The sequence below is a fragment of the Talpa europaea genome (assembly GCF_964194135.1).
Source record: "Talpa europaea genome assembly, chromosome: 8".
NCBI lineage: Eukaryota > Metazoa > Chordata > Mammalia > Eulipotyphla > Talpidae > Talpa > Talpa europaea.
This window is the reverse complement of record NC_140075.1, coordinates 35,412,283-35,484,371: the sequence shown is the minus strand read 5'-3', so window position 1 is coordinate 35,484,371 and position 72,089 is coordinate 35,412,283.

Sequence of the window (72,089 nt, the reverse complement as noted above, 5' to 3'; positions counted from 1 at the left end):
GCCTTCCATCCATCAGTGAGGAAAGTCTATGCAAGACTTGAAAGTGCTCTATCTGGCCTGCAGGTCCTGCCTTTATTAATGATGACAAAAAAGCTTCTACAAATGAGGCTCGGAAGCTTGGAACAAGTCGATGATGTAAAAATTTCCTTAAAACATGGGCTAGATAAATGACTTGGGCGAGATAAGTGATTTCTACAAGTGATTTAAACTTCTGAGACATATATTCTTGGACTGTAACCATGACTTTTCAGACCAAATTCAAGATTTTTAATACGTGGTGTTTTTGCAGAAAGGCCACATTATCCAAGCAAAGCCTGGGAATTCTACTCAGCACTTGGCCAATTCACCCATCTGTGACATAGAACCTGGAGCTGAACCCAGGCTCGTCATTAAAATTGGGATACTAATAGAATCTATTTCATAAGGATGCCATTAGCACTACACACAATAATTCATATATAAAATTGCTTAGCGCAGTTCTTGGCCTATAGGAAGTGCTTGATAAATGTTAGCCATGATTGTATTAACAAGAGAGGGTTAAATTTCTCCCCAGATTGATCTCAATGACTATTCATTACAACAAAGCAGCTGCCACATCAAGTTATCCCAATAGAGCAACAGCCCTTCCTTTTAGGTGGCAGGAACAGGAAATGCATCTTAGTTACTGCAGGTCTCACATGGGCAAAATTAAGTAAGTCTTCTCAATTAGAAAAAAATAAGGCTTTATTCTGTCTTACACAAGGCATTTAATGTGCCTTGAGAGTCTGAAAACAAAGGGAAAAACATTGAGTATAAGGGCTAAATTATAGACCTCCTACCACAGATCAGCACGTTGGGGGCTCCTCTCACATGCAGGGACAGGCAGGGCAGGGCTGGTGATGGTGGGAGATTTAAGACAGCTAAATCAATGGGCAGTCATTACTGCTAAATCACCAATTAGTATTTTTTAATTAGTCCATCACAGAAGTCCCTACATTTTGCCAAAGAGCAAATGTCAGGACTAACAGAGAAAGGAGAAAAGAAGAATGAAAATTCAGAATAAGTCAGCTTAATGTCACATACCGTGGGTGAAACTAGAATAGATCATCAAAGGATCGATTTGTTATCACACAGAAAACTGAGAGCTAACAAGTGAAAATAGCTTTGGGAGCTGCAAATTTTACCACATTAATGTAACAGAAGGATATATCATCCAAGCAAGGAAATAGAGTTGGAAGAATCGCAGATGGTCTCTTCTGAGCTCAGTGCAACCGCAGATATTTAACCTCAGGAGATTTTCAGACACAAACTCAAAACTTGGTCTGGATCACAGAATTCTCAGGAGGTTTGCTTATCCTTAGCCCAAGGTGACTTACTTGGGTTATTGATTCTTGAAAAAGGCCTAAATCCTGTTTCCACCTTTTACTGAACTAAAAACAAGAGTAACAAAGTTGCTACTCTGCTGGGAATTACACATACTTATCTATAATCTTCCCCTTTCCCTACTTTTTCAACATTGCAAGCAGTTATTTTCTTCACCATCAAATGGAAAAACACAAATCAGAGAGGTATGAAATGAATTGTCCAATGTCATACAGCTGGCAAATGTAGAGCAAAGATTCACACCCAAGTGTTTGTCTCTAGAATCTGGGTCAATATGAATTATTAAAACCACAATTTATAACAAATGATCATCAGTTCTTTCCCTACAAGAGTGAATCACAACAATCCATGATTCTTCTTATATTTTAGGTAACAGAAATTTTTTTAGTAATATGTTAACATGATAGACAAGGATACTCTTAAAGGAATGAAACATTACAGAAGAGATGTGCAATATGTATAAAGATATAAAGGGAGGATATAGTTATCAGGCACTCAGCTCCAATTTTCTGGATGATGATGTGCGAAGGAAGAGCAGGATGCAGGAAAACTGACATCCCATTTTGTAGGTAGATGCATGTTCAATTACAGTATCACTTCCTAGTCATCCACTAGCTGTACACTTGGTTACTCATCTCCCATAACAAAAGGACACACACACACATACACACACACATCTGAAAGCTGAGATAACCATGCCCTATGAATGGCCCCGGTACAGTAGCATCAGCTAATTTTTAAATACATGAGCATAAAATTAAAACAGAAGACGCTTCTGGAATAATAACATTAGAAAGTGCTTCACAGCAACATTAGAAAGTGCTTTAGTCCAACCCTTGCATTTTACAGATAGAAATTCTAAGACACCACTTTCCCAAGATCAAATTGTAAACAGACTTCAGTCAGGATGAGAACATAGCACTCCTGATCTCTGAGACATTTTCTAGCAAACCTCAGGGACAAAAGAGTGACCATGCATGAATGAATGAATGGTAAAAGTGCCTCCCCCCACAGTAGACATACACCACACACAAAAAAAAATGGTTACTGGCAATCAACAGTTAATAGTAAGACCAGCAGATAAGACCCAACTACGGCAAGAAATTTGGAATAGCTCTCAGCAATACAGAAAAATAAGGCAACAACAGATTCCATGGAATCCAGGCTGCAAAAAAAATGCAATGTGGTGACACAGGGTCCAGATATAATTTTTTGCTTATTCAGCAAAGTCACTCTAGAACATTGTGCTGCTTGTTCCCCAACTCAATAAAAGAGGTGACCGGGCTAGAGAGAATATAGAAGAACGGAGATAATGAAACTCTTTATGCAGAATTTACTTTCCTTCCTATGAAATGAATCAGGGTTAGAAAGGGATGGCTTGAGTACCCAATGGAATTTGATGCCAAAAGAGAAATGAATGAGAGGGGAAAGAGATGTCAAAAAGTGGCTTAGGCTGTTCATAACAAAAAAGTGTCTTGACCATCCAAATCACAACGCTCTGGAAAGGCCTATAGAGGAGTCCTAAAATCCTTAACCTGGAACTGCTTGTACCTTCTTAAGAGACACAAGAAGCCTATTCTGGGTGAGGAGAGGGGCAGAGGGCCACTCCGTGTCCTGGGTACCTGTGGCGGCCACAACCAGAGGAAAGCAAGACAAGAGGTAGAAGGGCTGATGGGGAAACTCACCCCTTAGGAGGCCGATAGGCAGCCAATACTGATAACAGGTAGTGAAAGCTTTGATGAACTGGGCCAGATGGCCTAGGTCTTGAGAAAGGAAAAAATAGAAGGAAAGAGCAGAGAGAAAATGTCTAAGTGGTAGACCAAGAATTCTGGAGCTGGATTGAAATGAAAAACACTCAATAACTTCTCTCAGCTGCCATTCTCCCTCCACAACAGAAAGGCCAGGGGGTTGAGAGACTCTCCTGGTGATGGCCAAAGCATGCATGGTGTGCAAGTAGGAGGGGGACTAAGGGGAACTAAGATGTCAGTGTTCTTATGGCAGACCCTAAGCTTAGAGTTCCGTGCATGTTCTTTCACTCAATTCTCTCTGCAGTTCTCTCTAGCAATAGAATCTGTATCTTTACCTTTTAACATGTGAGGCTGAAAAAATTTTTGGTAGTTGACCAAAGTCAAAAAGCTAAGAAATGATAAGAACTGAAATTTGAACCCAATATCAGTGTCTGACTTCAGATTTTACGTTCACCGAGATAACAAGCCAGGTGTATTTTTAAAGACCTGAAACATGCCAGCTGATGTTTATGATCAAAATACCTCTTTTCCTGTGGCTTGGGTTATTTTTTTCTTCCATTTCAGGCCCAAGAAAAAAACAGGTAGCAAAGAGAAGACTTGGGAGATGAGCACAAGGTTTTTTAAATACAGATGGAACTTCTTGAAAGTACTCAGATTTTAAAGTTAGCTCTCCTGGGTGTTCTTTTTAATATGCATGTCACAGTTGATAAGATGTCAGCAGGAAGGAATCATATCATCCTTACGGCAGACATCTGAAGAACATAATTGCCCCAGCTGACATGTGCGACTGCTCTTTCATTATCATGTCAAGAGGACAGTTCTGCTTATAAATTGTTTGCAGTGAAAATAAAATAGGAAGCACTTGCTTAAAGTTTATTATAGCCTTTTAGAGTCACATAATTATGATTATAAAGTGTTCTTCCTCGGTGTGAACATTTTATTTGTTCTTCAGAGGATTTCTTTAAGAGCAGAAAAGAAAATGTAGTTTCAGTAGAAGATGTTAAGCAGAAAAGTTCCATTCATGGAAACTTTACTTGACTGTTCGACCATATTCCCTGGAGGACAGGGGTATCCAGGGCCTGTGGTGCACTCTTCCACAGATTAAAAACATCCCAGCATGTTGCTTTCCTGCAATTCCCCTGGGATATCAAGGCCACACACTAATCTTCAGGACCAGCATCAATCTGCAGTAGAACTTACAGCGAAAAAGGAATGGAATTGATTAGAGTCAGGACAGAGACTGCTCTAACTCTCCGGCAAAGGACGCCTGCCAGGAAGCAGCTTTCATGCCTGTTCAGTGAAAGACCCCTTGTCCTCACCTCCTTATTATGAATCGATTTTTGATTGGATTCAATAGTCATAAAATTTTACAGACTAGGAACAGCTTAGAGACCACCTATCCCTGCCTTCATTTTAGAAACAAAGTAACTGAGATGGTCAAGATCACATGCCTTGCTGGGGTAAGCTCCTGACAGGTGGCAGAACCGGAAGATGGCCCAGGATTCCTCTAACTGCAGCTCCAATCAGCTTTCACCTAAAGAACAGAGGTCACTAGCTACCTCCAATGACAAAGGGGAAAGATGGGAATCAGGCAAAGTGTGTCCTTGGTGCCCCTCATTCTCTGTTCTGTACCCTGTGCTGTGTGAAGGGGAAAAAATGGAGAAAACCATGTGGGTGATTCCTAAGGAACAAGCACTGTGCATAAAGACGTGTACTGCACTCCTGCAGTCTGCTGAGCAGAGCTCGGTGCCATGGCCTCAAGCAATTGCCAGAAAAAAGCCATTTAGCTGTATCACAGGAGGTGAAAGAAATAGGTATGGGCAAATACACAGCAGCCACCTGGAAATTTTCCAGTTCCTTAGCGTCTACATTTTTTTATGTTCTTTTCTCTTATTCTTAGACTCAAACACCACCAATTGAAAAGGAAACCAGATCTTCTTGAGAAGAGCCACGCAACACCACAAGTTTATACAATGAATAACTTTCCCGGTTCTTCCTTCAAAAGACCTGAAGCCATTTGCCTGGGATAAAGGAACACCAGAAAAGGAATATCTAAAATATCCAACTTTTTTTTCTATTTCTTGCACCACATTCAGTTTTTTGACTTACTGGATGACGATTGTTTAATTTTTCACAGTCACTGATTAAGTATTTTAAATTTGTTATGGTTTGCAAGAGAGAATCTGAGCTGCCACTAATCAGAAGTCCAGAGTGTCATAGTAATTTTCTGGTTCAAGTGAAAGCCTATGGAGGTCAGATGATAAATGGAGGCTTATCCCCAGACCATTTCAGAGAGGGTGCAATAGCACTGCAAACCTGCCCTGCGGCTACTCATCAGTCCCCAAGTGTGTAAGTGGCTGTGTGTGCTCAGCAGCTAGAAGAATCCTCACATGTGTTGTCCAACTTATGAAATAAGAGTCGCTGTGGCAGAAAAAGCCAAGTGCAAGCCTCTGAAACTACTCCACTCTCAGTTGAAACAGTAACCACAGACGTCTAGTGTATGCTAAGTGGAATTTCAGAGGTTGGTACTAAACTCCAAGACTTGGAGAAAATAGGGGTGGGACTCTCTATCATGTTCCTCTCTCAGGAAATAAGGATGGAAGTGGCCTCACCAAAAAAGTAAAGAAAAAAGAGGGGAAAGAAGAAGAGAGGAGAGAAGGGGAAAACAAGACAAGAAAAATGACTCCTTTATCACTTTAGTAATATAGGAACCAGCTGTCAGGGGGGGTGTGACGTGCATGACACAGTGGGGAGATAGCAGACACCGTTTACACACCACCCCCATCCCTTGTACCTTCTTCAGTCTCTTCCAGCTCTCCAGGCTTTCTTTTTTTTTTATATAATTTTATTTTTTATTTATTTATTTTTTTTAATATTAAATTTTATTTTTATATTCCCCCATACAATTGCAAACGCCCCATTCTGACCCCAATCCTTCCCCTCCCGCCCCCCACCCCCCAAAAAGTGTCTCCAGGCTTTCTTATCTAACTTAAGCAGCTCCATCTTGATGTGCCCCCTCTCCCGTGCCAGGCTTCTTTCTTTTCTTCTTAGCCCAGCCCCGTTGATGCTGTTGTGGGACCCTAAATGGTGCCTATAAGCAGAAATGCAAAATTAGGAAATGCAGGGAAGTTAACACCTTGAAAAGGAGAAGTAAGACCAGTAGGTAAATGCTTCCCCTATATCCACATTCTCACTCAGGGAGCATCCAGAGACACCATTTCTGTATCTCCTCAGAGACAGGGTCCTGTGGTTTGAGCAGCTGATTACACAGGGGCCAGCACTGTAGCGTTTTCACGCAGACACTCCCTCCTTGCATGCATTACTAACCTTCATCTCTCACCCCTGCTACCTGAGATCACATTTTCTTATAAAATCATAGCGTCGAAGGCCTCTGTTTTCTTGGGAACAAAGGCTAAAATATTTATTGTTGATTTTGTTATTGTTCTTGTTGCCATTGTGGCTGTCATTATTACCAACTCACACATTTGTTGAAATAATTATAATTATCAATGCATTTAAAGTGCTTAGAAGCGATGCCTAAACATTTAGCTCTCATCCACATCACCATTATCACTATGGTTACCTCTCCAGTCACATTTCCTGCCCTGGCCTCTGTCCCACTCAAGCTTTTCGTTCTATAAAAATTGAACTTGTCCATAAGTGAAAGGAAATGTCCCAAGTGCCCGCTCTTCCACTGGGAGTGGCAAGAGAAGGCAGCAGAGGTCCACGCTGGGGTATCCCCAAAGTTCTAACCCTCATTAATGTCTCTCCATTCAGAGCTCATGCATCACTAATTGTCTAAACCAAGCAGTGCTATTTTTAATTTTGTGGCATATTCTGCTCACCTTCCAAGCATGCCAGCCATGCTGGCTGGCCCCAAGCATGCTCCCTTCACCCTACATTCCATCTTGCACACCATGGGAAGAATTTATGTGGTTGCATGGGGTCAGAGGAGAGACTTGGTCAAAACTGAGAAAGATGAGAAACACCCCACATGCACATCCCAGACTGTCTATGATCCACATAGCATCTGGACTCGGTATAGTGAGTTTATGAGTAAATGATGGGGAGTAGGAGGAAAGTTACATCCACATCACCCCACATTTTCCTGTAATCATTTTTCCTTGTCTATTTCAGTAGCGTTCATGTCAAAAACTGTCTGCCTCTGGGGCTGGCTCTTGCTCTTGCTATTTTAATTTTCTCTCACCATTTTCAAAATTAAAAGGGCTCTATTTTTATGCTAGACCTGCCTTCCCTCCTCTCTCCCCAGATTGCCTGGAATACAATCTTTCAAAAGGGAGCAACCTGCTTTCTCTACCCTCACTATCACTAAGCTTTTCATCTTTGCCAAGAAGGGCCAGCCTTTGTTATTAGGGCTTCCTTTGCATACAACAAGCTCTATGCAGGGGGACACTCACAGGGCTCAGCATATGCTACAGAGTTCCTCACCACCTCTGTTACTTTCCTGGCTCACTTGTGCTTAGATGAAGGATTCCCTAGCTAAGTTGGGTCTGATCCTTGAGGACCTATTAAAACATCAGTCTCATGGATTTCTCTGAACACCACTTATTTTAATCCTAGGAGGACAAATATTTAAAGACCTTCAGCTCTGCTGATCTAAAAATATGGTAATTTTCAGAAATATTGTTTTGGTACTTTGATAATAGACTTGATTAGAGCCCACTATTAAGGGTTTAATGTACAATGTATAAAACATTCTATATCTAACAGAAGAGAGCTCTGACTTTTGGCTCAAATCTAACAAAGCTGCTAGACAATCAGGGTGCTGTCACTTGTGAATGATTGGTGGTGAAGTCTGGAACTGATGGAACTCTAAATATGCCAGAATTGTTGAACCCCATAAAGTTTTTCAGAAGAAGATAACTGCAAAGAAACATATCTCCATCGAGACTGCCAATATACAAGTCAAACACCTCTTGCTCTACCTACAGCTTTCACGTTCCCTCCCAGCTCCTACAGCATCATTCTAGTCAGGTTTATCTAGTTGTAAGAAATAGAGACTCATTCAAATTACCTTAAGTAACACTAACTCATTGAAAGGATGTGTTAGCACAAGAATCCCAGGACAAACAAAATCCAGACCTTGGTGTGGGTGTTTATGGGTCCAAGGTAACTCTAGAGAGAAGAATATTGCAGATCTTTATTAGGGCAGAGAAGGTGGTCTCCCATTAACATCACTGAGCAACTTCCCATGTGCCCATATCTCTCTATCAAACTGGTTTCCTTGTCCATGTCCTCAATGTTAAAGTCTTTGCTAAATCATAATTTGTTCCCTCATTTGCCCCCATCTCCCAAGAGAAGGAAGGAAAGAACATGAATCTTACCTGTCAATTTGCAATGTTCATTCTCTCACTGTTTCCTAATAAAACTTCCAGAAGAATCTGACCAAGTTCCCTTGGTTTGCTTCACACCAGAATACATTATGGGGAGCACACTAACCTCTGGATCACGGAACCACATCTGGCCCCATCATTAGTCATGCCACACTGAGACCATTGTGTTGCCCTAAGCAGACCACTAAACCTAGGAGGGAATCTGGGTGTGGCAGCCCCACTGGTTAAGTTGGTTACCTCAAGCCTAACACTCCTTTAGATAGAACATAGTTCTTAATCATGTATCCACTCCCCAGAAGTAGAATTTTTCTATTTGGTATGATTTAGTAGGTTGCTTCTTGGGTCTGGGAATGCTCAAAAATTTCACTATATAAATTAATGGTAATAGTGTTCCCATGTCAAAAAAAAAAAAAAGAAATAACCTATCAAAATCATAGCAAACATAAGCATTCCATTATTGGATGACAGAGGGATTCTACTAATATTATGATGCTCACTCATATTTTTCATGTACTGTCTCTCTTCTCTTGAGCTAGTAGTATATAAGCTACTTGAAGGCAGAGGCCATTCTTTTAGAGTTCTGTGTTTTCCATAGCACCTGGACCAGGAATAGACTTGCATAGTAAGCACTCAATAAATATTAACTTGTTGACCAATTCAGAAATTTAGGTAAAACAACAAAAAAAAAAAAACGGTTTTCCATGGGACATGTACAATCAGCCACATCTCCATGTACCTTTTATAATCTTTGTCTCTTTATTGTAATTTTACTAGTGAAAATTGTGTACACTAACTTGTCCCACCAAGATTTGAGACTGTAGTAATTTATTTCTTTTTAAAGTTTTCTTTATTCATGCTTACAAGAACTGGGGTACAAACCAGATGTGCGGGAGGGTGAGAGGATTCACCAGAGACAGAGTGGGGAACAGAACAGGCAGACTGACTGAAATACACTGCTGAGGGGAGCAGAGGGTGAAACAGGAGAAGTCTGCTGCTGCCGTGGGGTATCTTCCTGACCAGCCATGAATCAAACCCACACTGCAGAGGCTGCGGACAGCTTCACAGCTCTGCACTCAACCTCCTGCACCACCAGGGAGGCCCTGTAATAATTTATTTCACAAATGACAACTCTAAAGCATTAGAAAATTCTGGAAAACAATTTTAAAAAAGAACTCATAGGCTAATTTTTCAGTAGATGAGAAAAGAATATATAGTATAGGTTGAAATGAGAGTCCATATGTGACCCAGAGTAAATCATACTACTTTAATATCTTTAGGCATTCTGTTTCTATACAGTTCTGCTGACATTTAGGCCTTTTCACGTGTACCAGTTGCCTAACATTTCCCAAAAGCCTAAAAGGAGTAAATGTCAGTTGGTTTTAATTACATAATCTACTTTTCTTAATTTACAAATGAGGAATGGGGACCAAAAGGGTAGCGTGAACTAGTTAAGATTGAACAGCTACATACTAATTTAGAGCAGGTCTTGAACAGTAAACAACTAACTGAACACCATAATTGGATGAAGTCTTTCCTTTAAAAACAAAGTTCATTCCTTGGTCCATGTCACAGGCAAACGAATAGATGTTCCAAATGCTAAAAAGGTGAACTATATTGTATTGAGTGTATTCTTTCCCTGTATCAGACCAGATACAGAGTAACAAATAAATATATGAATGAACTTAATCTTGACTTTTAAGCACCTAAAGTTGACTTGATAAGAGATAGTCACAATTAACTATTAAATGTTCCTAACCAAATGCCAGATATGTGGAGCAAGTTCAAGGGTTTTCTAAAAATGAAGAGATGAGATAAATCACTTCCCTAAAGCAGTGAGAGAAAGTTTTTAATAAGACTGGGTTTAAACCGCATAGCATTAGAATAAAAACAGACACACAGATGAATGAAACACAACTCAGAGCTCAGAAATAAACCCATAAATATATGGACAGCTAATTTATGAGGAAGTCACAATGCTTTTCATGTCCTGATTCAGAGACCACACACCATCATTGTGTAAGATAGAGATAGCAAAGAATTGCAGGACCTATTTTAAAATCACCACACTGACCAATTCACTACTTAAAGTGCTCTTTTACTCAAGAATACTTTCCTATAAGAATATTGTTCTGGAGCCTCCCTGGTGGCCTAGGGGTTAAGACTCAGCACTACCACCATGAAGACTTGAGTTTGATCCCCAACCAGAGAGCTAACCCACATGACTCAGCAGACCTCTCCTTACTAGCCCGCTGCTCCCCTCAGCAGTGTATTTCAGTCAGTCTTCCTGTTCTGTTCCCCACTCTGTCTCTGGTGAATCCTCTCACCCCCCACATCTCTGGCCTACACCCCAGTTCTTCTATGCAAAAATAAGTAAATAAAATCCTTAAAAAAAAGAATATTGTTCTGAATTGCATAAAAGGCAATTCCAAAAAGGAAACTGGATGCCAAGAACCTGGATGCCTCGACATTTTATGAGTTAAATAGCTACTGTCCCCCTTCACTCTTGACAAGATTCTATCTCTGCTTAAACAAGCCTGTGTCTGCCTTGCATTGGCACAAGTGTCTGTGTCTTGATCCTGAAGCATCCGTGATCCTGAAATTGATGGAAGATGGTTATCCTTGCCCTGACTTCATGAACACCACAGACCTAGCAGAACAGGCAGTGAGCAGAATAAGGACAGGGAGTGACTGCTGCTTAGGGTGACATGAAGCCTGCCTTCTGCAAAAGAACATGTCTGTGGTAGAGAAGTTCTCATCAGTTTTCCTACTCCCCTTTCTGATCTTCCTCTCTTATATCCCTTGAAAGTCCTCAATCCAGGCCTCCCTGGTGGTGCAAAGGGTTAATCACCATAGCCACTTCAGCACAAGTTCGGTCCCCAGCCAGCCAGGGAGCAACCCACATAGCGCAGCAGACCTCTCCTGACTTGCCCGCTGCTTCCCTCTGCAGTATACTTTGGTCAATCCGCCTGTTCTGCTCCCCACTGTGTCTCTGGTGAATCCTCTTACACACACACACACCCCGCATCTCTGGCCTGTACCCCAGCTCTTGTATGCATAAATAAATAAAATATTAAAAAAAAAAAAGAAGAAAGTCCTCAATCCTTTTCCCTGAATATGATTGTCTGATGTAAGGAAACACAGTCTCAAAGCAGCCCAAGAATCACCTAAATACCTCAGCCATCTATATACCCAAGTCACTAAGAATCAGTAACATAAAAACAAGTGGAGTCAGAACCTCTGAGAAATCACCAATGATGGGTGAGAGAAAGATGAGGAGTAACACAATGAATCACAAAATCTGTGGGGCTATCTAGAAGCCTAAAGAGGTAACCCCTAAGGAGTGTTTGGGTAAGAGTCAAATAATGATGAGATAAAAAAGTGATGTAATTTGGTGGCAACATATTTGGATAATTTTTTTCTAACAGATTTAAAAAGTCACATGGATTCTTCATAGCTTAGTGGAAAGAACACTAAACATCAGGAATTTTGGCTTTGCAATATTCTACTTTTGTGAGTTTGAAAGGGCATTTTGCCACTTTTAATTGGGAGAGAGGGACAAAATTGGGACAAAATTGGGAGAGAGGGACAAAAATTGGGACAAAAACAAGAATTGAGAACACCCAAGTAATTAAAAGAAAAAAAAAAAGCCAATTAACCCCTCAAGCAATGCATTGAATAAGAGAAGGCAAGACTTCCAGTCAACTCCACAATTTTTCTGCTATAGAGGGACTTAAACTCCTCTGACAATTTTAGCTTGAAAACCCTGGAATGCTGACTCCTGGAACTCTTGAACTTTACAGCTATATCTGGACCTAAGCAGGGACCTGCAATAATTTAAAAGGCCACCACCTTTAAAATTTGAGATCTGCTGTGAAGTAAAGGTAAATATAGATTCCTGGACTCCAGGAATCTGTGACATATAACTCATGGTAGCCCCCATGCATATAGATTAGAACCATGAGAACAGAGAAATAGGTATTTCCAAAAGAAGAGGAGAAGAGGACCATGTATCTGAGAAGCAGGAAGTAATTCTGAGCAAATAATAGTTGTAATTTTCAGGGGAAAAAAATGAAAGCTCAGACAAAGTAAAAATCTGGGGTTACTGAAAGTAATTGAAAATAAAAAAGTCAGTCCATCCCAAGCCCTAGCTTCATAAAGCTAAGAAAGATACAGGGAAAGACTATGTTCCTGAATTTGAGCACAAATAGAGCAAAACTACTGATACCGGATATGGGTGATAACAAGTGAGAAGTGTTTTGGGTAGGGAAGAATGCCACCAAGGCATAGAAACGAGTCCACAAGTGGCAGCCACAAGCTGGTCAGAGGAGACTGGCATTATGGGGCTGTCAATGAGACTCTGGGTGAGACTGGAGGTATTTGGGAATGGCGACATAAAGACTATGCTAGTAACTGCTGTGAGTCAGAACAAAAATTGTTAACATTGATTTATGCCTTAATTATATTGCCTATGTTGTTGTTGCTTGGGAAACTACTGACTACTGAAATAATAATGACAATGAGCTAAACAAATTAAAGGCATCAATTTTAGAAATGATAGAAAATATCTATAGAAAGGAAGCAGAAGGGAACAAACATTTACAGAGCAACTACCTGTATTTTTGTCTGTCTGGTAACTGCTATATCCTCAGAAACTAAAATAACTCCTACAACATAGAAAGCACTCAATACATGTTTGCTTCAGAAAAAAAAAATGAATAAATATAATTGTCTCTATTTCTTTTTTTTTTTGAAATAAACATAGTTTATATTTTATTTTGACATAGGTAAGAATAATATTATACAATAAACTTGGCATTGCCATATCATTTTTGCCTATAGTGCCTTTTTTTTTTTTATAAATTTTATTGTTATATTCCCCATACAATTGCAGCCCCCCCATTCTGACCCCAATCCCTCCCCTCCGGCCCCCCTAAAAGTGTCTCTGGTTCATAGTTTTTTGTTGATTTTGATTTTCACTTTCTTATAGTTATTCATTTTCCTGGTCCCTTATTTAAGTTTTCTAGATTCCTGCTATGAGTGAGACCATCCGGTATTTTTCTTTTTCTTTCTGGCTTATTTCGCTGAGCATGATCCCTTCCAGCGCCATCCATGTTGCTGCAAATTGCATGTGTTTATCTTTTTTGAATGCTGAGTAATGTTCCATGGTATATATGTACCACATCTTCTTGATCCAGTCATCTATTTTTGGGCATTTGGGTTGTTTCCAAAGCTTAGCTATTGTAAACAGTGCTGCTATAAACATAGGGGTGCAGGTGCTCTTTGGAATTGATGTTTCTGTGTCCTTTGGGTAAATACCTAGGAGTGGAATTGCTGGATCATATGGAAGCTCTATGTTTAGTAGGTCCAGAAATCTCCACACAGCTCTCCACAGTGGTTGGACCAGTTTGCACTCCCACCAACAGTGCAGAAGAGTTCCTTTTTCTCCACACCCTCGCCAACATTTGTTGTTGCTAGTTTTTTTAATATGTGCCATTCTCACTGGTGTAAGATGGTATCTCATGGTAGTTTTGATTTGCATTTCCATGATGACAAGTGATGTTGAACATTTTTTCATATGTCTGTTGGCCATTTGCATTTCCTCTTCAGAGAAGTTTCTTTTTAGCTCTTCTGCCCATTTTTGACTGGATTATTTTCTTTGCTGTTGTTGAGTCTGATCAGCTCTTTGTAGATTTTTGTGATCAGTCCTTTATCATTAGTGTTGGGTGCAAAAATGTTCTCCCAGTTGGTGGGGTTTCTCTTTGTTTTTGTTATTGTCTCTTTTGCTGTGCAAAAGCTCTTTAATTTGATGTAGTCCCAGCTGTTTATCTTTGCCTTCACTATCACTGCTTTGGGTGATGTGTCTCTAAAGATGTCTTTGATGTGCAAATCACGTAGTGTTTTGCCTATATTTCCTTCTATATATTTTATGGTTTCAGGTCTTATGTCTAGTTCTTTAATCCATTTTGAGTTGATTTTTGTGTATGGTGTGAGGTAGTGGTCAAGCTTCATTCTTTTGCATGTAGCGACCCAGTTTTCCCAGCACCATTTATTGAACAAACTTTCTTTGCTCCAATGCATAGTCTTTGCTCCTTTGTCAAAGATTAGTTGACCATAAATCTGTGGGTTTATTTCTGGATTTTCTATTCGATTCCATTGGTCTGTATGTCTGTTCTTGTTCCAATACCATGCAGTTTTGATGATTATGGCTTTGTAGTATAGTTTGAAGTCTGGGAGTCTGATGCCTCCATTCCCTTCTTTTTTTTTCAGGAGAGCTTTGGCTATTCGGGGTTTTTTGTGATTCCATATGAATTTCATCAATAATTGTTCTATTTCTTTGAAGAATGACATTGAAATTTTGATTGGAATAGCATTGAATCTGTATATTGCTTTTGGAAGGATGGCCATTTTAATAATGTTTATTCTTCCAATCCATGAGCAGGGGATGTCTCTCCATTTCTTTGTGTCTTCTTCTATTTCTTTTAACAGTGTTTTATAGTTTTCTTTGTATAGGTCCTTTACCTCTTTTGTTAGATTTATTCCCAAGTATTTGATTTTTTTTGTTTCAATAACAAAAGGCATGGTTTTTTTTTATTTCATCTTCTTCAGATTTATTGTTTGTGTATAGGAAGGCTACTGACTTTTGCATGTTGATTTTGTATCCTGCCACTTTACTGAACTGATTGATGAGTTGAATTAGCTTTTCTGTGGAGTTTTTGGGGTTCTCTATGTATAATATCATATCGTCTGCAAATAGTGATAGTTTGACTTTTTCTTTTCCTATTTGGATTCCTTGGATGTCTTTCTCTTGTCTTATTGCCCTGGCTAGGACTTCCAGTATTATATTGAAAAGCAGTGGTGAGAGTGGACATCCTTGTCTTGTTCCAGATCTTAATGGAATTGCTTTCAGCTTTTCACCATTGAGAATGATACTGGCTGTTGGCTTGTCATAGATGGCCTTTATGATGTTGAGGTATGTTCCTTGTATCCCAAGAATTTCAAGGGCTTTTATCATGAATGGGTGTTGCACTTTGTCGAAAGCTTTCTCAGCATCTATTGATATTATCATATGGTTTTTATATTTCTTTTTGTTGATGTGTTGGATAACATTGATTGATTTTCGGATGTTAAACCATCCTTGTGTCCCTGGAATGAATCCTACTTGGTCGTGGTGAATTATCTTATGGATACATTGTTGGATTCTGATGGCTAAAATTTTATTGAGGATTTTTGCATCAGTGTTCATTAAGGAGATTGGCCTGTAGTTTTCCTTTTTTGTGTTGTCCTTGTTCGGTTTTGGTATTAGTGTAATGTTGGCTTCATAAAACGTGTTTGGTATTGTCCCTTCCTTCTCAATTTTTTGGAAGAGTTTGTGAAGGATAGGCACTAATTCGTCTCTGAATGTTTGGTAGAATTCATTTGTAAATCCATCAGGTCCTGGGCTTTTGTTTTTGGGGAGGTTTTTTATTACCATTTCAATTTCGCTAATTGTAATTGGTCTGTTTAGGTGTTCTATTTCTTCTTTATCTAGCTTTGGGTGATTGTAGAGTTGTAGGAATTTGTCCATCTCCTCTAGATTGTTAAACTTGTTTCCATATAACTATTCATAGTAGTTACTGATTATTCTTTTGATTTCTGCTGTGTCCGTTGTGATTTCTCCTCTTTCATTGATGATCCTGTTTATTTGTGCTTTCTCCCTTTTTTCCTTTGTGAGCCTGGCTAGGGGTTTGTCTATTTTATTGATTTTTTCAAAGAACCAGCTCTTGGTTTCATTGATCTTTTGGATTGTTTTTTTAGTTTCAATTTCATTTATTTCTGCTTTGGTTTTTATTATTTCTTTTTTTCTACTGGTTTTGGGGTTTTTTTGTTGTTCTTTTTCTAAATCTTTGAGCTTCGAGATTAGGTTGTTTCTTTGCGTTCTTTCTTGTTTCTTGATGTGAGCTTCTATTGCTATATATTTTCCTCTTATTACTGCTTTTGCTGCATCCCATACATTTAGGATATTGGTGTCCTCCTTGTCGTTCAATTCAAAAAATTTTTTAATTTCTTCTTTGATCTCCTCATTAGTCCAATGGTCTTCCAATAGTGTGGTTTTTAATCTCCATGAGGTAGGAAAGTTCCTTGCCTTCTTTTTATGGTTTATTTCTAGTTTGATGCCTTCATGGTCAGAAAAGATGGTTGATATGATTTCAATCTTGGTGTATCTGTTGATGTTTGTCTTGTGCCCCAGTATGTGGTCGATCCTGGAGAATGATCCGTGTGCGCTTGAGAAAAATGTGTACTCCGTTTTTTTGGGGTTTAGTGTTCTATAGATGTCTGTTAAGCCCAATTGCTCTAGGTCCTTATTTAGAGCTTTGGTTTCTTTACTTATTTTTTGTCTTGTTGATCTATCCATTGTTGATAGTGGTGTGTTGAAGTCTCCCACTACGTATGTGTTTTCTCTGATGTCTGTTTTCAGAGAGGACAACAGTTGTCTGATATATTTTGGTGCTCCTTCGTTTGGTGAGTATATGTTAATGAGTGTTATTTCTTCTTGAAGTATTGTCCCCTTGATCATAATGTAGTGACCATTGGGGTCTCTTTTTATCTTTTTGAGTTTGAAATCTGTTTTATCTGATATAAGTATAGCTGTTCCTGCTTTCTTTTTTGGTCCATTTGCTTGTAGGATTGTTTTCCATCCTTTAACTTTGAGCCTATTTTTATCTTTTGTAGCTAAATGTGTTTCCTGGAGACAGCAAAAGGTTGGGTTTTGTTTCTTAATCCAGGCTGCAACTCTGTGTCTTTTTATTGAAGAGTTTAGTCCATTTACATTTAGAGTTAATATTGATATGTTAACATCTGTATTTGCCATTGTGTTTGTCTTTCCTTTGATTTTATTTATTTATTCTTTTAATAACTTTTTTTTTTTGGCCTTCTTTCATTGTTATTCGTCCCTCTGAGGTTCTGGCTTTAGGACTCCTTGTAGTATTTTTTGGAGTGGGGGTTTAGTTGCAATGAAATTCCGGAGTTTCTGTTTGTCTGGGAAGGTCCATATTCTTTCTTCAAAGAGGAAGGAGAGCTTTGCGGGATAGAGTATTCTTGGTTGGCATCTGTTTTCTTGGAGTCTGTTGACTATGTCCCTCCACTCTCTCCTTGCCCGTAGTGTTTTTCGGAGAAGTCTGATGTCAGCCTGATTGGTTTTCCTTTGAATGTTATCTGTTTCTTCCCTCTTGCCAGCTTCATTATTTTTTCCTTGTCCTGGATTCTTGGGAGCTTTACTATTATGTGTCTTGCTGTATTTTTCCTTTCGTCGTGGAAGTTTGGTGTTCTTCTTGCTTCTTGTATATCAATTTTCAGCTCCTTCTTCACATTTGGGAAGTTCTCTTCAATTATCTCTTTGAATATTTTCTCTGTTCCTACATCTCTCTCCTCTCCTTCTGGTATTCCTATAACTCTTATATTTCCTTTCCTCATGGAGTCAGATAGTTCCCGAAGTCTTTCCTCATTCTTTTTCCTTCGTACTTCTCTTTCCTTTTCTGTTTTGGTTCTTTTTATTTCTGTGTCTTCAAGATTACTTATTCGTTCTTCCATTTCATCTATTCTGCTTTCATTGCTTTTCCCAGAATTCTTTAGTTCTTCCATTAATTCTTTGATCTCCTGCATTTCTTTTACTTCCCTCTTCAGGGACTCAATTTCTTTCTTCTGACCATTGTTTTCCCTCTCTAGGGACTCAATTGCATTCTTCTGATCGTTGATTATTTTTCCCTTATCATTGTTTTCCTTTATGACTTCTGTCAGTTTTTTAATCACGGCAATTTTAAATTGTCTTTCTGGAAGGCTCAGAAATTCTTCCAAGTTATTGTCGTTGCAATCTGGGGGCTGGCTTTCTTTTTGTGGTGTGCTTTTTCTCTGGAGAGTTGCTAGGTTGCGTGTGGTTCTTCTCCTCCCTACTGTCTGTTTTCTAATTTGCCGTATGCGTTGGGACACTGTGTTGTTGGGACTGTCCGGCATCTTGGGTGGGCTTCTCTGCTCCCCTCTGGTTCCTCCAGGAGTCATCTGTCAGTTTCAAGCAGCCTTTACTGGAGAAAGGTCCCTGTTCTAAAATGCTGATGTGGGGACACACTCCCCTGTGCGCCTGGTCTGCCCCGGCGGTGGGTTCCTGCTCCCCCTCTGGGCTTGGACTGCAGGCCAGAGGGGGTCTGGTGTGGGCAAACTTCCCCCGCTCACCTCTGGCTCTTGAGGAAGCCTTCTCCAGGTAGTCTTTACTGAAGAAATGTCCCTGTTCTAAAATGGTAATGTGAGACACACTCACTGCGCGTCTGGTCTCAGGCACACTCTTCTGCGCGCCTGGTCTGCCCCGGCTGTGGGTGCTCGCTCTCCCTGTGGGCTCAGACTACTTGTTCGGAAGGGGCCCGGTGTGGGCTAACTCCCCAGCTGGCCACTAGCTCCTTCAGGAGCCTCTGCTGGCTTCAAGTCGCTAGGTGGCGCCAGAGATCTCTCCTAGAGCCCTTGGGGAGCTGATTTTCCACCCCGTGGGACAGGGAGCAGAGCGGGGATGGTAGGGTACACCTCAACGGCTTTGGGGTGCTGTGTCTGCCTTGTGCCCCACCGTCGTGGGGAACCCACGCCCCTAATTTTGTGCCCCGGGTCTCAGTTCCAAAGCCCTCAGTTCCAGGATGCGGGCTGTAGCCCAGATCAGTGGCGCGGGAATGGCGCCTTTTGAATCCCGCTTCCCTGCCTGGGCGCCTTGTTCCTGCTCACTCAGGGAGGGCCTCCGTGGTTTCTGCGCAAGCTTACCGGGCGGCCGGGGCTGTGTGCTGGTGCTGGTCTCCTCCTGGGGGGCGGGGCTCTCTTTAATGGCGCCTGGAGCTCACCTCCGCGGCGGATCCTGCAGGGTTCTCCACAGCTCCCGTTCACGGGGTGTGGTGGCTGAAATATTTCCTTTCCACTCACAGTCCCACTTGCTGCGTCCGTTTTTCTTGTTGGCCGTTTTGGTTTGTTGTGTCCCTCCTCTCTGCCGGTCAGAGAGTGCCGACTTTGTGGGCGGGGGAGGGGAGCAGGGTTCTGTGCTTCCCTCCCTTCTGGTCCTCTTTTATGGCAACTTTCTTCTTTGGGCAGTTTGCTGGAGTCGTCCGTTTATCTTCCGTGTCCCAGTTCTCACTGGGACCTGCCGCTTTTCCTCCCTATTAACTTTTTTTAATGGGAGACCTTACTCGCAGCGTCTCCTCGCCGCCATGTTGCTCCGCCCCTCCAATTGTCTCTATTTCTCAGATGGTAAAACTGAGATTCAGGTAGAATAATTAAATTGCTAAAAGTAACACAGCTAACCAAGATATTAAGCTAAATCTGTCTGAGAACTTCAAAGCCTACATTTTCTACTTTTCTATTTTCTACTACTAGAAGAATAATTTCCAAAACATTTCTGACTCCATTTACTAAACTCTGCTGTACGCTTCCAAAAACAATTGTAGGGACCTAATATATGACTTACCTCACTCTTTATTTCATCTTTTAGAACATTAAGGAAACAGATATACCCTATTTGACCAACGGGAAAGTAGTAGTCCATGAAACAGTTGTGCTAGAAATTTAAAGAAACCATTCTATATGCCATAATGAATGATGAGAATCTTGGTAAAACTGGGCATGTAGACACGTTCTGAATGTAAGTGAAATCCCATGACTGTACTCTCTAAAAGGAAAAGTAATTTACCAGGATTGGAGATTCTCAAAAGGAAAATTCTACCATTATAAATTTCCATGGAAAGTTTTAGAAGTGAAAGATTTTTTTTTTCTAAAAGCCTGTCATTATCATGAGTCTAGTAATGAGTAACAAGTAATATCAGTTTGCCTTTGAGAAAGGGCTAGACCACGGAGAGAGACCTGGCAGCACAGACATGCCATACCCCGAAGCTGAGTGTGAACTAAAATTTAAGGGAAAACCCCACTGCAGCATCCAGGCCATACAATGAGCTAAGTTCCTGAGTCTGATGATAAAGGAATTTGAGATCTGCTATGAAGTGAAGGTAACCACAACAATAACAACAACAAAAAAACCCTCAAATATTTACTAGATTCACTTGACCACATTAAAATCACACCCTGCTATGGTTAACTCACCCACACTAAAAGCTTGGCAGAAGAAGATGACTATCCATTTTAGGCCCAGATTCTACATTCCTTAGTCTCACAATTCTATACACAATGTACAGGATCCAACAGAGAATTGTGGAGATGCATGAAAAATAAGCATATTTACACATTGTCAAGAGATAAAGCAATCAATATAACCAAACCCAGTGAGAATAATTGGAAGGATGGTCAAACATGAATTGTAAAATAACAAATAGTAATATATTGAATTACCAGCAGAAAATGTAGCCTTATGTATAAACAAAGGAGGAATTTCAGGAGAAATATGGAACTATTTTAAGAAGAAAATGGAAATCTTAGAAATAAAAATACCATGTTGGAGATGAATAATTCCTTCAACAGTTTTATGAGAAGACTGAATAAATCAGAATATATGAACTTGAATATAGATAAAGTATACAAAAGGAAAAAGAAAAAACAGAACAGAACAGAGCACTGAGCATCCAAGAGTTGTGGGAAAATGTCACATAACCTAGTGCATATAAAAATTTGGAGTCCTAAAAAGGTACAGCAAGACTGAGCAAAGGAAGCATTTGAAAAATAATATGTGAGAGGGCCTCCCCGGTGGTGTGGCGGTTGAGAGCTGGGTTGCGAAGCTGCCTGAAGCCTCTGAAGCACCAGTTCGATCCCTGGCTGCAACCCGGCCACCTGAGGAGGGTCCCACATGGTGCGCAGACCTCTCCTGCCGCCCGCTGCTCCCCTCAGCAGTGTACTTCAGTCCTTCTGCCTGCTCTGCTCCCCGCTCTGGCTCTGGTGAATTCTCTCACCCTCCCGCGCTTCTGACTGTACCCAGTGCTTGTATAAATAAATAAATAAATCTTTTAAAAAAAGAAAGAAAGAAAAACATACTACTGTTTCTTTAATTTAAAAAAAAAGAAAAATAATATGTGAGAATGTTGCAAAATTAGTGAAAGACAGCATATCATAGATACAGAAATCTCAGAGAAATCAAAGCAGGATAATTTTTTTTAAAAATTACCTACATGATAATGAACTTGATGAAAACCAAAAACAGAGAGAAAATCTTGAAGATAGCCAGAGAAATTAGAAACATATGTGGAAGAAGGCTCAGAATTATAATTGTTGTTTCACTAGAAATTATGCATACCATAAGATAATTGGAAAATCTTTTAAGAAAAGTGAAAAGAAAAATTGGTCATTCCAGAATTCTGTGCCCAGTGATACTGTATTTCAAAAATGAAGTTTGTAGACAATAAAAGCAAAAGAGAAGTGTCAGAAAATCTTCACTACAAGAAATAATAAAGATCTTCAAGCAGAAAGAATATGATAATAGATGAAAATTGGGATTTACATAAGTAGCACTGAACATTGGGGGGAAATGATAGTAACTATACTTTCCTTATTTTGATTTATTTAAAAGACAATTGTTTAAAGTGAAGAAAAGATCAAAATACATTGTGAGGTTTAAAACATACATAGAATTTAAATGTCTGACAACAGTGTGGATGGGAGGGAAGTAATGAGACTATATTGCTGTAGTATCATTACACTATATTGTTTGAAAGTAGACCTTAATAGAGCCTGCCTGGTGGCGCAGCAGTTGAGCGCTGGGTTGTAAAGCTGCCCGCAGCCTCTGCAGCGCCGGTTCAATCTCTGGCCACCGGCAAGGGTCCCACATGGCCCGCAGACCTCCCCTGCCACCCACTGCTACCCTCAGCAGTGTACTTCATTGTTCTGCCTGTTCTGCTCTCCGCTCTGGCTCTGGTGAATTCTCTCACCCTCCCGCGCTTCTGACTGCATCCAGTGCTTGTATGGATAAATAAATCTTTAAAAAAAAAAAAAAGAGTAGACCTTAATAAATCAAACATATATATTATATATGCATGCCTAAATAGTCATACATGTTTTTAAACCCTAGAGAGCAACAACTAAAAACTAAAACAAAGTATAAGTCTATGTACACATATATACACATATATATATTTACAGTATTTACAGTATTTATTCACATATACATGGATATAAATACTATATACTGATAGTAAAATTATATGTCCATAATGGAGATAAAATGGAGTGCTAAAATATGCTCAATTAAACCAAAAGCAAGTATGAAGGGGAAAGGAAAATGAGCCTAAGACAGACTGATCAAATGGAAAATAACTAGCAAGAAAATGGATTTAAATCCAATCATATAAATATTATTCAAACACTAAATTTTAAAAAAAAGATGATCCGGTTAGATCAAAAAAAGCAAAAGTGAACTATATGCCATCTATAAGAAACTTTTTTTAAAACAAAGATATAGATATAAGTAAAGTGATGGGCAAAGACATACCATACATATAACAAATGAAAGAAACTGGAGTGGCTACATTAAATTATAATTAGGCAAAGCAGAATTCAGAACAAGGACTATTATGAGGAATAAAAAGGGTTATTACACAATTATATCCTTTTTGCTATTGTTATCATACATTTTACTTCTATGCATATTATATACCTCACAGTACATTTTTGCATTCATTTAGACTTTTTTATATGAACTATACTACAGAGTAAACAAACAGTACATGAGAGCAAGAATCGCTTTATGGAAGTATTTTAATGAATTAGTGAAAAGTAAAGTATCATTGTCTTTTACTGTCAATAAATTAACATATTCGGATGTTGAGTATCAATGGCTGCTAGTATCACAAAAATATTAACTACCAGACATCACATGCCTCCTGATGAAAGACCACACAACTGAAAGAATTCACCTACAATCTGGTCAGTCCTTCGCACAAGCTGCTCACTTGCAGGAAATTCAAAGGACAGCAGAGCAAGGTGAACTGTATGATAAATATGCCATCAACAAATCCAGACTGTAGGTCATCTACAGCGATGGGTAACAACAGTTGTAAAGCTGGTCAGGTTCTTCAACAGATAAAATTCTCAAAAAAAAAAAAAAAAAAAGGAGAGAGGGAAAGAGAGGACACTGTAAGTCAAAAGAGACTTACAGCAAATAAAATTGTGCAAAACAAAATGATAGTGTTCTGGGATGCAAGAAGGGATTATTGTAAAAAAACACAGTAAGTGATACTTAATAGGGTGAGAGAGGATGGAAATTAAAAGAAGTCTCATGGAGGAGCTTCCGGGCTGAGAAGCAAAGTTCTATTCCCAGCCTGGGTGATAGTTACAAGAACACTTGCCTCCTAATAACTCGTTAAGCCTGTATTTGCTCTTTGTAGATTATTATGCATTTTAATTTGCAATAAAAAAAGATTAAGGAAAAAAAGCAATATGATCTCAGGATCAGACATGAAAAAACATCATGTAGAAATTTAAAATGAATTTAAATGGTAGAACCAAAAGAAGGACTAAAATTTCTCAGGCTGGGACAGCAAAAAATACAAACAAGAGAAAGACTTGGACTCACTACTCATGGCAAAAGGATTACTGTTAACAGGTTCTTATGAGAACAGAAATGAGAAACCAGAATATCTACTCCAGCTATGTGGTGGAATCCTTCTTAACCTATTCTGCTTTTGTCTTTTTGGTTCAAAGTCCAAGACTGTTGTAAATAGAGATCCTAGTTATTCCCTAGGAATTCTGATTTCCAGATTAAAATAAATGACATCTCAGGGTGCAAGAGAGATGTGACAAAAGGAAGGCTGTCAACCAGCTCTGAGTTATCCTGGGAGAACCACTCCCTTGTTTAAAGTAATTTGTTTGGATTCCACATTATTAGGTTGCATTGGAAATTACAGAAGTCTTTTGACTTGAACTATCTATGTCACTAAACTTTCTATTAATATATTTATATATGCACAGTAAGTCCACATAAAGAATACTTGTCACAGTACCAAAACCATTTTCCCTAAAACATGATAGTCAAATATTTTATCTTTTTAATTACTATAGCCATAGCACTTGATTCAATACATGCTACATGGTGACATGAATATATAAATTGTGATTCTGCAAATATTGAACACTTAGTGCTTTTAGACTCCATTTATTCTATTTTACATAAGTACCTTGATTTTCATAGAATTTGCTAACACCAGCATTTCTGGTTGTAATTATAACAAAATATCTGCTATTTGTATTCTCATCGTGCAGAGTGCTAGAGTGGAAGTCCGAAAATCTGGTTTTAATCTAAATTCTGTCATTAACTAGTTCCATGGCCCTGGTTGAAGCACCCTCTAAGAAAGAATTCAGTTTGCTCATCTATAAAACATAGATGTTGGATTATAGATGAGGGTCATTAAGTGTATTTTCACCTTAACACAGGGCTAGGGGTTTTGAAGGGTTCCCAGATTTCAAAGGGAACAAGGTTCTAATGGTATCATTTTGGATACCTTTTAGGGTTTGTGATTAATATTTGGCACAGAAGACCACATAAAGTGTGTTTCTCTGCTTCTGAGTTCAGAGTTCCAAGCCTAGATAAGTCAAACCCTAGGCTTCTAACAAAGGATGGTCTCACCAAACCACCATCAATAGAAAGTGTCACAATTATTGCAACTCCTTCCTTTCAACTGGCTATTCAAAGCCTACATGCTTATTTTTAACTCATCAGATTGGCAAAATTGAAAGGAAGGACATTACCCAGGGTTGGTCTAGCTGTGCATGAACTGTATGGTTCATAGAAGAGCAAATTGGTAAAATTATTTTGGATGTCAATTTAGCAGTAGGTATCAAAAGTACATTTCATGCCCTTGACTGGGCAATTTCAATTATAGGAATTTGACCTAATAAAAAAGTTATCTATGTACATAAAGGTATACACATGAGAGTGGTTTTATGACCTTGTTTATAATAGTGAAAAACTGGAAATCACTCAAATACTAATCAATTGAGGACTGGCTGAATAAATTCAGTATAGCCAAACAATGAAATTCTATTCAATCATTTAAAAAAGAATGAAGAAGATCTATATTTACTGATACAATATTCATAAAAAAGTATTATTCTATAAAAAATGCAGGCTGTAAAACAAAATATTATGTTTGTCCCATTCACAAAACTATACATGTTTATGCATATATGTACACATATTCATGCAAGTATGTGTGTAATATGTGTGTGTGTGTGTGATATGTGAGGGAAAAGTCTGAATGACAAAATGCTGAAGAGGCCATAATAATGTATCTCTCAGATCTTCTACTGCAGGAAACAGTAGGAAACCTGCAATCTGATGGCTCTCCTTGTCACCCCTGACTCACTCCTCATTGTCCACACAGGTGTTTTCTCCTATAAATGTCTTGCATGTCTAATTCCATGTTGGCATCTGTTTCTCAGAGTAAACAGGCTAATGCCAAACTGCCCGTGGTCGCCTCAGGGAAGTGAAAGTTATGTAAATTTCTCACAGTAGGCAATATTACCTTTGCAACCTATTCATCTTGAAGATACAAAAATAACAGCAATCGTAACAATACCCATTAATCCCGCATGACACAGGTGCATGTGCACAGACGCGCACACAGGTACTCTGGTACCTCCATTGACAGGGCAGGTAATGGCTCTTACTAATGAGCTTCCTGGTTTTCATTCTAATTAATCTCCACCATAGCCTTGGCAAACAGACAGATTTTGCACTATCAATCTCTTAATAGGAGGACAACTTCAGCTCTCTGAGACCCAAATCTTTTGATCCAATCGAGCATTTCTTCCTCTTCCCTGGATTATCCCTCTTATAGTAGAGAACCTGGGGAATGTAGGTGAAGAATAATTCCCTGATGAAGCAGCATGTTTTTCTCATTCTAACCAAAAAAGTAGATATTGCCATCCTTGCTCTACAGATGAAAAATCTGAGGCCAGAGAGGTCAAGCAACTTGTGCAAACTCACACAGCAATAAGTAGTGAAGTTGAAATTTAAACCAAGGTAGTGCGTTTCCCAACAAACTTATTGTATGAAACTTATTGTCTAGGAAAAGCACACTCTAAAAAAAAAGTGGTAAAATAGGCAAATTTATCTTCTGCCATGTACTTTTTTACTGTTCTTCATCTTCTCCCCACTCCAACAAAGGCGTGTTGTCACCCTCTTCTCCCATTCTTTCTTAGGTGAGATTTTACTCCACAAAATTCCTGTCTTGATGTCATGTTTGAGTTAAGGCAAAAATCTACAATCTGGAAACCAAAAATTAAAGAGGGAGAGGCACTGACTTGGCATGGAGGGCAGAGCCGACATTCACACAAAACTAACGGAGATGCCTAACCAGGACCAGAAAGGATTCCACATTGGCATGTGAGGTTGGAACAAGCTGAATCATGTTATAAAAGAGTGAGTGCTTATAAATCCTCTTAACATTATTTTAAACTAAAGAACAACTCAGGATTTTAAGCTCTTCTGAGACCTATGGGCAATTATCTCCAGGACTGACCTAGAAAATGGACAGCAAAAGCTAGGGAGTGGAATAGGGGGATATGGAAAACTAGAGGATCATAAATGAGAACTGGGAGCTTATTTCAGTAATATGGGAGACATAACTTTTCTTTAATGGAACGTAGGAGATTTTTCAGAAAGCAGAGGCATCGTAAGTCCAATCAAGAGCTAGCACCTCTAAATCCCACACCTATGCTCTAGGCTGCACTAATTTTCCCTAGTCACTCTCCTTGAGGCAGACCAGATGGCTGATGTCTTCTGTCCAGCAGAGAAAGGAAGGGAAATAGTCCCTCCATCAATACCCACCACCTCCAAGCTAAGTTCAGCAAGATAGACCCTCCAGGGGTCAATAATCACAGAGGTTTGAGGTTAATTCACTCTCCTCCCAGAGCTAGAAACCATCTGACAGAGTGCCAACACCCTTTGCAGGATAGCAAGAAACCAAGCAGAAGCTGAAGAGAGTCTCCAAGAACTCTTAGGCCAGTGGTTGACCAGCTAGCAGAATCTTGACTCTAGAGGGACTCACTCACACAGCACCAGCTAGGCAGAGTCTCAAAATGGATGGGACTAAAACTAAACAGTTGGAGGAAATAGTGCCAAGTGCTGGCCCAAGCACCAGTGGAAAAGTGACAAGAAGAATGTCAGGTAACATTGTCCCCAATCTCTGCTGGGGTCAGCAGCCCAGTAGGAAATAGTAAAGAAAGAAAGATATTTGAAAAGAAGAAATTTAATGGGGAGATTGTCCCTTTATTTCTTATTTTCCCAAAACCACAAATCCAGGAGGAGATCTGTGACAACCCTGGGGCTATTTTCAGTGTCTGCTACATGGCATCATTCTTGGCTTCATCATTACTAAGATGACACCCTTGGATGACCAGAAAAAGTGGAGGCTCTAGGAGGGGAATTCAGTAACAGTCTAGTGGCACCAAAGAAGAGTTAAGTAGTTCAAAATTTTGCCAGTGTCTGAATGACCCATTGGATGTTGAATTAATGACCCAGATAATCACTTCAAATAAGCTTGCCTAGCCCTGCAGTTTGGGCTTGGTTTGGTTTTCTTGGCTGTGGTTGATATTTGGTTAGCTGTAGTAAAATCACTTATGTACTGTTGAAGGGCAGGGTCAGTCCAGAGGAGATACTGGCCTTACAACATGAATAATAGAAATGTTGCCCACATTGGGACAGAAATCAGTTTATGAACATTCTATTAGGAATTATATTAGAAAATGTCTTGACATAAACATTTCTTCCCAAACCTGAGCTTCCCAGAACTCACACCTTCTGGAAGCCTCCTTTCTTACCTCTCCTCACATCCCCCCATTAGTATGCACAGATCTTCAGTGATATGGGCCCGACTATTCAGAATACTTTTCCAGCCAACTACGGATTTCCTGGAATAGCCTTCAAATGTTTCAAACAATTTCAAATGTTTGGTTGTTTCCATAAATCATAAAACTATTTTAGAAATTCCATTATTTCCACTTTTAAATTATGCCTTCTCATACTCAGAAATAGCATTAGATCCTTCTGACACATTTTTGGTCCCAATTTTTATTTTAAAAAATAGACTTTCATTCATTGCCAAAGAATCTGAGTCCAACATGACCAAAAATCATCCTGCAGGTCAGTTTCTTCCCTCTAAGCCCATGGTTATTGGAACACAGAGATCCTTGCTTCTATGTTCTACAACATTCTACCTCAGAATCCTCAAGGCAACATAATCAAGCTTAAGGAAGTCAATTATATATTTATTCTAAGCTTTGTAAACTTATACACTAAGATCTCACTGTTCGATAGGTTAATGTAGTGCCCCAAATATTTCTCTGTTATCTAGATATCTGTACCCCAAGATATCTGTATTTGAAATCTCACCCTACATAGTAAATCCACTGTAAGAAAAGGCACCTTCTTTTACTTACAAAGTTCCTTTGCCCAAGCAATGTGTCCCTAACTATAGAATTTCAGGGGTTGAAAGAGATGGATAAAACAGAACTAAAGTCTTCCTGCAGCTCCAAATGGATTCATGTGGGAGACCCCAGTTCTACCTGATCCAAGATAACCCCAGTGTGAAAATAAATGTTTTATTTCACACTAGAACTTTGTATGTCTTAGAGAAATAGTTACTGGGTCATGAATCCACTTCTTCTCTACAATAAATACTGAAGAAACAAAGCACTCTGCATAAACTAGGATAGCCTGAGTTCTCTCTCAGGGCTGAGAAGCTTCAAGGAAAAGTAGAAATGATTATTCTTACTCCCTGCATCTTATCACATTGTTGGAAATGTGTGCAGACATGATTCATGACCATAAAGAAGAGGATTTACAGATGCATTTATAATCAGAGAGCCATTTCTAAAATGTTTGGTGTCTGGGGATTATTTTAAGGATGATAATTAGCATTCATGCACCACCTCCAGAAGTAGTTCTGTATTAGCAAAGCTGTTTAATTTCTGGATTTATAATGTCATCTTTTATGAGTTCAAATAAAGTGGGAGACAAGGCCTAACATTGGTGGGACTGTCTGAGAAAAGTTTACAAGGATAATAACAGTAACCTGAAACTTTGGAACACCTGCTATAACTTTCCATTTCAGCCCCCATTTCAAATATTAAATCACAGGCTACAGAGGTAGCCTAGTTACTTAGTAAATTTACTAAGTGGATGCCTTTCTGGAATTTGAATAAAAACAGTAACAGACTGTTTCCGTTTGAACACAGAAGACAGGTTGGTTGCTGATTTTGAATGGTGTTCCATGACCACAAACCATCCACAGATTATATTCATCAGTTTTCTCTTTTTCCAATTAATGACATTATAAAAATGTAAAGCCAAGACTGTTGGTGTTTTGACTCCCAATACTTGCAGAATTGGAATTTGCAAAGACCTCGGGGTTTGGCTTTCATATAGTTTCAGGATTACTATAATAAATCTTAGAAACAACATAGGGTCCACCAACCATCATCTGCACAAAGCCTTTAGGTAGGAGCAATGTGGAGAGTGCCTGTGAGGTTGGCACAGACACACAGTGACTGTATCCAAAGATGCCTCAGGGGCAATTTGAGTGTTCATCAATCTGTCCGCCTGTTATCTGTCTTTGCTGTCCATTCTACTTGGTTCCATGGTGAGCCTACCTAGATTTTATTTACCATTCTGTGATCTATGAATTAAAATGAGAAGGGACACTCATTGAAGATATTGCTAATTAGTCAAAACTCTTTTTTTCACTATGCTTGTAAACTTAATGTAGTATATAAAACATGTTGACTGCCAATGTTGCATTCATACTTAAAAAGATGCATCTGAAACTTTAAAAAAATGTTCTCATTGTGACTTTTCTATGCTTAATTTTGTAAACAGCAAAGAGAATGTCTCTTATCTGACCATGACTCTAGGTGTCAACTGTCACAGTTAGGTTAATCAACAATTTTCTTCCTTTATCAAACAGATTTATAGTTTTTTTAAAGGATGCTTATGTCACTTTGCAGTGACTTCCTGCTTTCCTTGTCACCCAACATACCCTTCTCCTCAGGAAGAAGCTTCCCAAGAGTTTCTATTGGCTCCACATAAAAGTTAATCAATACAGAGTTCACACCCCCAACCACTTCCTCTACCAGGCTCTTATACTCTGAGCCACTATCGCAGGTCCTAATTAATTACCCTTGGCTAGAAACCAGACGACTAGGAACCATGCCTGTTCCCCATGGCATTGAAAGCAATTCAAACAAGTCAACCTGGCCGGAAACCATAGTAAGGTTCCTGCCCTCAGTTTCCTCTCTTTGCCTGCCTCCAGACTAGCCCTTGGGCTTCCCCCTGTGCTCCCCAACATGGAGTGCCCTCTCCACTTAGGAAGTGCAATTATTAAACTATTTTTTCAGTGTCATGATTTCCTGATCTGCTGACCTTACCATATGCACCCCAAGGTTTCTATTAGTAATTATACTTCAAAACACCATTATGCTACACCCAGCAAACAAGTGCCTAGGAATCAGATGAGGAATGCCCACTGGGTATTCATTTCAATTCATCTCTGAAGCCCTTCTTGCTAATTACCACTACAGCATGGAATTTCAAAGAATTCATCTGTGTAAAAGGAGCACCCTGGGAAACTTCCCTATAGGGGGGCTTTGAGCCTTGACTCACCTTGTCACATGCTTTCTTCTCACAGTAATGGGTGGGTCCCTGGCCTTAAGTTCTGCACTGCCAGTCACTGAACATCTTCAAAATCAACAGAGAGGGTCTCCCCATGGCATAGCAGGTTGAGTGCAGCGCTGCGAAGCTGCCCGCAGCCTCTGCAGTGCGGGTTCGATTCCCAGCCAGCCAGGGAGATGCACTGTCTCTGGTGAATTCTCTCACCCTCTCACATCTCTGGCCTGTACCCCAGCTCTTGTGTAAATAAATCTTTAAAAAAAAAAAAATAGACAGAGAGACAAAATAGGCAACAATAGGTGTGCCACAAGAAAAGAAAATTTGAAAACCTGCGAATCCCCTGCTAGATAAATTCTGACTAGAAATTCTGCCTTCTTTATTATTTATGTATCTGGGTATAAAGGTCTACAAAAATACGTGTAAAACTCATTCTTTGGTATCCTACATAAGGCAAAGGAAAGTTCTGATTGGTCATGTGACAGGACTGAAGAAGATAGTAAATGAAGTCAGAAGGTTCCTCCATCTTTTGCTAGTAGAGCCATCCTATAGTCCCTGCCAGGGTTTAGGTCCCCACAGCAGACTGAAGATAAAACTCACAGTGTGAACACAAATTCATAAGCCAGTTCAAAATCCCACAAGTGTTAACCCTTGTTCAGAATTCACAGGAACTAGTTGTAGGAGGAGGCCTTACCTGACAGGGCAGATAATTTCTGAAGATAACAGGACTTGTTATCTGAAAGGAACCAAAAGGTGCATAAACCCTTGGGCTGCTCTTACTAAGTGTCTAAGTATCCATCCTCCCCGTAATCAGAAGATTCATGCATGGAGCCCAAGGCCAGGAAAACCATCCCAATGGTGACTATCATTGAGACAGGCTGGCTGTGGAGGCCTGGTAAGGAATGAGATGCAAGCAGATTTTAAAATCAATGTTTCATTCGCCCAGATGAAATATCAAGACTCCACTCCATCTAACTTGCTTCCTCATTTTAGCAAATTGTATTCCTGGAAAAAAAAGTGCTTTATTTGCATCAACAGCATAGGCTTCAGATGCCAGGTTTATCTCCTTTCAGATATGCATTTTAAAGTTGTAAACATATGGTTACAATTTCTATGGCGCTGTTAAGGAAATTTTTATGGATAAGTCCTTAGTCCTGACATCCCAGCCAGGTTCAGAGATTTTTAAAACTGCTGCAAAGCTCTTTACTTCCTAAAGACTCATTTATAAGAGGAATTGGCTTTGGAAGTGTTTATATGCTCTTTGGTGTTGTCTATAATTACTTTCTCAGCTGAAGTAGCGGTTAGGAGGGAGATCTAGACTGAGAAAGGAGATGAGAAAAGTCTGAATAAATAAATAAAAGTGTCTGGTGGGGAATCTGTTTCATCTCTCTGGTCTTGTAATTTTCTTTTTCCCGCCCAGCTATAATTGAAAAAAAAAAAAAAATGCCCAAGTCCTACCATGGATATTAAAAGAAACATCACTGGGTTTTGTTTTATGTGGGTCTCACAGATTTGAAGTTTGAATAGCTGCTGTATGAAGGGCAGTGTCCAGTGAGGAGATTAGAAATAATGATAACTGAGTTTTGTCTCCATGGTTATTTAGACCCACTTGAGGGAAAACATTTTCATTTTACCTGGGAGAATATGAAAAATAGCTTTTCAGTCTTCCATTATGTGTATAGTGTGTGAACAAGTACAAGGTAGGTGCTTGAAAGTAAAATTGCTATTCTGAGGGGTTAAAGCTAAAACATAAAATTTGTACTATAAGATGTGCTATGAGCTTCTTTATGCTGAAGACTTGTGTGTAATTCAGACTCTCTGGGTTGTGCAATCTGGGATCTAGGACAGTTCTAAAGTGAAATTTGGGTAAAATTCAACTGAACTTGAAACCAGTGAGGACTTCTGGGACAGTGGGAGTCCTCTCTTCTTTCACATATTTTATTCCTCCTATTTCATGGCTAGATTCTGCCAGACAGAGCCTATCACCTTCTCTCACTACATTTGCCTGCCCACTGAATTCACTGAGCAGAAATACGGTAAAGGTCTAAATGGCAAGTAAGCTGGGAAAGATCACCCAGCAGAAATCTCTGTGAGACACTGCTGTGATACGTGGCCACCACTTACAATAACTACGATATAGAATTTTTCATTCATTTATCAAGATGTTCATAAAGGCATCACTGGTATTGTTCAATCAGATCAAAATAGATGTACACATATATTAATAGGAAATAATTCAGATGTTTCTAAATTTAAAAATCAGGGTTCTGGACAGTAAGTATAATGCTATACTTTTTTTCTAAGGCCGGGGGTTACTAATGTTCACATGCTTCTCTATGTATTGACTGTGGATGGAAGCACAGAGGAAGCTGATAAGGTGGTTGCATCCAGCAAAGAGAACTGGGCAACTTGTGGCTACAGGTGGGAGGAAAGTGTGCTTTTCTTTTTGTTCTATAGAAATGCTTATCAAGTGCACATATACTGATTAATCAGAATTAAGGCCAAGACCTCACTCCCAGGTCAGGGTGGGGAACAAACTGATTGGACCAACCTGGAAACCTCTTTAGTGGGGCAGGAGAGGGGAAGGGTGAGACACGGTTGAGTTGTTAATTTATCCTGTTTTATGATATTCATTGACCTAATCAGGGGATTTGAGGACTGAAGCACAGGAAAGCTGGGGTCAGGACACGTGTATCACCTACTCGATCTGCCTGGAGGATTGGCCTGACTTCTAGTGAGTCTCAGTACAGGACAGAAGAGCCTTGTGTTCATAAAATGCTTTGAACTGCTACATAGAAAACATGATGAGAGACAAGCACATGCATGTGTTTGTGTACCCACAGGTGATATACAAGCCTCAAGAATATAGAGGTTGGTGTTACAACTCAAAACTAAGCCTCTTGGATTTGGCAAGACCCCTTTTTGTGAACATCAGTGTTAGCCTGGCTCTCCCACTAGAGGCACTTAAGGTCTAGGGTAGTTAGGTTGAGACAAACAGGGAGCAAGCTCTGGTTTTGTGTGGCCCCTCCCTTCAGCTAAATTCTTCATCCTTTATTAAATAAATTGAGATCTGAATCTCATTTTAGAATGTGTGCGCCATTTTGTTTTTGGCTATCAATCTCTGTAAGCTTAGTAATGTAAGTCGTGCAAGTCTACCCCTGAGAAATTTTTCTGCATTTAGAGAATTGGACAAAAAAAGATGATTTCTCAATCTGAAAGGCAAGACCCTAGACTATATGAAATCTTGCTTTGGAAACACTCTTGAAATATAACTTATTAAGCCACATTAAAACTTACCATTTGCAAGCTGTGTATATTTTCTTTTTATAGAGGCATGTTTTTATTTATTTATTTGTTTGTTTGTTCGTTCGTTTTGTTTATACATGCACTGGGTACAGTCAGAAGCGCGGGAGGGTGAGAGAATTCACCAGAGCCAGAGCGGGGAGCAGAGCAGGCAGAAGGACCGAAGGACACTGCTGAGGGGAGCAGCGGGTGGCAGGAGAGGTCTGCGCGCCATGTGGGACCCTCCTCTGGTGGCCGGGGAGCAGCCGGGGATCGAACCGGCGCCGCAGAGGTCGCCGGCAGCTTTGCAACCCAGCGCTCAACCGCTGCGCCACCGGGGAGGCCCAAGCTGTGTATATTTTCAACTACAATATTTTTTGATTAAGTAATGGACTCTGGTTATAGAAAGTTTATAAGGTATAGAAAAATTAAATGAAGATAAAAATCACTCATCCTACCAACTACAGATAACCGCCGTTAAATATTGTGAGTATTTCCTCCTGGCTTTAATTTCATGTGTCTCTCTTAAATGCATGCATAATTTGAAAGATACTAGAAATAGCTTTGTAACCCATTAATTTCACTAAGCATAATATTCTGAGCATTTCTCATGTCATTAAATATGTTTTGAAAATACCTTTAATCAATTTCCTTTTGGATACTTAAGTTAACTTTAATAACTTATTAAATAAAACATGTTCTGATGAATATTTCATCTTTACATATAATTCTTTACTCACATCTTTGAATGTTTAATTACAGCAAAATTCCTGGAAGAAAAACACTGACTCAAAAGCTGTGAATATTTTTGGTGCTTTAACCTGCACTGCCAGATTATTCCCTAAAATTTGCTGAACTGAATTTTACTAACATCAGCAATTTTCCTTTTGGTGCCAGAATGACAGTTTTGCTAATCTTTTGCCAGCATGAGATGATAGATTATAATTTTTAATTTTTGAATGGTTGGATTTTAGTATTGCTTTACAATAATCTCTAATCCATTGTGCAAAAAAAAATTTCAAATATTTTTGTGACTTCGCTCACTTCTGTCTTTTACATTGCCTTTTACACACTGATTTGTAATTTTTTTTTATAATTATCCTATGCTATCTATTGAATATTCTATCCAGTTTATCTCATAAAGAATACTTATGCTTATGGGGATTTTTTTTTCATAGATGGAATTTTTTAATTCCCTCTAGTCTAGAGATCTAGACTAGAGAGCAGCCAGCACCTGCTTCCCCTGAATGAGTCAGCAATTCACAAATCCTTCGGCCTGGCACCCAGGCCTTCTATCAAGTGACCCTTTCCTTGCTAGTCACAACCACTGGACCTGACCCGAGAACAACTCTCCATAGGCTGACCTACAGCCATTGCCTGTCATGAGGCTGACATGATAGCAAGTGTGTGGCTATCAGTGGAATTAAATTTCTATCTTCACAAAACTTGCAAACTGACTATAGGTCCAAAGCATACAGCAGGGGAAGGGAGGAAGAGGGGTCAAAACAGGGAAGGGGAGAGCACAAGGGACTATGGTGATGGATCACGCATGCTATGGTGGTGGGAGAACTTTGGGAAATACACCTGAGGGGAGAAATCAAATATTGTCCAAAAAAAAAAAAAAAAAAAAACAATGTAAGAAAATAAATTTAATTATAAAAAATAAAAATAACAAAAATAAATTTCTATCTTTCATAGATAGCAGTGACAGAGCAGAACCTGAAAGAAATAGGATGAGTTGGCAAGCCAAAGGAATATGCAAGGAGAAGGGAGACAGGGTCAGATATGAAATAAACAGAGGAAATTGGTGAGTAGAGAGAGGACAAAGGACAGGTGGATGTGAGAGCAGAGGCAGTGCTGCCTTAAGAGAAGCCCCACAGGCCTCCCCGGTGGCTCAGCGGTTGAGCTCTGGGTTGCGAAGCTGCCCACAGCCTCTGCAACACTGGTTCAATCCCCGGCCGCCGGGCGAGGGTCCCACATGGTGTGCAGACCTCTCCTGCCGCCCGCTGCTCCCCTCAGCAGTGTACTTCATCAGTCTGCCTGTTCTGTTCCCCGCTCTGGCTCTGGTGAATCCTCTCACCCTCCCACACCTCTGACTGTACCCAGTGCTTGTATAAATAAATAAATAAATAAATCTTTAAAAAAAAAAAGAGAGAGAGAAGCCCCACGAACTCCCCCAGAGAGACAGAGAGAACAGCCCCTTCATCCTCTTTATTTCCTTGAAGTGTCACATTTCCAGGACAGGTGGTGTAGGCACATGACAAGCCCCCATGACTTGACTTTGAGAGGACTTTTCTCCCCATCCATTCAAAACAATCATTCTAGAACAGTGGCTCCCAACTGGTGTTCTTCTTGCCCTTCATGGACCATTTGGAACATCTGGAAATATTTTTGATTATCACCTGAGAGGCTTTATAGGCATTGAGTGAATAGAGGCTAGGGATGCCATTAAACAGCTTCCACCGTTCAGCCTCCCACAACAAAGATTATGTACCCCAAAATGCAAATAACATTGAAGTCGAGAAATCCTATTTTAGAACAAGTCTGATTTCTTTGAGTTTTCCCTCTACGTTTGTGTTTACAAAGCTTGCCAACTTAAGCTCCCCGGTGGCGCAGCAGTTGATCACTGGGTTGCGAAGCTGCCCCACAGCCTCTGCAGAGCTGGTTCGATCCCCGGCTGCTCCCCGGCCACCAGAGGAGGGTCCCACATGGCACGCAGACCTCTCCTGCCGCCCGCTGCTCCCCTCAGCAGTGTACTTCGGTCCTTCTGCCTGCTCTGCTCCCCACTCTGGCTCTGGTGAATTCTCTCACCCTCCCGCGCTTCTGACTGTACCCAGTGCTTGTATAAATAAATAAATAAATCTTAAAAAAAAAAAAAAAGCTTGCCAACTCATCCTCATCCTATGGAATTTCTTTCTTTCAGATCCTGCTCTGTCACTGCTATCTATGAAAGAAATTTATTTTTGTTATTTTTATTTTTTATAATTAAATTTATTTAAACTTGTGTGCTCACACAAGTTTTTCCCATTGTGTGATAAAATACTATTATATGGTTTATTCTATTGCTATGATTTTATATTTATCATTTCTTTATCTTAGAAATTCCTAATAACAATTAAGTCATGTTAATGGTCAGGAGACTAGGAAACTTGCTGGTCTTTTTTTTTTAATGATTTTTTTTTTTTTTTGCATAGAAGAACTGGGGTATAGACCAGAGGTGTGGGGATGAGAGGATTCACCAGAGACAAAATGAGGAGCAGAACAGGCAGATCTACTGAAATACACAGCTAAGGGGAGCAGCAGGTGAGACAGACTCCGTCTACTGCGCCATATGTGGGTTAACTCCTTGGCTGGGGATTGAACTCAGGCCATAGGGGTGATAGTACTGAAATTTAACCCCTAGGCCACAAGGGAGGCCCAACATGTTGGTCTTATACAATCACAATTGGTCAGTGTCCTTGTGCCTGGGGTTGGCATGTGTCACTTGGAGAGAATGTAGCAAAAGACCTCACAACTGTCTTGATTTAAATCCCCTCTTCTGTGAAGATGGCCAAGACAGTGTGGAAACCTGTATTCCCTCTCAGTGGAGAGGAAAATACTAATAAATTCCCTCTGCATTTGAAAATACAGCCCAGTTACTACAAATTTTACAACATACAAGTATCTATATTCACTTGATTCATCTAATGATCAAAGGTGCCAGGTTGGGGAAGGTGTAAGGAGGTGGGACTCACAGAACTGGTGCCATCCTGCTGGTAGTAGTCTCCTACTCCATGGTGTTTTTAAAGATTAGAGGTGACATGAAAAGGTGGAACCACGTCCATACTTTGAAAGATTATGCCACAAAGAGACGAAGGTAACATAACAAATCTTGATGAGCGTTTATGCTGTTAGCTGGTCTTCAGATATCACATCTTTCCCTTTCTTTACCAACACTATGGGGTCCAAAAAGTTTTCTAAGATTCTGAGAGGCAGATGGTATCTGTCCTCACATCACCATAACAACCCATATTCCACAGTAACAAGCATGATGAGAAAGACAGATGGAGTGAGGCTGCAAAGGCAAAATATGTCCCTCAATTTAGAATTCTTTGTCCCTGGGGAGGGGTTCTCATCTGGAAATTCAGTTGTCTTCTTGGGAACTGCTGGTAGCTCAGAACACATCATGCACACCTTAGCATTGCTCTCTGAAAACTCAGATTCTTTTCTCTGCATCTACCTTGAACCAAAGATTAGTACATGCTCTATCCTCAGTGACCTGGGAAGTAGAAAAATAGGCATATTCCTGCCAGTTACTCTAGATTCTATCCTGACTGCAACATAAACTACCACCTTGGCAGAGTTCTATGTTGTTTGTACTTGCTGACGAATTGTCACCATGACTCTATCAGAACTTTCTGCTTTCTCTGGTACATTACAATTTTGCATCCTTGTGTTGAATCTTTCTTCCATGTGTTCTTTACTTGGATACCAGTATCTCTAGCTTAAGCACACTCACTTCCCCAGTACCTGTGAGCTAAATTAACCTGAACCTGGCTAAAGGCAAAATATTTTTTACCTGAACCTGGCTAAAGGCAAAACATCCACAGCAGAACAATGGGAGGGGAGGTGAATAAATGGGATATAGACTAACTTCTTCCCCATACAAACACTAAGGATCGATGCCATGATCGGAAAATGTGCCTCTGAACAAAAAAATATATGGAGAGAAAACTGTTTAAGCTCTCTCTGGTCCTATCTCTAAGACAAAATATGAAAATTCAAAAATAAATGCCCCCAAAAGATAATAGAATAAGTGTGCACCAGCAAGCAGTCATAATTCAATGAAATTAATTATTAAGAAAGATTCTTAACCCTTATTTCTTGTGCAACATAAACTAAGCATAAGCAAAGTTTTGTAATGGGCCATACAGTCAATATTTTAACTTTTGCAGTTTAAAAGTTATCTTTTCTAACTACTTGACTCTTTCACTGGAGCATGAAACAGCCAAGCCATAGATAATATAGAAATGTGTTCTAATCAAACTATTTATAGACATTGGAATTTTAATTTTATATAATTTTATAAAACTACATTTTAGTAATTTTATGTTAGTAAATTTTTCTGTTATAGTTAATATGTTACTACTATGTTTACGTTAATACATTAACAATATTTGCCTTCCTTTGGTTTTTTTAATGATTTATGAGTCTAAAAACTACTCTTAGTTTTACAACACATATGCAGTATGTTGGATTTGGCTCATGTGCCATAGTTCGCCAAGACCTGAAGAAGACTGACATCTCTTGTTAACTGAAGTAATCCTCGAAATGCCTCAGTGTACAACTTTAATTGCTAATATCCAACTCTCCTTGCTCTATTTACTAAGCAACCATCTACTGATCTCTAATCTCACCAGTTGGCATGTGGCATTTCCTTCTGGTAAATGGGTTCAATCAAAAAATTCAAGAATGAATTCTAGGAGCCAAGTTCTCTCAAGGTACATTAACAATTTGGTTTCCATATTCAAACTGCTCTTATGAACTTAGCCCTCGTTCCCCCAAGTTTATAAAACCATTTGAAGTTCCTTTAAAGAGTACGCCAAGAAGGTAACAACAACCATAAAACCTCAGAAAAAGCAGAATTACTCAACATCATTACTGTGAATTCGAGCACATCATTCTCAACTCAAAAGAAGTCCATTAATTAAGACAAGTTATGACTTAAATGAATCACTAGTCCAAGCAGTGATGATTATAAAGAGGTGAATTACAAATATAAAGCTTGAGTATCTCACACATCTAATGTGCATACGAAGCCAAAATGCTTTAAGACAGAGGGTAAGGGTGAAATCCCAAGTCACATTGCCACAATAGAGATAAATGACACAAATAAATAAGGATGAGTCTCATAAAATTAATGAAAGCATTGTTCCTCAAAAAAATTACATAATAAATAAAAGGCTAGTTTAATCTTTGCCAAATTTGTTGTACTACACAGTTGATCAATCATGGGATAATATGAAGCGCTTTACTCCCCAGACCGCTCCCCCTGGATGGAGCAAAATCTGTTTCTTTACAAATTTGCTGTCATTCTTTTTCTCCCACACTGTTAAGCCCAACTTATATGAGTCACACTTTTTAATGTATTCTTTTTCTTGAGGTTTCTGGGATTCTCAAATAAATTACCAGCCCCACTAGCTCCTTTGACATGGCAAGCTGGAATCCTGACAAGTAGAGAGGGAGAGGGTGGGAATAAGCAAAACTCTGAAACTGGTGGCAGAATTGAGGTTTAAGCCTGGGCTACTGAATCCAATTAGTTCTATAAATTGAAGACAAACATTTTACCTTTCTGCGCCATGAAACAACAGAGAGACCTCAGAGCTCATCTGCCATGGCTGTTTTCAAGTTGTTCTTTAGCAAAGCAAACTCTATTTAAAATGTGGTTTAGGGCCTCCCCTGGTGGCGCAGAGGTTGAGCACTGGGTTGCGAGGCTGCCCGCAGCCTCTGCAGCGCCAGTTCTATCCCGGGCCACCGGCGAGGGTCCCACAAAAATAAATAAATAAATAAATAAATAAATAAATAAATAAATAAATAAATAAATAAAATGTGGTTTAAGGGCCTCCCTGGTGGCACAGGCTGTTGAGCTCAACACTGTGAAGCTGTCCGCAGCCTCTGCAGCATGGGTTTGATCCCGGCCAGCCACGGAGATACCCACATGGCACAGCAGATCTCTCCTGATTCACCCGCTGCTCCCCTCAGCAGTGTATTTCAGTCAGTCTGTCTGTTCTGTTTCCCGCTCTGTCTCCATTGAATCCTCTCACCCTCCCGCACATCTGGCCTATACCCTGGTTCTTCTATAAATAAATAAATATTAAAAAAAAAAAAGAAAAGAAAAGCATCGCTACTCAGCTAAAGAAGGGTCAGAGCACCTGCCCACTCTGCCTCCCAAGGTACCTAAGAAGCCTCTGTAGAACTGTAGACCTGTGGGGAACACAATTTGAAAACCACTGATCTCATGCAAGTCTCCCATCCTAAAAACGAAGGAGGTGCAGAGAAAATGAAAAATGTCCCTGCCAGCAGCCAGACAGTGCTGTTCCCATCTGAACATAAATGATGACAATGCCTAGATAAGGCCACTTATGCTGTGTTCATAACAAGACAGAGACAAGGCCACTCCACAACCTCAACAATGACAAAGCCAGCAGAGATGTCTCAGGTGACACAGGGGTTAAAGGTCTCAGTGCTGTCAAGCTATTGCCAGATACTGCAGCATGAGTTTGATCCCCGGGAAGGAAGCTGACCACATGGCACAGCAGACCTCTCCTGACTCCCCCGCTGCTCCCCTCAGCAGTGTATTTCAGTAGATCTACCTGTTCTGCTCCCCACTCTGCCTCTGGTGAATCCTCTCACCCTCTGCACTGCGGGCCTACACTGCAGTATTGTTTTGTTTTTTTTAATTAGACCCCAGTTCTTGTATGCATAAATAAATAAATCTTTTTTAAAAAATAAATGACAAATCTCCCCTCTTCTAGCCTAGGGGGCTGTTGTTTCTCATCCAAGAACAACTCCTCGTACAGCTTTAATCTGCCAACCTCTTTGATAAAATGTATTAAGACCCCCAGTCACTAATCCCTCCTACTTCTTAACATCATCCAGTGTGGAACTTGCCCCCACTTTGCTAATCCTCCCTTAAAAAATCTAACACAAGCCTGGGATCTGTCGGAGCGCCCTCCCTAGTGCCTCTCCAATACATTCTTCCTTGCCACAGCAAGCTCAACAAACCCAACTTTCGTTTTTGCTTTAAGTGTGTCCCTGGTGGCCAGTGGCTTCAAAACTGCATTGCCAGCATAGTAAGTAATGTCCTTAAGAAAAGCAATAGCCCCCAAGGATCTGGTGATAGGAGAGCAGATCTTTGACAGTGGGAAATAAATATGGTAGAAACAAAAAAAAGGATAATTCAGAACTTCAGGGGACCAAATGCTACTGATCCTTGAACGTTCAGCCATGGTGCTGTGGGGGTATGTGAGCTACATTTAAATAAAGCCTGGGGCCACTGCTTTACAGCACCCTGTGGTGGGAAAGACACTCACCAGCAGCTCTGTCTAAAACGCTCTGCACCAGGGCCTCCTTGGTGGCACAGGGGTTAAAGACAGCGCTATCAAGCTATTACCAGCCGCTGCAGCATGAGTTCGATCCCCAGCCAGGGTGAAACCCACATGGCGCAGCAGACCTCTCCTGTCTCGCCGGCTGCTCCCCTCAGCAGTGTATTTCAGTAGATCTGCCTGTTCTGCTCCCCACTCTCTCTGGTGAATCCTCTCACCCCCTTCACCTCTGGCCTATACCCCAGCTCTTGTATGCATAAATAAATAAATCTTGAAAAAAATAAATAAATAAAATGCTCTGACCACACATAACTTTGACACAGCACCCAGGTGGACAGAATCCCCTCAGAGAGCAGCCAGGCACCCAGAAAAGGCTGCCATTTATTTACCAACATTTGTTTCACAGAAATTCAAAGACATGTCAGTCATAAGCTTCTACAAAGAAGGTATATTGTGATCAGTGTTATCCCTGGTTGGATAGTAGCAAAAAACACATTCAGGCTGTCCTGCCACAGATCTGAAGTCATACTGCTTTCCTGGTTGTGAAATGAAGGTCTGATTTTCTCCGGGGCTTACACATAGTATAGATTCAATAAACATGTCTTGAATTGGATTTCACTGAGCATAATCCTCCCTATAGTAACCACAGTGGAACTGAAATCAACACTGGATTCTGTGTGCAGTATCCATGGCTTAAGAGGGCATGTTCTGCCCAGTCCTACTTTGTCGACAGAATTGCTGATGCACGAACATAAGGCTTTATTTTAAATCTTCATACATGGGTAATGACAAGGGTGGAAGATGAGAAAGAAAGAACAAGAGAGTGAGCACGCCTCACTGCAGGCAATGCCTACACTGGGGAGAGCCCTGCATGTGAAGAATGGCTTCAAATTCCAACACTGGCCTAAGACCTCACAGAGTTTGCAACTCCACCTCTCAGATTTTGCAACTAGTGTCCTTACTTGTTCACTGAGAGGCCAGGATGCATCATTCCAGTGAGCTCTCTTCTAGGCAAAAGTCTAAGTACATGTCTCTGAATATTGAGTGTATTTCTCGGGACTGAGCTCCTAATATAAAGTTGCCTGTGTGGGTGCTGTTGGGTATCACCAGTCTTCATGCCCTCTCTTACTGCCTTTCTTCTCAGGACTGTTCTTCGCTAGGAGTCTCTACTCCTCCTTTAAGACCAGCACTATAGCCCCCTCCTTTCTGTATTTTCCCTAAATGCCTCCTCCCCAAATACTGCCCACAGAAGAATCAACTGCTTTCTTAGGTTTCTGGAATCCCTTATGCATTTGTTGGGCAAGATTTACTTGTTTTTTATGTCATCTCCAGGCCAGGCTATTGTTCTTGAGCATGGATTGTCATATTCATCTTTGATCTCCAGGTATATAAGGAGGAACTTTATGAACCGTCTGTTAGATCGAACTGCCTTCCAAATATGTGCTATAACATAGTGTTGAACCTCTTTCCTCCCCTTCAAGGAATAAGATCAATGACATATAAAGATACTCATGTGCATCTATTTCAACTTCAGTTTTGGTGCTTTTTTTCCATGGCAAGCAAGAAGATCATGAACTTCCCATCCAGTCATCCTATCCCAGCAATAACAAGAAAAAAACTTCTGAACTCCCCACAAGACCATCCAAAGGCTGTTCCATTGGAAATACTTAAGGTAATTTTCAACTATTAGGTTTCTTTCCCAGACACCTCTCCCCAAAAAAGGAAAATACCTCTGATCTAAACTTACTGCAAATAATCAAAACTAGTCAATGAAAATTTGCTTCTCCTCTGCTGTATTCATGCCAATACATGCTTCCTGGAGCTTGAAGACTATATACTTTGCCTACTCTCTAGATGCTAGCAAAAATCTATCTCCTTCAACTGTACTTTGAGCAAAGGAGGGTCTGTTTCCCGAAGAGGCAATTTGCCTTGAAATGTAGTGATGAGAAAGTGAAATCTTGGCTGCCTATTCCTGTTAGCCACCCTCCCCAAATCACTACATAAAGTGTCTCTGAGAAACTGCTCAAATGATGTAAAAGGAATGAATTCCCAAACTAGACATCAGGCCTGGGAAGCCAGCCGTCTCCTGTATGCTTCTCTGCAGCAACACTACCCCCTGTGTTCACAGTCAGAGCTGATTTTCCAAGCAGAAGCACAACAGAAGTCACACTAATTCATTTACCTGGGCATATATCTGATGCTCAATTAATGTTTTCCCTAAGACATCTTCTCGTAACTTCTATTAGAGCACTTAAAATTTAGTAATATAATTTATCTTTTCATCTCTGCCATCTACCAGAGAATTCCAGAAGGTCAGCTCACACAATAAACATACATCTTTGGATCCCAAGTGGCTGGCACAATTCTCAGAATATCACAGAGACTCTACATACAAGTGGTTACATCTGTCCACCAGGAGACACAAACCTCCTGACAAACCAGGAGACACAGAGGTCCAGCTCCTGCCCTGGGAAAGCTTAGTGAGCTGCATGAATTCTTAGAGGCCAGAGTACTACTCTTATTTATCTTTAGACCCCTGGTTCCTGGCACGGACCAGCCATTCAAGAAATGAAAAATTACTTGAATTTCAAACATGAAGAATCAATGAGAATCTGTATCTGACATATTAATGAAGCTTCTCTGATAAAGATCATTGTCAAGATTCACTGTCTTCAGAATGGTCTGATTGTAAAGTCCAGGAGATATTTTCACTCCAAATCCTTTTTGACACCTGTGGGCCAGACTCTGGTGCTCTTCTCCCTTTGGCCTCTCTAATACCTTCCCCCCCACCCCAGTTTTCTGCTTACCTTTCTGGTTGTTTCTTCAGGGTTTTTCTGCCCTCCCATCATTAGTATTAATGATTAACACCTGTGGTCTTAGAAGCATGCCTGAGTGCAGCACCTGGAACATGGTGTGTGCGTGCATGAGGTTGGGGGGCACTCCTGAGCCAAGAGACTGAGCATAGAAGGGCTGCAGCAGAGGACCGGAGGGGCAGAGGACCATGGGGTAGAGTGCAGCAGACCAGAGAAGAGACCACCAGAGAAGCCAGAGAGCCCAGGAAGCCCGGCCCCCAAGCCTCCCTGCCTGCCCTGTACCTGGTTGCAAATGGTGTGGAAAGATCATTAAAAGGCTGAAAAAAGCCACTAAAGGCTCCAAGGCTCCTCCTTTCCCGGCCTGCCCGGATCATAGAAAACCTGCTCTGTGCCTTGCTGGCACTATAGCCACCTTCCAAGTTCTCCATGAAGTTCAAGGATTGCCTCAGAAGGCTTTCTCTGTCCTGATTCTCCCCTGCTTGAATTAAGAGGCTCATCGGCTGTCTCCCCTTCAGCATACACAGGGCCCACTCTGTGTGAGGCTATGGATTCTTAACTCCAGCCATGGACCTGAGCACCTGAATGTCTAGAACTCAAGCACAGGGTTCTGATTTCATTGCTCTAGGAATCAATGTGATTCTCATATGCATTGGAGTTAGTGCTTCTCACACTTCAATGTAAGGACCAGTCATGGGAGGAGCTTTCAAACATGAATGCCCTGGTTCAATGGGTCTGGCTAGGCTCTGACATTCAGCATTGTTCCCACTGATGTCATTGCCACTGGTCCCACAGATAATACTTGGAGTACCATGAGGTAAAATAAACTCTAATACTGGCCAGTCCATTTGGAGGCAATGAAGCTATAAATATCCAGAGCAACTGCAAAAGGACTCCTCTGTCAAGCAAAATAGATGTTGCTGAAATACCTGATGCAACCTGGTTCTCAATAATTTATGAGTCTGTGATATCTGAAAAATATCACAGCTTGCAGCAACTACTCTCACCTAAAGAAATAAAGCCCAGGGGGCCTCCCTGGTGACAAAAGGGGGTAAGCACCACACTGTGAAGCTATCCGTGGCCTCTGCTACATGAGTTCGATCCCCAGCCAGCCAGGGAGATACCCACATGGCACAGCAGACCTCTCCTATCTCACCCGCTGCTCCCCTCAGCAGTGTATTTCAGTAGATCTGCCTGTTCTGCTCCCCACTCTGTCTGTGGTGGATCCTCTCACCCCACACACCTCTGGCCTGTACCCCAGTTCTTGTATGCATAAATAAATCTTTAAAAAAAAAAAATGAAAGCCCAGAGAGGGGAGGTGACTAGCCCAAAATAATACAGAGGATAGAAAACAGAACCAAGATCCAACCCCAGCACACTTGATAATTGATTCCTCTCTGTGCAGTTATACTCAGTGTCTGAGACAGATGTTGAAGATTCCACCGCACTCACTAGGAAAGTAACAACCAAGAGGGACACAATCAAAAAGAGTAGGACCCAGCCAAGCACTTTGACAACAGAAGTGACTGTAGTAGTTACTTCTATTAAAAGTGATCCCAGGGGGCCTGCCAGGTGGCACAGTGGTTGAGCGCTGGGTTGTGAAGCTGCCCGCAGCCCGCAGCCTCTGCAGTGCTGGTTCGATCCCGGCCATCGGGCAAGGGTCCCACATGGCGTGCAGACCTCTCCTGCCGCCCTCTCCTGCCGCCCGCTGCTCCCCTCAACAGTATATTTCGTCCGTCTGCCTGTTCTGTTTCCTGCTCTGATTCTGGTGAATTCTCTCACCCTCCCACGCTTCTGACTGTACCCAGTGTTTTTATAAATAAATAAATAAATCTTTAAAAAAAAAAGTGATCCCAGGGTCCCCGGCCCCCCAGGCATTTCCAGACATGCCTCGGGATATAGAAGTTGGGAGTATGTGTTATGCCTCAGTCCTCAGCCCCCCTCCATTATGCCCCACCCCCCCGGGGCCTTCATAGCATGATCCAGCTTTGTGCTCTTGTTTGATTTGAAGGGCACCTTGCAGGGTTGGGCTCTGTACCTAACTGACCGGGCCGTTTTGACCTTGCTTTTTATTTAGAACTATTGGTGACAAAATGCGGGCCGGACAGGCCATTAGGAGTAGCAGACCCACACCACCATGGGGAATTTGTTGTGCAGGAATAGCCTACTCATTTTAATTTTCACCCAGCACTGGGCTTGAAGCAGAATTCACTGGATATCTCATGGATATCACTGGATAGCTGGTGTATAAAAAGTAACCAGAGAAAGGTTTGGCTTGCTTTGCTTTACATAATACTTATATATGTTGTAGAGAGCCTCTTTCCTGTGTAAAAAGTAACCAGAGAAAGGTTTGGCTTGCATGCTTTACATAATACTTTATATATGTTGCAGAGAGCCTCTTTCCTGTACGGTTAGATGATACTAGCCTGCTATTAGGCAGCCCACTGTAGGAATTTCCTCAGGTTTCTGGGAGGGGGCTGGGGCTGATGGAAGTATGATATAGCACAATTCTCCAGACCCTTCACACTTGCACATCTAAGAAAGAGTGGTGTTTATTCTTATGGAGAAACAGGCAGAAATCAGCTAGCTTTATTAAATTGTGAGGGAGGGAGGGACTGAGGGAGTGACCCCACAGCTCCTCTAGCCAGCAGAATTGTTTGCCAAAGACAAGAGAACCACTGAGGAAAAAGTTCTATTACATAAAGGTCTAGAGCATGGGCTTTGGCATCAGGCAAATCTCACTTTGAGTGTCATCTCTCCCACTTACTCATCACTTCAGGCAAGTTATTTAACCTTACTAAGGCTTAGCTTCCTCATCCATGAAGTGCAAAAAATAAATAATTTCCTATGAGGATTCTGTGAGGGTTTAATAATTGTGTAAAGTACTTAATGCAGAATCTAGAACACTGCAGATGTTAAATAATATTGGTTTGACAATGGCAACAAAGGAGAAAGTCTTCAATGCCCGTTGTGGCTGCATGACCAATTGTAGAAAAAAGGGTTGTGACCACCATCCTATACTTCAGATTTCTCTGAACTATAGACCACAAGTATCTTCTTGTTTTCCGTTTTTTTTTTAAAAAAAAAAAGACCTTACTATCTTATTCTAATTATACTATGTTCTGTTTTTCCTCCATCCTTACATATGAAGTGGTAGGTGACTATTAGATTTACTGAAGAGGTGAGGTATAGCAAATCTTTTCCATCTCAAATCATGCCAATTGATTGTGGGTGGCTGCCTAGACCAATTTATTAAAGATGTTGATGATTCTAAATACAAGCTTAGTGAAAAAGAGAACTTTGACTAATTAGCAGTATCTTCAATGAGTATCTTCAATGAGTGTTTGTCACCCCCTATTTTAATCCATAGATGGCAGAATTATAAATAATAAGTAGGTTAGGATCACCATGGAACCAATTAGAATGAACGGATTGATAAACACTCTTGAACTGACCCTGAGGCATCTTCAGATACAGTCACTGTGTGTCTGTGCCAACTTCGCAGCCACTCCCAACCCTGTTCCCTACCTGCAGGCTAACCTGTATGCAGTATATGGACAACACTAGCTCTGGGTGGCTTAGCCCATGGAAAGCCCCCACAGGAGATAAATGTGTGGGCAGGTTTATTACTTCCCTAGACCACTCCCTGCAGGGTTGCTTCAGGCTGACCATGTCTCTTGGTTAAAAGTCATTGATCCTCTCATAGTAGTTGACTCTGATTCTCTCTCTATTTTTTTATAGTCAGCTGATTTTATTTTTTAATATTTTATTTTATTAATTCTTATATCATTTTTCATTTTTGCACAATGTATGCATTTCATTTTGGTTATATTCCCCATACAATACCCACCCCCCTTATTTTGGCCCTAATCCCTCCTCTCCCCCCCTTGCCCCATTAGTGTGTCTCTGGTTTATTCCTGGTTCTCAACACCATCCCCTTTTGCACCCCTTTGGAACAAGAGCATCACAGCTCTAATAGATAATCCTGGCACTGGAATGTGAAACACCACTCTCCCTTGTTGTGGCTGCATGACCCACATGTTAAAAAACTGTCCTTTTATAAATGAGTCTCATCAAACTATATTATATGAAAAGGGTCATGCATTTCTTGGTGTCACCCTGAATAATATGCTATCCCACTAGATAGTCCTAAGTTGGAAGAGAAGTGAGCAACCACAGACATACATGACAGAACGTGCTAGGTGGGGTTTCCTAGTACATCTTCCAATTACGTAACTCGATGCGTAACATGATGATGAAATGGACTAGAGAGAGCAATACGTGCCATGCCCACTTCCCCATCTCCCTTAAATTAACTGCTCAGTATGTTCTGGACCTTTCTCTGTATAGAAGTGTTGAGAGAATAGAGATAAATCCAATCATTAACAATCTCTGATTTAACCTACGGGGACGAGATGTCCTATTTCCCTGGCTGGGAATTTAAAACTCAAAAATGGCATCTGGATGTCAATGAGATGGAAAGGTCAATCCTGCTCTTGCATTGACTGCCTTCCCCACCTTCCTGGGGCCAAATGTGTCTCTACATCTGGGGAAATAAATGCATCTCTGATCCAAACTTAAAATTTAAAAAAGTAATATGACCCTAATCACCACCCCCTAGTGACATAAAAACTCACAAGGTTAGCAGTGCAGATAGAATCAGAAGAGGAGACTGGAATCTGCAAATATGACCACTGCACCCTCAAGGTAAAGGGACTGATTGCTGGGTGTCACATCCGGTGACCTGTGAATCATGACTAGGCAATTATACCTGATAATCCCTACCTGGATTTAGGCAATCCCACTTTTGGGAGGAGAGAGAATCCTCAGAACCACTAAGCCTCCCTAGTATCCAGCATCCAGAAATAAGGCCTCCACAGCAAGCACAGGCAAGGTCATGAGCTATAGTGCTGTCTCTCTCTCCTCTAAGAAAGAAGATGGCAGCACATCCCAGGAGCAATGGTAAAGCAGGCCAGCCTGAGAAGGCGGGCTGTGAGACAGCAATCACAACACTATTTGGGGGAACAAATGTGTGAGGAATTAGGGTCAAGGGAGGCAGCAGGTCTCTGCCCTTTAAGCTAGAAGGACAGTAAATCTCACCCCAATTCCACTTCAGTAAGACTCTTTTTAAGCTTCTCTACCTCTTCAATTCAGTCTTCAATAGCCTTTTCTTCTCTCAGGGTCCAGATCAAATGTGTTCTCTTCTGTGGAGGCTTCTCAGACTCTGGCCCTTCCAGGTCCCAGTCAAAATTAACTTCGTTTCTCCATACTCTAAACACATGCCAACCCTCTCAGTGGCTATAAACAAAGTTTCTCCCCTCAAATAATTTGTGAGCTCACTAATTGCAGGGATCTCTGTCTTAGTGATTTCTGAATAAAAACAGCCCATGGATCATAGTGGAAGAGTATTAAATGTGCTCTGAGTTTCACAGTGACAGGCTTTTGCTATCATCTGGAAATTAGACATCTCCTTCACCTAGCTCACTCACGTATTTCCAATTATGTCTTCGGTGGGAAAGTCAGGAAACCGCCAGTGCAGCAGAGCTGACTTTCCCCCTGCATTAGCGTGAGCTCCTCAAAAATAAGTGGAGGCCATGTCTTCCTCTTCTGCTCCTGACATCCTTTGGTACGTCCTGGGAGCAGCTCCTTGCTGCAGTATCCGCTGCTCACCACAAACCCTCAGTGTTACCTTCCTTGCTCCCAAAGTCAAAAAGCCCCTCCAGATGTCAGCATGACACTTTTCTTTCTATATTCTTTATGCCAGAACATATTCTATATTCTTTATGACTCCAACAGAAATAGAAAGCTGTGTCTTCCCTCTGGGTCACACTCTGAACAGGGAGCACTCTGAGCAGTGCTGCTCCAGACCCGCAGCTCAGTCACTGCAGACAGTTCCCTCTACTCCAGCTCAAGTCCAAGGAGCTGTTCTCTTCTCCAGCCCTGCCTCCCCCCAACCACCACCACCAACTCAATTGAAACAAAATGGCCACCTTCTGCCTTCAGCCAAAAATATATGCTCTCATGCAAATAAACACAAATAAATAAAAGCCAGCCACTCGCTGCCCATCCCAGCAGCATGACGGACATGCTCAGGCTGGCCTGACCACCAGCAGTGCCCACAGCCTTGACACAGGCCATACCCTCACGGCCACAGCAACTATTTGATATCTTCTATATGCCAGTTCTATATGTGCATTGCAGTTTACAATCACAAGGATGCAAATGGTTTGGAACCAATATCACCCAAGGGTTTTGTGGAGTATTTCTCCTCCTACTGCAAAATTAAACCTCACCAGATGTCCTAAATAGCTTTTTATCCTGGTATTCTCTCATATCACTTCACTTTTAAGAGAAATGATTTTTTGGTTGACAAAGGTGCCTAATCTCCAAGCAACCTACCCAACAAGGTCCGCGTGGCATGATTGACTAACTCTAGGGCACAAAAAAATTTCACTGGATATATATTTAAATGACGAAGTTCCCAAGAGTAGAACTTAACTGACATGCAACATCAATCCTTAATTGTAGATACGAATAAAAATGTGTTCAAAATGTGCTCCAACTTAGTCCAGCTATTTGAGGAACAGTGACTGATGAAAGCAAAGAACAAAATAAAATGGCAATAAAGAAAGGTGGCATATTGACAGCTGATATCTAGTGTGACATCTGTGGGTGGTTCTGTGACTCCAGGATTAGATCATACTGACTTCAAAAGAGCCATCCATGAACTCTGTCAATCAGCAACTCAACCATACATACATAAAACTCCTTCCTCAAAAAAAAAATCCTTAAAGATGATGCTAACAATGTATAGATAATAACCATTTTAGTGAAAGGGAGAATTTTCTCCTTGACTAACCTACAAACTGAGCCTGAACTTCTTAATGCCTCTTTTATTTTATATATTTTTACATTATTCTTCATTTTTTACGATGTAGGCATTTTCATCTCAGTTACAGTTCCCGTGAAATGCCCACCACCCATTCACCCATGTACCATCACCCAGTCTCTTGTGCTCTTCCCACCCCTGTTTTGATCCTACTCCCTTGTCCCCATTGCAGAATGTCTCTGGTTTATAATTTGAAACTGAATTTTTATCCAACCTCTACTGAGCCTCACTTTTACAAAAGGAATTCAATTTATTGAAAGGAATTTCAAATAAAAAAGTAACCTCAAAGTCTATGAAGTCTAAGAAATGAAAGTTGTGGCTCAGACATAACTTTTTTTTCTCCCAAGTAAATGTTTATACTTCCTGGAGGAATTTATGGTGATGTCTATAAATTGAATATTTATACTGATAAGAAGGTAAGTAGCCAGGAACAAAGAGACACAAACCAAAGTTCCTCTGTGCTCTCTTCTCAGGGACCTCCTGCCAACTGTATAGATAACATGTTCAGAAGGAAGAAAATTTGGTCTCTATAGAAACTCGGTTTGTGGGCTCTGCTTTGGCAGATTGACAGCTGTGCTAAATGATGTTGAAATTACATGAAATAGCTTTTTGATTATGACTATTGTCCAGTAAGGCCTGAATAACCCCATGCAGTGTGAGGGGGCTCTCTGGTTATCTTCTAAGCTTCATTCCAGAGTGGAAAATCATGTACTGTTATATTATACATAGGCCATTTTGTTTCCTGAGGGAGGATGAAATCACCAAGGTAGTTTCACTAATTAGAAGCCACAGGCCCAGAATAATAACCACACCCACTCTTCTGTAGAACAAACATGGCAGGCTCAAAAGTACAACTCTAGATACAACTAGTATCTTAAAGCTAGTAACAAATGAAATGCTTAATCTTTTTAGTGTCATAGTAGCAAATTAGCTCACATTACAGTTTGAGTTTCTGTCAGGATAATAAGTAGGGTGCTAACAACCTCCAAATATCTGCTTGTAGATGGGCATGATTTCCTGTTTTGTTTGTATAGAGGAGAGTGGGGTATTGTAAGGATGTTCAAAAAATAGGAAAGTGATGTGGATGCCACCCTCCCAGGAAATGGATTAAATGAGTAAGAACAGACCTGAACCTGAACACAACTGAGGTGGGACCCTAGGACTGAGTGGGAGAGGTTCTGAGGAGGAAGTGAGTCCCTGTGTGAGAAGGCAGATGTGTGATATGTGGGAGGTGTGGATTTTTAAAGCATTACAAAGATTAGAAGCTAAGGTCACAGACTACCCTAAGTACCTGCCAATAAACAGTGTTCCCTTTGCTATAATACATGACAACAAAGATCACACCCTACCTTTTCCTTTTTAGAACAAAGTTGGTGGGTTTCTTAGCAATTAACATCCCTGTTCTGGTGACTTGAATCTCTTGGCAGAAAACAAGTCATTTATGAGGTCATTGGATAGAGAAGTAGTAGGAAGGAAAAGGAGAAATTGAGAAAGATATTTTATACTTCATCAAAATATGAAACAGCCTTTCATCTTTATATCCTCCAGCACACTATCACCACCACCCACAAAATGCATCCTTGGCTATACAGAAGCAAGCTCTTTTTCTGAAATAAACAAACCAGTGCAGACAAGTGCATGTATTGGTTGCAATAATCCATCTCAGGAACTGTAGCCTATAGTTCATTCCAAGTCAAGGCAGATGACCCACAATGCAGTCTAGTCACGCATGTGAGGGGTCTGGGGTCCTGCTGCCCAAGACCAGCACCTGTCAGACATGAGAATCCCAGTCCCACCCAAGACCAACTACATCTGCCTTTTCACAAGCCCCCGGGTGATTCATAGGAATATTAAAATTCACCTCCAGTTCAGTCTTGAACAGTGTCAAGACTTAAAAGTTATTGAGTGAAGCAAAAAGAGATAACTTTATAAAAGATTTCTGAAAATAGTGAAGGTGTGGTATATCATCCATTTTTTTCTTGCCTCTCCCATTAAAAATGAGTTTCCCAGATGCAAAGAGCATATTCTGTATAAGAGAGAAAAGGGAATAAGAGAGTGTGTGTCTATTACAACCCCTCATACTCTTTCTGCTACTCAGTCATTAGAGAGGATAACTATATAGAGTAGACATATTTTCATATCAAAATGTGACTATGCAAAAAAGCCAGTTATGGAACTACATGTAGGGATATTTTAGTATGTAATCTCACCTCAGTAAAAGTTCATTAAAATGCTGGGGATAGGGCCTCCCCTGGTGGCACAGGTGATTGAGCGAAGCGCTGTGAAGCTGTCCACAGCCTCTGCAGCGCCGGTTCGATCCCGGCCAGCCAGTGAGGGTCCCACATGGCACAGCAGACCTCTCCTGTTGTGCCCACTGCTCCCCTCAGCAGTGTATTTCATCAGTCTGCCTGTTCTGTTCCCCACTCTGTCTTTGGTGGATCCTCTCACCCTCCCGTGCATCTGGCCTGTACCTCGGTTCTTGTGTAAATGAATAAATAAATCTTAAAAAAAAAAATTTTAAAAAATGCTGGGATAAAGAACTAAAAGAAATAAATACCTAACGGGGCTCAAAAGAAAAGCAACCTTTCAATAAATGGCTGAAACTGAAGAGGAAACATCAAACCAAAGTGATATATATGAAGAAAGGCTGGGATTTAACATCCATGAAGGAGCAAGAAACTTCATCCCAGAATACACAAGGTAGGTAGTAGGAATTGAAACCTATCCTCTCAACAAAGTGAGAACTCTGCAAGGGCTATCCCTTAGTAAAATGGAACTAGATATGAGATGCACTCATCAGTTCAAAGAAGGTATAGTAAAGTTTTCTGATAAAGAAATGAAAAACATAGAGCACTTAAGAAATTCAAGAATGAGAGAGAAACAATAATCAAAATATAATGACTGAAAATTTAATGAAAGAGGACCTCCCTGGTGGCCTAAGGGTTAAGTCTCAGCTCTGTCACCTCCATGCCTGAGTTAGATCTGGGGCTAGAGAGCTAACCCACACATGGCACAGCAGACCTCTCCTGTCTCACCCACTACTCCCCTCAGCACTGCATCTCAGTAGATCCACTTGTTCTACTCCCCATTTAGTCCCTCTCACATCCTGCACATCTGGATGTGATAAATCTTCCAAAAAAAAAAAAGAATTGTTAAAGATATGGGTATTAGTCAAGTTCCAGATAGAAAACAAACAGCATTTTCAAACTAGGTAATTAAGAAAAATGTATAAAGAGATTATTTTTAAAATATTTATTTATATGTATATATTTTACATCATTGTTCATTGTTGTACAATGTTCGATTTCTCCTCTCAGGTGTAGTCCCCATATAATTCCCACCGCCAAGTATAAAGGGATTAATTAGGAAGAAGGCAGGGTTCAGGGGAAGTAACAAGGCATAGACAAACACCCAGGGACTAGTAAGGGCAATGAATCTGAAGAGCAAAGGAAGAGTCCTCACCAAAACCCAGAGAAAGAGCTATATGAATAAGACATTCCAAAAGAATAGCTGTGCCCTCAGTGAAGGCATGTGCCCAACTCCTGGAAAATTAACTTAGAGGAAGATTACAGAATCAACACATGAACCAAACTCTCCTCTACCCTTGGAGCTTGTGCTGGTGCTTCCCATTGGTGGAACTCTACCTGAGGTCAAAGGGCAAGGAGAATGCATTCTATCCACTAGCCTTTTGAATTCAAGGTCTTCAGGTAAAGGAGTAGTAGCAGCTCCCCACTGATTCCCCAGGATACATTATTAGTTTTCCTAAACGCTGTTCCACCTTCACAAATAGCACAAATAGTTCCCAGCACAATATATAGGCAGTGTGCTGCTACTGCTTCCTGCCAGAACCATGTGTGCATGTGTGTGTGTGCAGGGGTGTGTGTGTGTGTATGTATGTGTGAGAGAAAGAAAGAGAGAGAGAGAGAGAGAGAGAGAGAACCTAGAAGAAATTTGGAGGTTTTCTCTTTTTAATTACTGCATTTTCTAATTCTTCTGTAGTGAAAATGGGACACAATGGTGAGAAAGACTCTTTTATCTAACTAGGCTCACAAAGAAAGAAAAGGGAGATTAACTAATAAATAGAATCAGAAACAAAAGAGGAGTAGTTACAGCAGATATCTCAGAAATACAGAGCATCATAAGAGATTACTATGAATATTTATATGCCAATAAATATTCTGGAAGAAATGGTCAAATTCTTAGAAATATATTACCTTCTGTGACTGTATGGAGAAGAAATAGAAAACCTGAAGAAATCAATCAATTGAAAGTCTCCCCAAAAACAGAGCCTGGGAACAGATGATTTTACTAGTGAATTCTACCAAGCCTTCAAAGATAAACTAATACTTATCCTTCCCAAATACTTCCCCAAAAATTGAGGAAGAGGCAATGCCTCTAAACACATTTTATGACACTAACATTAATCTGATACCAAAAGCAGACAAGGACATCACAAAGGAAAAAATTGTAGACCTATGTCCCTGATGAACATAGACACAAAACTCTTCAGCAATATCTTAGAAAACCAAACTCAACGATACATTAAAAGGATTATACATCATGACCAAGTGGGCTTTATTCCAGGGATACAAGGATGGTTCAACATATAAAAATTTATCAATTCAATTCACTACATCAACAAAAGAAAAAATTAAAATGTTATGATCATATCAATAGGTTAGATAAAGCTTTTTATAAAATTCAAGAACAATTTGTGATTAAAAACCTTCAAAAAATGGAGATAGATGGAACATACCTAAACATAATAAACGCCATTTCTGACAAACCCACTGCTAACATCATATTCAATAGTGAAAAACTGGCCTCCCTGGTGGCACAAGGGATTAAAACGCAACCTATGAAGCTGTCCGCAGCCACTGAAGCTCAAGTTCGATCCCTGCCCGGCTAGGGAGCTACCCACATGGCAAGGCAGACCTCTCCTGACTAGCCCACTGCTCCCCTTAGCAGTGTATTTCAGTCAATCTGTCTGTTCTGTTCCCCACTCTGTCTCTGGCAAATCCTCTCACCGCCCACCCCCACACACACACCTCTGGCCTGTACCCCAACTCTTGTTTGCATTAATAAATAAATCCTTTTAAAAAATAGTGAAAAACTGAAAACCTTCCCTCCCAGATCAGGTAAAAAATAAGGATGCCCACTTTTACCACCACTATTCAACATGGTATTGGAAGTTCTAGCTAGAGCAATTAGGCGAGAAAAACATATAAAAGGATACAAATTGGGAAAGATGTAAAACTAACACTATGAGTGTATGGCATGATAATATACACAGAAAGCCCTGAAGACTCAACTAAAAAATTATTAGAAACAATAAATCAGTATAGTAATGTGGCACAATACAATATCAATTTAAAAAATCAGTTGTGGGGGTCTTCCTGGTGGCTCAGTGGTTAAAGTCGCTTCACTATCAAGCTATAGCCAGCCACTGCTGCATGAGTTTATGAGTTCTATCCCCAGCAAGGGAGCTGACACACATGGCACAGCAGACCTCTCCCGTCTCACCCACTGCTCCCCTCAGCAGTGTATTTCAGTAGATCTGCCTGTTCTGTCCCCCACTCTGTCTCTGGTGAATCCTCTCACACCCCCACACCTCTGGCCTGTACCCCAGCTGGTGTATGCATAAATAAATAAATCTTTAAAAAAATCAGTTGTGGTCCTATATGAAAATAACAAATGAGAAGAGAACAATCAAGAAAATAATACCATTAACTTTAGAATCAAAAATAATTAAATACCTAGGAGGAAACTTAACAAAGGAGGTGAAGGACTTGTGCAATGAAAACTAAAAGACATTGTTAAAAGAAATAGAAGAAAACATAAAGGAATGGAAAGATATTCCTTGCTTATGATTTAAAAGAATTAACAGTGCTAAAACGGTCTTAACCAAAGCTATCCACAGATTCAATGCAATCCCTATCAAAGTTTTAATGGCATTATTCAAAGACAGAGAACAAATGTTCCTGATATATATGGAACCACAAAAGACCCCAAGTAACCACAATAATGCTGACCAAAAAAAGATGCAGCATCACACTCCCAGACTTCAAACTCCACGCCTAATGTCAGAGTAGAGCCACAAACTAATGACGTGACTGGGGGGGAAAAAGAGCAATGGTTTGTAAGCAGTGAACACATTACAGATAGGGTTACATGTAGCCTTACTTAATCTCAGTAAGATAGAATCTCCCGAATAGGGGCCTGCCCTGGTGGTGCAGGCGGTTGAGCGCTGTGTTGTGAAGCTGTCCGTAGCCTCTGCAGCGACGGTTCCATCCCGGCTGGCCAGCAAGTGTCCCACATGGCACAGCAGACTCTCCTATCACGCCCGCTGCTCCCCTCAGCAGTGTATTTCGTCAGTCTGCCTGTTCTGGTCCCCACTCTGTCTCTGGTGAAACCTTTCACCCTCCTGCGAATCTGGCCTGTGCCCCAGTTCTTGTATAAATAAGTCAATAAATAAATCTTTAGAAAAAAAAAAGACTCTCCTGAATAGGCTGTGGAGTTGACACCATGGCCAGTGAAAGGCAACAAGATGCCCTATGAAACCTAAATTATAAACTTGGGTTTCATGTCGGTAGGAACCAATTTTGTATTTAAAGAGACGAAACTGAAATTGTATCTCTGACTGTCTCTACAATACTTCAAGAAATAGGAAACTGAGCCTTAACCTTGGCCAGAATTGAAGCTTGAAGTTGTATGTATAAAGACTTACTAGAATTTATTTATTAATCTATCCACATAACTAATCATTTCTTGAGATTCAAGTACCCATGCTCTGAAACCTGAGGTGAAATCTGGCTTTTGATGGATTAGCATGCAAGTGCTCACCTCAGGCTTCTGCGTGTGCTCCATGGAATGTGATGCTTCCTAACCGCCTGGATACAGAGCAAAGAGCACCCTCTACTGCAGCCCCACTCAAGACAAACATGTCAGCGTGTGCTTTCCCCCAAAGACCTTCCACTTGAAGTGGCTCCAGCTTAGAGTAGCTTGCGAGAAATAACAAGATTTCAGCAGGGAATTGCAGGGATGGAACCTATGGCCACAGACCAACACTTAACTATATTAAAAATCCCAAGTCTTTGGTGAGAACTGTTCGTTATTAACATTGTAATGCTATTAGGCAAGGATAACGATTGATGAAAGTCATAAACTAGGCAGTCAGCTTAAAGTGTCAATTTCTTGGAGTTTATATGAGAAATAACACCATCAGCTCAATTCTCTGGTGAGGAGTACGGGAGGCTATAAAAGCTGTAGAACCAACTATGAGCTTCTGGTCCTTAACAGGAGCTGCTGCTTCCTGATACCCGTTCCTGCATCCTCAGAGACAACACCCAAGTCCTCCTCTCATCCTTTATCTGAGCTAGAAACTCATATTCAGGTGAAGGAGTCAGGAGGAGGCAGTGTAACTACAGCTATGATGAGCCTAGATTCTGCAAAAGGTAAACTTTTGTACATGTCAAGCAGAGCAGAATAATAGGCTTAAGCTTAAAGAGCAGGCAAGCAAGGAGACTTGGTGGGTCAGGATCACAGACAAGTCTACTAATCATTGACAGAAAGCTTCACAAGAGATGGACAGTCAGTCCCCTATGAGAGGAAATGCAAAAGCAGCTGTCTTTGGACTATGACTCAAACCCTACTCGGCATGCAAATGCACATATACCACTTTCAGCTCTAAATTCTATGGCAATTTAACATCTAAATTAAACTCTGCAGTAAAATACAACTCAGAGTAGCATCAAAACCAGAGACCCCTGAATTGCAATCTAATGATGAGATACCAGTTCACACCTATTAGAATATCTACTATCAGAAAAACAAGAGATAAAAAATACTGGCAAAGGCTCACAAAGGAAAAAAGGGAGAAAGCACAAATAAACAGGATCATCAATGAAAGAGGAGAAATCACAACGGACACAGCAGAAATCAAAAGAATAATCAGTAACTACTATGAACAGTTATATGGAAACAAGTTTAACAATCTAGAAGAGATGGACAAATTCCTACAACTCTACAATCACCCAAAGCTAGATAAAGAAGAAATAGAACACCTAAACAGACCAATTACAATTAGCGAAATTGAAATGGTAATCAAAAACCTCCCCAAAAACAAAAGCCCAGGACCTGATGGATTTACAAATGAATTCTACCAAACATTCAGAGATGAATTAGTGCCTATCCTTCACAAACTCTTCCAAAAAATTGAGAAGGAAGGGACAATACCAAACACGTTCTATGAAGCCAACATTACACTAATACCAAAACCGAACAAGGACAACACAAAAAAGGAAAACTACAGGCCAATCTCCCTAATGAACACTGATGCAAAAATCCTCAGTAAAATTTTAGCCATCAGAATCCAACAATGTATCCATAAGATAATTCACCACGACCAAGTAGGATTCATTCCAGGGACACAAGGATGGTTTAACATCCGAAAATCAATCAACGTTATCCAACACATCAACAAAAAGAAATATAAAAACCATATGATAATATCAATAGATGCTGAGAAAGCTTTCGACAAAGTGCAACACCCATTCATGATAAAAGCTCTTGAAATTCTTGGGATACAAGGAACATACCTCAACATCATAAAGGCCATCTATGACAAGCCAACAGTCAGTATCATCCTCAATGGTGAAAAGCTGAAAGCAATTCCATTAAGATCTGGAACAAGACAAGGATGTCCACTCTCACCACTGCTTTTCAATATAATACTGGAAGTCCTAGCCAGGGCAATAAGACAAGAGAAAGACATCCAAGGAATCCAAATAGGAAAAGAAGAAGTCAAACTATCACTATTTGCAGACGATATGATATTATACATAGAGAACCCCAAAAACTCCACAGAAAAGCTAATTCAAGTCATCAATCAGTTCAGTAAAGTGGCAGGATACAAAATCAACATGCAAAAGTCAGTAGCCTTCCTATACACAAACAATAAATCTGAAGAAGAAGAAATCAAAAAAACCATCCCTTTTGTTATAGAAACAAAAAAAAATCAAATATTTGGGAATAAATCTAACAAAAGAGGTAAAGGACCTATACAAAGAAAACTATGAAACACTGTTAAAAGAAATAGAAGAAGACACAAAGAAATGGAGAGACATCCCCTGCTCATGGATTGGAAGAATAAACATTATTAAAATGGCCATCCTTCCAAAAGCAATATACAGATTCAATGCTATTCCAATCAAAATTTCAATGTCATTCTTCAAAGAAATAGAACAATTATTGATGAAATTCATATGGAATCACAAAAAACCCCGAATAGCCAAAGCTCTCCTGAAAAAAAAAGAAGGGAATGGAGGCATCACACTCCCAGACTTCAAACTATACTACAAAGCCATAATCATCAAAACTGCATGGTATTGGAACAAGAACAGACATACAGACCAATGGAATCAAATAGAAAATCCAGAAATAAACCCACAGATTTATGGTCAACTAATCTTTGACAAAGGAGCAAAGACTATGCATTGGAGCAAAGAAAGTTTGTTCAATAAATGGTGCTGGGAAAACTGGGTCGCTACATGCAAAAGAATGAAGCTTGACCACTACCTCACACCATACACAAAAATCAACTCAAAATGGATTAAAGAACTAGACATAAGACCTGAAACCATAAAATACATAGAAGGAAATATAGGCGAAACACTACGTGATTTGCACATCAAAGACATCTTTAGAGACACATCACCCAAAGCAGTGATAGTGAAGGCAAAGATAAACAGCTGGGACTACATCAAATTAAAGAGCTTCTGCACAGCAAAAGAGACAATAACAAAAACAAAGAGAAAACCCACCAACTGGGAGAACATTTTTGCACCAAACACTAATGATAAAGGATTGATCACAAAAATCTGCAAAGAGCTGATGAGACTCAACAACAACAAAGAAAATAATCCAGTGAAAAAATGGGCAGAAGAGCTAAAAAGAAACTTCTCTGAAGAGGAAATGCAAATGGCCAACAGGCATATGAAAAAATGTTCAACATCACTTGTCATCAGGGAAATGCAAATCAAAACTACCATGAGATAGATACCATCTTGCACCAGTGAGAATGGCACATATTAAAAAAACTAGCAACAACAAATGTTGGCGAGGGTGTGGAGAAAAAGGAACTCTTCTGCACTGTTGGTGGGAGTGCAAACTGGTCCAACCACTGTGGAAAGCTGTGTGGAGATTTCTGGACCTACTAAACATAGAGCTCCCATATGATCCAGCAATTCCACTCCTAGGTATTTACCCAAAGGACACAGAAACATCAATTCCAAAGAACACCTGCACCCCTATGTTTATAGCAGCACTATTTACAATAGCTAAGCTTTGGAAACAACCCAAATGCCCAAAAATAGATGACTGGATCAAGAAGATGTGGTACATATATACCATGGAATATTACTCAGCATTCAAAAAAGATAAACACATGCAATTTGCAGCAACATGGATGGCGCTGGAAGGGATCATGCTCAGTGAAATAAGCCAAAAAGAAAAAGAAAAATACCGGATGGTCTCACTCATAGCAGGAATCTAGAAAACTTAAATAAGGGACCAGGAAAATGAATAACTATAAGAAAGTGGAAATCAAAATCAACAAAAAACTATGAACCAGAGACACTTTTAGGGGGGCGGGGGCGGGAGGGGAGGGATTGGGGTCAGAATGGGGGGGGGCTGCAATTGTATGGGGAATATAACAATAAAATTTATTATCTAATAAAAAAAAATAAAATAAAAAAAATACTGGCAAGGTTTTGCAGAAAAGGGATTCTTGTGCACTGTTGGTAGGAATGTAAATTGGTGCATTCACTAGAGGAAACACTATGGAGTTTCCTCAAAAAATTGAAACTAGAACTACTTTATGACACAGCTACCCAGTTTCTGGGTATATATTTGAGGGAAATGAAATCACTATCTCAAAAAAATCACTGAACTCCCATATTCACTACATCATTATTCACAGTAGCCAAGACAAGGAAACAACCTAAGTGTCCACTGATAGATAAGTGGACATGAATGGAATGTTATACACCTTAAAAAATGAAGAAAATCCTGTGGTTTGTGACATGATTGAAACTGGTAAGTAAAAAACAAAAAGTCAGTCAGAACAAGACAACTACTATATGGTATCACTTATATGTGGCTTCATTTAAAAAATAAAAATAAAAAGTCAAACTCATGAAAACCTTGGAATGGTAGTTACCAGGGCAGAGGGTGGGAGAAATGAGAAGATGTTGGTTAAAGAGTCCCAACTTTCAGTTATAAGATAAACAAGTTCTGAGGGTCTGCATTACATCAAGGTGACACTAGTCAGTAATACTGTATTGTAGATTTGACACTTGCTTAGAGACCCTATCTTAAGCAGTCTCACCAAACAAAAATAAATCAATGTATATATTAACTTGATTATAGGAATCCTTTCACAGTTTGGAGGCAGATATAAATATATATATAATTATATATATATATATATAAAATCATGACATATATTTCAATTTGCTGGAAGGCAGAGGTGGCTGACTTCTCTTACCACTTCATGATCCCTTCTCTCCTACCTATGTCAATGCTCTTGTTTCCCACACGCTCTCATTCCCCCTAACTGTTCATCCTGGTACTTCTACTCAACACCCTTCCCTCTCTTCCCTGTCTAGCCACGTTTGTGCATAGGGCCAAACTCCAATCAACTGTCATTTCCTCCAGAATATTTTCTCTCTCCTTCCCGTCACAACCCCAGTCTGAATTTGGGGCTGATTTCTTGGGAAAGCACTCTATAGCTCCCTCTACCCAAGAACTTATCACACTTTGCAATTATTTGCTTGCATTTTCATATCCTCTATATTTTAAGCGACACTGTAAACTCCCTGAGGCTGAGATCATTGCTATTCAATATCCAGAGTGCCTACCACAGTGCCTGAAACATAACAGGTATTCAGTAGGTGTATGTTTAATAAATGTTTGAAGAGCAGAAGAATTACAAAGCTTCCCCAGGTCCAAAATCATACTAACAATATGAACTCAAAGTCCAGCGAACCCAGCCCTCACTGTTTCCTGTCAGATCTCAGGCTCTGCAAATGCACATGCTTATGCACATACACAGTGAAACGTGCTCAGGAAAGTGCTTGCACCTGGTTTATTCAGGCTGCAGGAGCTCCCTGTCCCATCTGACCTAGTCCTGGTTGCCACAGTCCCTTTCTGGCACCTCCACTGATGCCCCACAGCCTTTGTGATGGTGATCTTTGGCCAAACAGGAGAGAAGGAAGGAAGCCCAGAAAATCTAGCTCCTCTGTTAGAGATGCACCAAAATAATACAGCTTGTGCCACGATTTTATTACACACCTGTGGGTGAAACAGTTTCCCCATCGGTTTGCACATCCCTGCTCAGTACAGGGTCCCAGAAAGGATCAGTAGGGGTTGACGTCCATCCAGGAGGTACCTGAGTGGTGGACACTGAATTGACTCAGTCACTTTCCTTTCTAATAAGCACAACATTCTTTACAGACGAAGATTGTCTGCCTGGTTCTCCCTCTGTCCTGCTCGAGTAGTTCACTGGATATGGCTCATTCTCATGTGTACCAAACAGGGACAACTGTCCCTACCACACCATGTATCAGACACTGTGCCAGCACTGGCGCAAAATGTCAACAAGGCAGACATGCCATCAAAGAGGCATCGGGGCACAAAGATGAAACGTGGGGACACGGGAGCCAGACCACTTGGGTTCACATCCTGGCTCCACCATTTTCTAACTTGTATAACCTTGAGCAAGATACTCTACCACTGTATGCCTCAGTTTCTCTATCCATAAACTGAGGATAACATCACACCTAATAGGACTGTTAGGATGAAAAAAATAATACATGTGAAACACCACTGCCTGACACATAACAAGTGCTCCACAAAAGTTATCTACTATTATTTTTGTCTAGTGGGAGATAAGCAATAAAGAGACAAATAGGTCAGATAATTATTGATTGTAATAAGTACTACAAAGCAAATAAATAGGGAAGTGTATCAGAGACACCATGAGAGTGGGTATCTAAGATGACGCCAGAGAAATCTCCCTGGGGTGTCAGTTAAGCTGAGCCCTGCAGGTCTGTGAGAAGGACTCAACACAAATAGCTGGAAGAAGACAAGTCTTGGCAGAGGCACAGCAGGAAGAGCAAGCACAGGGTCCACTGAGCTGGAAAGGAGTTTGGTGAATGCTAACCCTGAGAGAGGGTCTGTGAGCTGAGAAGAGCGAGCCAGCGGCAGACTGACACGGGAGGTGGGTGGGGAGATTAGATCATGCAGGGCTGAGGGGCTGCAGTAGAAAATTTCAATTTCATTCTCTATTAAACAGAAAGTCATTGGAGGATTTTAAACAAAGGAGCAAAGACATTATCCATTATCTAATATACGCAGTTTAAGATTACTCCAAGGGATGGAGGGTTAAGCAATCGCTATTGTACTTGTCCAGGATAAAGATGATGGTGGCTGGCACTTGGGGGTGGCAGAGGAGATGAGACGAATAACTGGTCTAGACTGTTCTCTGTCGAGAAAATGTGGTGGTCTTTGCAATGGGGTATAGCTGGCTGAAGCATTAAAGGTTAAGAAAAGGTGAGTTAATATCCCTACTATATCCTCAAAAGGGAGGGTGGGGGCTTTATTTGCCTTTATGGTATTCCATGGAAGACACACCATCACTACTGTCCCCGACACAGGGCGATGATTTTGAGAGCCCACATGCAGAAGAGCTCTGGGGATGGCAGAAGTGACTGTTCAGGATAGATTTAAAGATGTTTTCCTTTTTCCCTGATACATGTCGCTGAAACTATTATTTTCTAAGTCATCAAAATTATTCTTAAAATCTACTAAACAGTAAACAAGCAAACAAAATAGGTATTAGCTATAATAATCATGAAAGAATTAATTGACCAGTAGATTTCTATTTGATAGGTTATGTGCGTTCTGTTGTAATTTATGGACTTTCATATAGTAAACATATACAGAATATTTGTATTTTATAGAAAGTGAAATGTAAATTTACCTTCATATGATTGTACTGATTTTAGATTATTTTCCTTGGTAAATATTGGTGGCCACATACATGACTACTTCCTAAATTACAAGAATGTAGCCCCCAAAGAGAGCAATAAAGTTTCCTTCATGAGAGTTTTTGGAAACCACTCTGACAAAGGCAGGATCTACTTATGGTCTCCATTATTTTTTCCTGGCTGGTCATGCATAGCAGAGATTGTAATACCAATGTTTAGTATCCTTTTTCCTCTGCTCCAAAACAATTGAAGCTTTTTCTTGCATAATCACTCTTGCCACAAAAAAAGTAGGTTCCATGTAAGAAAAGTATTACCAAAACATTGCAAGTGTGAGAAAAGTAACCAAATCAATATATACTTGCTAAGTAACTAATATTTCAACCCCCTTCCCTATATCTTGTACTTCCAAATGCCATTATTTCATCCCAACTAAAAATAAAGTACATGTAGAATTGAATGACCTAGACAAGTAAATAGTTTCTGAAATAGAGTCCAGGAAGATATAGTGAGAGAAAGATAAACAGAAGAACTTCCCCCCTCAAAAAAAAAAAAACTTAAGGGCTACTAGCTCCCTGTTCACCTTCCTGAGGATTTTCAAGATAAAATCTGAAGAGAATTAACATTTATTGAGGATATGAACTTAGGGAACACTAAGTTAATGTGAAGGCTAATGACGTTCTTAGGAAAGTAATATTCATTGTCATCCAGAGAACAGGCAAATTCAATAAATGGGAAAATGACACAAAGAAGAAAATAAGCAGAACCAGCACTTGGAGACAGGACAGAGTGTGTGAGAAGTCAAGTCAGTTTTCATTTGTTCAGTCAAAACCTGGATGAGAACTAGTGGATGGAAAGCCAGTCAAGGGACTCAAGATTAAAATGTATACTTTGAGTTAAATGGTTTGCAAATAATAATTCACAAGTATTTAGCTATTTTCAAAATATCTGAGCCAGAGTGGATCCATAATGTAATGGGTAGAAAATAGACTCCTAAAAAATATCTGAGGGCCTCCCCGGTGACTCAGCAGTTGAGTGCTGGGTTGCAAAGCTGCCTGCAGCCTCTGCAGCGCCGGTTTGATCCCCGGCCCCCGGGAGAGGGTCCCACATGGCCCGCAGACCTCACCTGCCACCCGCTGCTCCCCTCAGCAGTGTATTGTCAGTCTGCTTGTTCTGTTTCCCACTCTGGCTCTGGTGAATTCTCTCACCCTCCCGCGCTTCTGACTGTACCCAGTGCTTGCATAAATAAATCTTAAAAAATAAATTAATTAAAATTAAAAATAAAAAATATCTGAACTAGAAGCATCTCAAACCCATTACTGAGCTAGGAATTCTATATACTAAGCTTCTATCAGGGGGCAGAGGAGCTGGGTGTCTGCAATGGTCATCCTTCACATTGACGTACAGAGGATAATTAGCCTCTTGGTTGGCTGCTGTTGTTGAAGAATCCATTTACCTATTTAATCAATATCCAAGATGGCAGCCTACCTAGCTGATCATGAGACACTGATTCTTAGGGCTAGACTGGAAAATGACCAAAGCACATGGAAATTTTCAATTCTAAATTATAGCAGATCAAATGACTATTTTCTTAAAATGGGGTTCATCATATTTGAAGTCAGAAAAAAAATCAGGCTAGGGAAGGAGAATAGGATGGCAGAAATCCCAACAGAGTAGCAGGATGTCCTCCCCAAAAGAATTTTGAAGAGAGACCCAACTGGTCTCCCTGCTTTTGCCCCTGTACCCCTGAAATCTATTCTCAATGTAGTATACAGGTAATTGTTCTAACAATTGTAATTGTATTTAACCAATCAGCTCATATCCTGCCTCTCCCCTAAACCTCCCAATGACTTCTGACCTCATTCAGAGTGATGCTAATCCTGTTGGGTCCCCTGCGATGCTCAAGGAGGACCAGAGCAAAAGTTTTTCATAGGACTTGTTCCCCCTTTTGTGGCTCCCCAGTATCTGTATATCATATCAGTTTGGGGGAAAGTCCCCCATGGTATGACCATGAGTAGCCTATAGCAGAGGAAGAGAAATTGCTCTCTGTCCCCACTTTCTAGCCACTGAAACTATCGCATGACCCAGGCAAGGCCAGTCCAGTTTGTGTTTTTGCATGACTCCCTCCAAATTCAAAGACCGAGGCTATTTGCAATAATGGAATCAAAGGTGCAGGAGCTGTTACTTTGCGTATGGAGGGAAGAGGACCAACAACTACAAGTTGTTCATCTCTGCAGGGCCATCCAACCAGACTATTCTTCTCCAGGACTTAGGGCCAGTCTTGGCTACTGTGCTTTTTTTGGATCCTGCCCATTTTCCAAGCCTGGTTCTACAGCTTTTACTTTGATTCTGAGTCACTGTGTCCTAATGATAAATTCCTTTTCTGCTTAGACTAGCCAGAGCCACTTTCTATTGTTTACAATCCAGAATCGTGATGAGTAAGATGAGCTTTATGGCACAATAATGAATCTTTGAATAAGACAAGAAAGGACTAGCATATAGTAGGGTGCAGAGATCCAACTTGTTTTACATAATAAAGTGGCAAGAACTGAGTTTCTTGGGACACCCAAGATGGTAGAATCTTGAAGGAGATCAGTCTAAGTAGTAGGGCTGAAGAACCTATAAAGAAAGAAAGGGACCAAGAAAAATTTCCAACAAGCAATAAGAGAAAAGAAAATGAAAAGGAATGGTCAATAAATACCTTATCAAAAAAACTTAATCTCAACAGCCTTAATTGTTTAGAATCCCACCTCCTGCCCTATTTATTATCAGGCTATAGTTCCTTTTCTTACTGGAATCATTCTTCCTGAGGCTTACAGTTACAAAGAACAGGGTGAGATATCATTTGCTAGACCTGATTTTAAAAAAATTCAAAACCTATGTAAATCAGGGCCTCCCTGGTGGCCTAGGGATTGAGTCTCAGCACTATCACTGACTGAGTTTGATGCCCAGCCAGGGAGCTAACTCACATGGCATAGCAGACCTCCCTGTCTTGCTTGCTGCTCCTCTCAGCAGTGTATTTCAGTCGATCTGCCTGTTCTGCTCCCCACTCTGTCTCTGATGAATGCTCTCACCCCCAAACCTCTGGTCAATGCCCTAGTTCTTCTATGTTAAAAAAAAAAAAAGTAAGTAAATCAGACTTAATTTTAAAACTACAGTGGACTATGGGGTGTGTATTCTCCTTCTACGGGACTGTCAATAGATTTTTAGTTTGGTTGCATATATTTAATTGCTTTCTGGTCATTATTCAAAGATGGATTTACTGAAATTTGAAACTTTGGAACAATCAACAGAGAATATTATGAGAATTATGATGTAAGTAGTGAAGAAATTCCATAATCCCAAGTGGATGTCTCGCCTCCTGGATTCCTCTCCATCTCTCTCTGTCTTAGTGTTCTCCATATCTCTGTCTCCTTCTGTCTGTGTGTGTCTGTCTCTATATGTTCTTGCTTGCTCAATTCCTCGTTTTGTGTTCAAAAAAAGGTTTATTACACCTCAAAAATATGCACACAACAATATAATATAGATTCCAAGTAGATAAGAAAGGGAAGAAATAACAAAAGGAAGATTTACAAAACAGGGTCAGAAAAGAGACTAATACAAAAATACACAGTATGGGAAGTCCTACTCACGAGATGTGGGTGCCATAAATTTCCTTTACACTCTCTAGCAGTCTTTCCAAAGCTGGAAATACAATTCAATGTCTATAAAATAAAATCATACCAATTGCTCAAGCTCCCTAAATCTGCATAGTAAAATAATTTATGAAAATGATGCATCACAATGACACAATTTGTCAGAAAATTCCTCCACCTCACAAATGGCCCTGCCACACTTAATAAGCAGAAATAACTGGCAGAAAGTTCACTCACCTTCCCTGACTGGGAGAGCGCTATCCCAGTGTGCTTGATGGGAGTATTACTTCACACAGCAGGTAATAAATTTGTGGAATTCATTACCCCCTGGAGAAGTTCAGGCAGGAATAGAAATGGATTCAATAAGGGTTGGTCAAATTTATAAATGGTGAAGCCATAAACGGCTCTTATTTTGCTTGCATTCGATGCCCTTTTATACCGTAATCGAGTCCACCCCCCTCATCCTTACAGCTCCTTTTCTCTCTCTCCAGTAAGATTTCTGATGATACATATATCATTTGATATATATTTACTTACATGTACAAATACTATCTTTTTACTCTTTTTCAGTAGAAATACATTTCAAATTTCAGTTGCTTTGTTTAAATATAGATGAGATGCTTGAACAGTCTTTACATTCAGTATGTTTTCTAATACTAAACAACACGTAATTAATAATTCCAACAGCATGGTCCCAATCTGTACCCTAATTTAGAACAAATAAATTATGCTTTGACAACACAACTGATGTAAACCTGACCCTGGGAACATTTTGGAAACTCTTTTATCACTCAAGCCGCAAAAGGAAGCAAAGACACTTGAGTGGCACTTGGCAATTGTGGGTTGAGACTCATCATTTTCTGCAGCGGCTGGTGACTCTCTATCCTATGATCCTGCCTGCCTAAAAAAGTGGAGACAGACCATCTTTGCAGGGAACCAGCTGCTTGGGAGTCAGATAACCACCACAAACAAGTGGGACTCAAATTCATCTAGGCCATATAAGAAAATAAATGGAAGTTTCAGAATCATCAGACTAAAGTGGTAGGTCTCATACTTGAGGACACAGCAGAATCTCCTGGAGGGCTTGCTAACACAGATGGGCTCCATTCCCAGAGTTTTCCATTCATTAGGTCTGGTGTTTGGGCCCAAAGAATTGGCATTGCTAACCAGTTCCTGAGTGATGCTGATGTTGCTGGTCCAGGGGCCACACCTTGAGAACCAGTGAACTAAATAAAAGACAGGAGGCTGGGACATCTAATCACTCACCCAACCCCTCCTGACTGAGAGGCTCCATTGTTTGAGGATTGTCTTTAGAGATTATTAACACACACACACACACATTCTTGCAGATTGGCCTATAGTGGTGAGACAAGTTTGAATAGAACCAAAGCAAGTTTTTAGGCCAAGCAAGCCACTGTCTCTCACAGCAGTTGATAGACCCAAGAAGACTCAGGGGTCTGGAAAAGGCTTCAGTAGGATCTGCTATATTTTCTCTCCTCTGTTGGTGCTGTATTTGTGGCCATTAATGGTCTCTATACTGGAGGTGTGGAGGCTCAAGGTCATTGGTGACGAGATCTCTACACCCAGTGGTTGTAGCCCAATACAACCACCCTCAGCCCCATAAGAGCAATGAAGGACTCTTCCATGTCAGTAATCCCTTCAGTGAATCAAAGCAATGAGGGCAATGGAGCCAAGATTAGAACAGTTAACAAGGATTGGACACTGCAGTGACTAAGGACCCACTGAGACTCCGTGCAAACCCCTCACCCCACATCAAGGCACTTGCAGGCTGCAAAGAAAACAGATTTTATATGCAAATCATGCACAGCACAGAGCTCTCCCACATAGTTTTTGTGCCCTGTGGAGAAAATGGCTAAAACTGGTAATAAAATGGGACTGCTCCATTATTCCGTTCTGCGTGTACATTTAATTGTCAACATTGCAATCGCTTTAACTGCAAATAAGCACAATCTCATTGCCCATCAATTGCTGATGGGAGGGAAACAGGCAGTTCGGAGATGATTTTGAGATGAGAAACATCATTATTATCTTTTTGTGTGAGGTTTTGTTTTCATTCTTCACTTCCCTTGCTCTCTCCTCAGTGATTATACTTCCCCACAAATTCGACATCAAAATACAGTCAACACAAAACATCCAGCATTCACCTGAGAGTTTCATCTACTAATTCTAGATAACTGTAGTTGTATGTGTTATTCTCTTCTCAAAACACTTTTATATCTCTTAATCCATCCATCCTCATACCAGTGCCTTGAGTTCAGG